The sequence below is a fragment of the Lytechinus variegatus genome, chromosome 6 (assembly GCF_018143015.1).
Source record: "Lytechinus variegatus isolate NC3 chromosome 6, Lvar_3.0, whole genome shotgun sequence".
NCBI classification, from domain to species: Eukaryota; Metazoa; Echinodermata; class Echinoidea; order Temnopleuroida; family Toxopneustidae; genus Lytechinus; species Lytechinus variegatus.
In genome coordinates, this window is record NC_054745.1 from 33,383,762 (window position 1) to 33,455,850 (window position 72,089).

The following is a 72,089-nucleotide window of genomic DNA, read 5'->3' on the forward strand; positions in this document are numbered from 1 at the left end:
TAGAAAGGGTTCGCCAGTCATAATAATGGATGAGGGTCGCCAGTCATAATACTAAAAGGGGTTCGCCAGTCATAAAAGTAGAAGGGGTTCGCCAGTCATAATGGTAGATGAGGGTCGCTATTCATAATATTAGAAGGGGTTCGCCAGTCATAATGGTAGATTAGGGTCGCTATTCATAATAGTAGAAGGGGTTCGCCAGTCATAATGGTAGATGAGGGTCGCTATTCATAATAGTAGAAAGGGTTCGCCAGTCATAATAATGGATGAGGGTCGCCAGTCATAATAGGAGAAAGGGTTCGCCATTCATAATAATGGATGAGGGTCGCCAGTCATAATACTAAAAAGGGTTCGCCAGTCATAAAAGTAGAAGGGGTTCGCCAGTCATAATAATAGATTAGGGTCGCCAGTCATAATAGTAGATGGGGTTCGCCAGTCATAGTGGTAGATGAGGGTCGCTATTCATAATAGTAGAAAGGGTTCGCCAGTCATAATAATAGATGAGGGTCGCCAGTCATAATAGTAGAAGGGGTTCGCCAGTCATAATGGTAGATGAGGGTCGCTATTCATAATAGTAGAAAGGGTTCGCCAGTCATAATGGTAGATGAGGGTCGCCAGTCATAATAATGGATGAGGGTCGCTATTCATAATAGTACAAGGGGCTCGCCAGTCATAATGGTAGATGAGGGTCGCTATTCATAATAGTAGAAAGGGTTCGCCAGTCATAATAAGGGATGAGGGTCGCCAGTCATAATAGGAGAAAGGGTTCGCCAGTCATAATAATGGATGAGGGTCGCCAGTAATAATACTAAAAGGGGTTCGCCAGTCATAAAAGTAGAAGGGGTTCGCCAGTCATAATGGTAGATGAGGGTCGCTATTCATAATAGTAGAAGGGGTTTCCAGTCATAATCTTAGATACGGGTCGCTATTCATAATAGTAGATAGGGTTCGCCAGTCATAATAATAGATGAGGGTCGCCAGTCATAATAGTAGGTGGGGTTCGCCAGTCATAATGGTAGATGAGGGTCGCTATTCAAAATAGTAGAAAGGGTTCGCCAGTCATAATGGTAGATGAGGGTCGCCAGTCATAATAATGGATGAGGGTCGCCAGTCATAATAGGAGAAAGGGTTCGCCAGTCATAATAATAGATGAGGGTCGCCAGTCATAATAGTAGAAGGGGTTCACCAGTCATAATGGTAGATGAGGGTCGCTATTCATAATAGTAGAAAGGGTTCGCCAGTCATAATGGTAGATGAGGGTCGCTATTCATAATAGTAGAAAGGTTTGCCAGTCATAATGGTAGATGAGGGTCGCCAGGCATAATGGTAGATGAGGGTCGCCAGTCATAATAGTAGAAGGGGTTCGCCAGTCATAATGGTAGATGAGGGTCGCTATTCATAATAGTAGAAAGGGTTCGCCAGTCATAATGGTAGATGAGGGTCGCCAGTCATAATAATGGATGAGGGTCGCTATTCATAATAGTAGAAGTGGTTCACCAGTCATAATGGTAGATGAGGGTCGCTATTCAAAATAGTAGAAAGGGTTCGCCAGTCATAATGGTACATGAGGGTCGCTAGTCATAATAATGGATGAGGGTCGCCAGTCTTAAAGGATACACACGAAGAAAATTCACGAAAGTGATGATTATAGACAAATTATATATGGATGGAAAGGTATTGTCTTTTTATACACAAATATATCACTAAAAAGTCTTATAGATGTCGTGGAAATGCAAGAAATTAAATTATTAGACACCTTCTCAGCCCCCCAGACCGACAATCACGCAGCCGAAAACGGTCGAGAATAATGACGTCACACAATCGACGAGCTCATCAGCTCTCTGTGCATCATGCTCTGAATCACCTTACTGACCTGTTCAATATCTTCCGAATTTACCGTTTTCTTCATGTTATGTGACATTCAATTTCTGTTTTCGACAACTTCAGACCAAACGTGAATCAGAACTGTGTTCCTTTGCCCGTTTTTATTGAATTGTGGACTGTAAAGACCGATTTTGTCTACTGCATTCGTCATTGTGTTGCTCCACTCCAGTCAGTGAGTGATCAGGGTACCGGTAGTCACTTAAGAACCAAGTTTGAAAGGATACTCGTAAAATTACGTCACTCTCGCCGATGAATATTCATTAGATCGTGGTCGTGCGTGTTCAATACACACTGAGTGCATGCATGCAGAGAGTTTGTATTGAACACGCACGACCACGATCTAATGAATATTCATCGGCGAGAGTGACGTAATTTTACGAGTGTCCTTTCAAACTTGGTTCTTAAGTGACTACCGTGAGGGAGTCGCTGCCCAAAGGCCAAAGTAGGCCTAGAGAATCTAACTTGAAAATAAAAAGCAGCAATTAAGAAGTAAGATTTAATAAATACAGAACTGAACAGAATCTCACATGAAAATAAAGAGAGAAACAAGAGTTGGTAGGAACGGGAAGGAATATAATTGAAAAAAAAAATCCCGAACCAAAAAAAATCAGAGTTTCGAACCAGGATCCCCGCACTCACAAAAAAACCAAGTGCGTACAGATTTGTCCACAGAGAGTATCTTTATCGTTCCCGGGTTCATAATGATATATATACAAAGTGCGTTCGCTGCTGTTGCCTCGCAATGCTTCGGCAGTCCAACTGCAATTCCAATCATTTCGCGATGGATATTGCCGTGTTTTTTTTGTGTTCCTGAACTTGCTACGTAATTAAATTTCATAATTTTTATTCAGTCGTGAAGACGAACGTCTATGTTTTATATTGATAATAATATCAATGTGGTGCAAGCAAGATTTCTAGGTGAAAATATGCTTTGTTTATTCACGTATATTTCTTGAAAACAAATAATTTTTTCTAAGCTAAATATCGGTTACCAAAATATGTTAAATGTGCATTTCATTTTACTGTTCAGAAAATTCAAACTTTTATCTATGTAATAAGACCAATCTTGTGAGGAATAAACAATTCTAAGAGCAAAAAACGCTGATTGGAAAGATCGTCTTCAATGGGCTGCTGTCAGCTCAGCTGCTCATTGCTCTTGGTGTGACGTCACTCAGCTGGAGCTCGCCAGAGGACGGACGAAGGCAGAAATATGCCATGAAAATAAGTCATTTTTTAGAGCTGATTTCTGCAAACTCTAATCACTATTTTAAAAAGTGAAGTTATATATCTGATTAGTAATACTTCCCCTTTATAATGATGACCACAAAAAGACATTATAAAAAACTTTTGATTCTTCGGTTGTCTACTTTAAAGGAGAAAGGGTTCACCAGTCATAATAATAGATGAGGGTCGCGAGTCATAATACTAAAAGGGGTTCGCCAGTCATAAAAGTAGAAGGGGTTCGCCAGTCATAATTGTAGATGAGGGTCGCTATTCATAATAGTAGAAGGGGTTCGCCAGTCATAATGGTCGATGAGGGTCGCTATTCATAATAGTAGAAAGGGTTCGCCAGTCATAATAATTGATGAGGGTCGCCAGTCATAATACTAAAAGGGGTTCGCAAGTCATAAAAGTAGAAGGGGTTCGCCAGTCATAATGGTAGATGAGGGTCGCTATTCATAATAGTAGAAGGGGTTCGCCAGTCATAATGGTAGATGAGGGTCGCTATTCATAATAGTAGAAAGGGTTCGCCAGTCATAATAATGGATGAGGGTCGCCAGTCATAATACGAGAAAGGGTTCGCCAGTCATAATAATGGATGAGGGTCGCCAGTCATAATGGTAGATGAGGGTCGCTATTCATAATAGTAGAAAGGGTTCGCCAGTCATAATGGTAGATGAGGGTCGCCAGTCATAATAATAGATGATGGTCGCCAGTCATAATAGGAGAAAGGGTTCGCTAGTCATAATAATGGATGAGGGTCGCCAGTCATAATACTAAAAGGGGTTCGCCAGTCATAAAAGTAGAAGGGGTTCGCCAGTCATAATGGTAGATGAGGGTCGCTATTCATAATAGTAGAAAGGGTTCGCCAGTCATAATAATAGATGAGGGTCGCCAGTCATAATAGTAGAAAGGGTTCGCCAGTCATAATGGTAGATGAGGGTCGCTATTCATAATAGTAGAAAGGGTTCGCCAGTCATAATGGTAGATGAGGTTCGCCAGTCATAATGGTAGATGAGGGTCGCTATTCATAATAGTAGAAAGGGTTCGCCAGTCATAATAATGGATGAGGGTCGCCAGTCATAATAGGAGAAATGGTTCGCCAGTCATAATAATGGATGAGGGTCGCCAGTCATAATACTAAAAGGGGTTCGCCAGTCATAAAAGTAGAAGGGGTTCGCCAGTCATAATGGTAGATGAGGGTCGCTATTCATAATAGTAGAAGGGGTTTGCCAGTCATAATTGTAGATGAGGGTCGCTATTCATAATAGTAGGAGGTTCGCCAGTCATAATAATGGATGAGGGTCGCCAGTCATAATAGTAGAAGGGGTTCGCCAGTCATAATGGTAGATAAGGGTCGCTATTCATAATAGTAGAAAGGGTTCGCCAGTCATAATGGTACATGAGGGTCGCCAGTCATAATAATGGATGAGGGTCGTCAGTCTTAATAGGGAAAGGGTTCACCAGTCATAATAATAGATTAGGGTCGCCAGTCATAATAGTAGAAGGGGTTCGCCAGTCATAATGGTAGATGAGGGTCGCTATTCATAATAGTAGAAAGGGTTCGCCAGTCATAATGGTAGATGACGGTCGCCAGTCATAATAATGGATGAGGGTCGCTATTCATAATAGTACAAGGGGCTCGCCAGTCATAATGGTCGATGAGGGTCGCTATTCATAATAGTAGAAAGGGTTCGCCAGTCATAATAATGGATGAGGGTCGCCAGTCATAATAGGAGAAAGGGTTCGCCAGTCATAATAATGGATGAGGGTCGCCAGTCATAATACTAAAAGGGGTTTGCCAGTCATAAAAGTAGAAGGGGTTCGCCAGTCATAATGGTAGATGAGGGTCGCTATTCATAATAGTAGAAGGGGTTCGCCAGTCATAATGGTAGATGAGGGTCGCTATTCATAATAGTAGAGAGGGTTCGCCAGTCATAATAATAGATGAGGGTCGCCAGTCATAATAGTAGAAAGGGTTCGCCAGTCATAATGGTAGATGAGGGTCGCCAGTCATAATAGTGGATGAGGGTCGCTATTCATAATAGTAGAAGGGGTTCGCCAGTCATAATGGTCGATGAGGGTCGCTATTCATAATAGTAGAAAGGGTTCGCCAGTCATAATGGTAGATGAGGGTCGCCAGTCATAATACTAAAAGGGGTTCGCCAGTCATAAAAGTAGAAGGGGTTCGCCAGTCATAATGGTAGATGAGGGTCGCTATTCATAATAGTAGAAGGGGTTCGCCAGTCATAATGGTAGATGAGGGTCGCTATTCATAATAGTAGAAAGGGTTCGCCAGTCATAATAATTGATAAGGGTCGCCAGTCATAATACTAAAAGGGGTTCGCCAGTCATAAAAGTAGCAGGGGTTCGCCAGTCATAATGGTAGCTGAGGTAGAATTTTAGCGCATAACAAAAACGAATCTTAATGTCGTTTGCCCATTGACTATAACACTAGAAAATGCATTCTGATATAGTATTTTTATTCATGTCATGAAAGATTTGCCAAATTTAATAATGGAAAGCGTTTTAAACAAAAAATCATGAAAAATCAGAAATCAGGAATATGTTTCTTTTCCGTATACACAATTAAATCATACAAAATTTTCCTATTTTCACCAATTAATCGTCCAGACAAGAATCCTGATTGATTAACATGAATAATTATATGGTAATACTTTTTAAAGTCTGTGAGCAATACAACTTTACAACAGTTTACAAACAGCATTCAACAATGAAATTGATCTCCAATTTTTGATGAAATGTCTTACTTTGTCACCTTAAAGAATTAATGCTATCAAGCCATTAATGTTTGTGAGGTGGATAATTTTCCAGAAATATAAGCAAAATTCATACTTCGTACCAAGAATATACCTAAGTCCTGAAAGAATGCTTAAAAAAAAATCAGTTGTAAATCTATCTCGTTAAGGACGCTTTTATATATTTATTTTATTATTTTCATATTTTTTTAATGCAAAATCAACTTCACTGTAAGATATTTCTCCTTCTTAAGAAGAATCGTCTTCCTCTGTAAGACTATGGAAACTCTCTTCTCTAATAAGATTAAAAAAAAAAGTTCTTCAGCATCACTATTTGCATGATATTTGTATTTATATAACTGTTCATTATATCAGCCAATTTCTCTTAAAATGTCTGTTTGTTCTTCCAATACTGTACCATTATCATAATCAATTCAACAAATGTGTATTTCTGCTATCCTCTGCTTTTCAAGATAAAAATATTTAGACGGTTTTTCTCCATATTGCATTATTTGAAGTCTTATCTAAATTGTTCTAATTATTTCCTAAGTAGCCTATTTTTTGTAAATTTTCTCTAGTATTTATATTTTGGTCTAGAAGTTTTTCTAAGTTAAGTATTTCAATTTCGAGGTTTTTTCTACACTTTCTTCTTTTCTTTTCTCTCGTATTACATACAATATAGTCGCTGCTCTCAACTCCATCAACAGCAAAAGGGGGGGGGGGGCGGAATTTTTTCAGACATATTTTCCCCGATCGGCCACTCGAAGATGATTTTCGGTTTCTTTGAAGGCGTAATCCTAATACTCACTTCTTAGCTTTATTCCTATGAATAAACATTTATAGACAATATCATATCTTTATTTATATAATGTGAGGGCGAAGCGCGAGCTAATTTTTTGGGAAATCTTTTGTATTTTTTCTGAAAAAGATGTGCATGCAAATGAATAACTACTACGAACGTGAAGCGCGAGCAGAAATGACTGAATGGCTGATTTTGTGGACAACTCTCCATTTGTTTTGTACACATATTTTCAGATTTTCCCCTTTATTTTACATATTTCACATTATCACCTCCTGACCTTGATATATATGGTGTGGATTATATTTTCCCATGACATATGTTGTGCTCAGAAGGAGGCAAGATGCAACTTGAAAGATAATGAGGAAAATCTGAAAATTTGTGTACAAAACAAATGGAGAGTTGTCCACAAAATCAGCCATATTGAAGCACGTTTGCCAATTTGAGGATGCCCATAGAAAGTACAACAAGAGTTTTCAAACTCCCATAACTTGCTTATTTCATAACCGATTTTGATGAAACTTTTTTTAAATTGATCCTTTCATTTTACTCTTTCAAGTAAAATTGCCTCTCTTCTTGGGTTTTGGTTTCCTTTAATATAATATATACGTTTTGATGTAATAAAAAATGATCTGTTAACGGCTGCTTGCAGTTAGCCTAAGAACGTTTTATATTTCAATAATCAAATAAAAGCTAAAAATTTTGACATTTCTACCTGAAAAACGAAATTCTGAGCACTTTTTGTAATCGTAAAAAGGATAAGTATGTAACTAAACAATTGATGCAAGCGCGAAGTGCGAGCGGAACAATTCGAGATTTACACCAGTGGCGTAACAGGCGGAGGGGGGGCAGGGGGCAAGCTGCCCCCGGCGGATTTCACCGGGAAAAAATAAAAGGGATGGAGAAAGAAAGGGAAAGTGAAGGAAAGAGAGAAAGGAAAGGAGGAAAAGGAAAGAGAAAGGGAAAAGTGGAAAGAAAACAAGGAAAAATATATTTTTTGAAATGGAAAAGGAAGGAAAGCGGGAAGAAGAACGAAAGAAAAACATTTGAGAAAGAACAAATCATTCTGAAAAAAAAAAACTTAATAACACGACCGGGCTGACGAGGAAAGAAAATAAAGAGCGGGAAGAAAGAGGAACTGCATACAACATTGTGCTATTAGCTTGCTAAATTTTATGCAAAAAAAGCTACCGGGGCTTTGCCCCAGACCCCAAGCAGTAGGGGCTCTTCATCTATGACCTTCAAATGGCTCTATTACGCCCCCCCCTTAGGGACCCTTCCTACATTAAGCTTTACGTTCAATCACTGGCGTACAGGCGCGGGGGGGGTCTTGGTTCAACACCCAAGAGGAAATCAAAGAATTTATGGGAGACAACGTATAATGAAATGAAGGGAAACAATGAAATGTGTTATTTGCTGAATATAATGGAGAAATCAACCACATAATTAAAACTTAATTTCAATAGGCAATTTTTTCCGGCTCGCTTTGCTCGCTGGCGACTTCCCCCCCCCCCCCACATTGCTATGTTTTGCCCCCTCAAAATATTTGGTTCAACTTGGTTGAATAAATGTGTTGTGTAAAAGCTATATCCTGTATATACCCGCAATTTGATTAAATAGCGGCAATCTGCGAGGTTTAAATGGCTTTGATATCAAGAAGTTCCGGGGGCTCCGCCCCAGACCCCAACCGCATAGCACTGCCGTATATTAGTATGAAAGGGTTGGGCCATGGTCCCCAAAAGTTTTACCATGTAAAAAAGATATCTCAAAGTTAGATTCTCATGAAAAGGTGATTTTTTTCTCGCTTCGCTCGCTCGGGACTTATATTAAGCAGCTTTTTGCACATGCGCCATACTGCCCCCCTTGATTTTTTTTTTGTTTACTCTGCACGCTACTGCGGCAAATAAACCTGTTAACAGAGGCGTACAGATCACAAAAAAGGGATGGGAAGAGAGAATAGTGAAATATATTATCTGGATATCATGTCAAAATCTATCACAAAATTGGATTTTTGTATTAAAAATGTCAATTTTTTTTTTTAAAAAGATAAATTCTGCCTGATACACAATGTATTGCCCTTTTGAAATCGTCGCCTAATTACACCATTGCGCCTGTTTATACCATGATATGACCGGGAAATTTTGGCTCTTGTCCCCCCCCCCCCTTGGCCACCGACCCATGTTACGCTGTTGTTTACACCTAAAAACGGGACACTCTATTCATGTTTTGTAAATCATGAAAAGGATGAGTAATTGGATATCTTTCTACATTGATATTGCGAGCGCAAAGCGCGAGCAGAAATTCTTTTATATTGTGGAATAAAACTGGATAATGATTTATACATAGAACAAGCTGCGTATCTGAATAAACGCGCGCGTGTTTTAGATTTAGACCTAGAATCTGAGTGGGCATTCTAAATACCTTTTTTCATCGTTAAAATCGATAAAGTGAGCGCGAAGCGCGATCTTAAAACATTCGATAATCCGATCTGAAAAGGGTCAATATAAGCTCTGTATTTCAAGCACTTTGTAGGAAAAATTGTGAGGTGGATATGGATGATATTAAAAAAGGAGTTTCATTATTTTCATTTCATTCAAAAGTTTCATTATTATTACTTTGAGTTTTGGTATAGGTCCAAGACATTCTAAGAGCATTATGTCATGATATGAAAATTATGACTATATCTTCTTATTTCCCTTCCTAAGCGCAAGATAAAACTTGTCGATATTGCATTCTGAAAAAAAAGGACAATTTGATTCTTAAATTAATACCTTATTTATTAACCTAATAAGCCTAATGTGAGAGCGTGAAATCTTGTAATATTATGGCCTGAAAACTGTACATTTAAAGCACTTTTGTATTTATGATTTATGAAGAAGATGCATGAGTTGATAGATTTTCAACAATCAATGCGAGCGCGAATCGCGAGCCGAAATTTTTAAAAATTTAGACCATAAAACAAAAAGTTTTGCAGAGCACTTTTTAATAAATCAATTTGTAAATCAAACAAAATAATGAAAGTACGATTTCTTAGCTGAAATATGTTTTCTATGTTGACTTCAAATTTTGATATTTCAATCTCCATATTGATATGTAAATCACCTAACATGCAATGCGAGCGCGAAGCGTAAGCGATTTTTTTTACAGTGACATTAAGGATTTTAAAAATTATTTTCCTAGGCTTCCCCTCATCTTTTTTTATTCAATCGTCTTCCTCTTTTTGTGTTTCCCCTTCTTTTTTCTCCTCTCTTTTCCCTTCTCTTTTTTTTCTTTCTTTCTTTCTTTCTTCCCCCCTTTTACTTTGTTTTGCTCCGCCAATGGGGGGGGGGTCGGCCCCTCGGGCCCCCTAGATCCGCCTATGAACAGTGTATAAAAAAATGATAATCAATAATAAATCTGAGTTTCTCTTTTCTAACAGTTTCAAAAGCTTTACCATGAAGACAATCAATATCAAGATACTGTAAAAACATTTATCTAACACAATCTCTAAACTGATCATTGTGTGATCGGTACGATATCCTAAATCAATATCACATTTTCTAACCAAAGAAATAATATCTGAAGATATCAAAAAATAATGTTTTCTACTTTGCTTCAATGGTGTGGGCTGTCTCCAAGTATAACATTTTGAATTTGGATTTAACTGACGCCATGGATCATCTAAATTAACTAACTGACTCAAAACTTTGGACCAGGTTCCAATCACAACAAAGGATTTCATGAGCATCATCATAGTCCAATAAGATATTTTTTATACATCTAAAAAAATTAAGGGTCATTTTGCCCATACAATGAAATCAATGAAAAAAAAAGATTGAATAAGCAACATAGTTTCCATCAGTATCGCATTTTACTCTTTTAACAAGTTGTATGTTTTTATCAAATGATATAGCATTGCATTAGATGATTTATAAAAAAAAAACCTTCCTCCCACTCCTTTAAGATTTTTTCTTCCAAATTCTTTACAAAATGAGTGTCCTGTAAACAATAAATATGTGTTTTTTTTCCTTTTCAAAAGAGGAAATATAAATAAAGGAATAATTTAATGCTCATATCATATTCAACATCAACTAAAAAAAGTATATATATAGATAGTAAAGACATTTTTCTGTAAAAAAAACAACCTCTATTGAAAAAAGGCTTTTAGAAAATACTGTGGTACAAATTTAGGTCAACACTATCCTAAATGCATATATTCAAAGAAGATTTCCTTGTTATTGGAATTATTTACAATCTGCACCTTTTCGCCTAAAGATTAATGTGATTTATTTTGAGGAGGGTGCCATTTCTAACAACTTCTGCTGGTTATGATGAAAAAAAAATCGCCGTAGGTAAAAAATGCCCTTTTTCAATAGGAAAAAGTCTTTTGGCAAAATGAAATGTGCTCGTTTTTCAAAACTAAATACTGTTCTTTAAGTCCAACATCAAACATTTCAGGATGGTCACAAAAGTAATGTCAATAATCTCAGATAGTTTATCTTTTTAAAGGGTGTCATTTTTAATAGCTCCTGCTGGTTATGATTTAAAAAAAAAATCCCACTTTTCAAAATAAAAATGTGCTCTTATTCGAAATTAAATACCGTTTCTGAACTACAACATAATACATATTAGGCTTGAAAATCACCTTTTTTGTGTTCTCACGCTTTGCGCCCACCTCAGCTATTATGGAGCAAGGTTCCCTTCTACTGACAGGTGAACCCCTTTACTATCATGGCTAGCGACCCTCTTCTACTAATAAGACTAGCGACCCTCATCTACTATTATAACTAGCAAACCCCTACTACACTGTAAAAATTAATTGCTAATTTAGCACTCACAGTGCTTGTATAGTGACTGCACTACTAGTGCTGATTTTCTGATTCAAAATTAAACTAGAAAATCAACACTCGCAGTGCAGTCACTATACAAGCACTGTAAGCACTAAATTAGCACCTCATTTTGGTGTACTATTATAACTGGCGTCCCTTTTCTACCATTATGACTGGCGAACCCTTTCTACTATTATGACTGGCGACCCTCATCCATTATTATGACTGGCGAACCCCTTCTACTATTATGACTGGCGACCCTCATCCATTATTATGACTGGCGAACCCTTTCTACTATTATGAATAGCGACCCTCATCTACCATTATGACTGGCGAACCCCTTCTACTATTATGACTGGCGACCCTCATCCATTATTATGACTGGCGACCCCTTCTACTATTATGAATAGCGACCCTCATCTACCATTATGACTGGCGACCCTTATCTACCATTATGACTGGCGAACCCCTTCTACTATTATGACTGGCGACCCTCATCCATTATTATGACTGGCGACCCCCATCCATTATTATGACTGGCGAACCCCATCTACTATTATGACTAGCGACCCTCATCTACCATTATGACTGGCGAACCCCTTCTAATATTATGACTGGCGACCCTCATCCATTATTATGACTCGCGACCCTCATCCATTATTATGACTGGCGAACCCTTTCTACTATTATGAATAGCGACCCTCATCTACCATTATGACTGGCGAACCCCTTCTACTATTATGACTGGCGACCCTCATCCATTATTATGACTGGCGACCCTCATCCATTATTATGACTGGCGAACCCTTTTTACTATTATGAATAGCGACCCTTATCTACCATTATGACTGGCGAACCCCTTCTACTATTATGACTGGCGACCCTCATCCATTATTATGACTGGCGAACCCTTTCTAATATTATGACTGGCGACCCTCATCCATTATTATGACTGGCGAACCCTTTCTACTATTATGAATAGCGACCCTCATCTACCATTATGACTGGCGAACCCCTTCTACTATTATGACTGGCGACCCTTATCCATTATTATGACTGGCGACCCTCATCCATTATTATGACTGGCGAACCCTTTCTTCTATTATGACTGGCGACCCTCATCCATTATTATGACTGGCGAACCCTTTCTACTTTTATAAATAGCGACCCTTATGTGCCATTATGACTGGCGAACCCCTTCTACTATTATGACTGGCGAACCCCTTCTAATATTATGACTGGCGACCCTCATCCATTATTATGACTCGCGACCCTCATCCATTATTATGACTGGCGAACCCTTTCTACTATTATGAATAGCGACCCTTATGTACCATTATGACTGGCGAACTCATTCTACTATTATGACTGGCGACCCTCATCCATTATTATGACTGGCGAACCCTTTTTACTATTATGAATAGCGACCCTCATCTACCATTATGACTGGCGAACCCCTTCTACTATTATGACTGGCGACCCTCATCCATTATTATGACTGGCGAACCCTTTCTACTGTTATGACTGGCGACCCTCATCTATCATTATGACTGGCGAACCCTTTCTACTATTATGAATAGCGACCCTCATCTACCATTATGATTGGCGAACCCCTTCTACTATTATGACTGGCGACCCTCATCTATTATTATGACTGGCAACCCCTTTCTACTATTATGAATAGCGACCCTCATCTACCATTATGACTGGCGAACCCCTTCTACTATTATGACTGGCGACCCTCATCCATTATTATGACTGGCGAACCCTTTCTACTATTATGAATAGCGACCCTTATCTACCATTATGACTGGCGAACCCCTTCTACTATTATGACTGGCGACCCTCATCCATTTTTATGACTGGCGACCCTCATCCATTATTATGACTGGCGAACCCTTTCTACTATTATGAATAGCGACCCTCATCTACCATTATTACTGGCGAACCCCTTCTACTATTATGACTGGCGACCCTCATCCACTATTATGAATGGCGACCCTTATGATCAACGAACCCTTTTCCTCCTTATGACTGGCGACCCTCTTCCTTTATTATGACTAGCGACCCTCTTGTTTGATTATGAATGGCGACCCCCATCATTGATTATGACATGCGACCTCTATGAACAAACCCCCTGATGAATAGCGACCTTTATGACTATTATGACTAGCTGTCCTTATAACTAGCGGGTATTATGACCAGTGGTCCTTATGACTGGCGGGTGGACCCCAAAACATTCTTGACGAAAATGTTAATGCTCCCTGGAAAAATATTGAGTTGACCTTTTTAGAACAAGTGGAATGCCTCTGGCCGTCTCATCTGCATCACGCGGTTCAATATAGCAGCAGTGCTGACTTTGAATACAACTCTAACTCGCACAAGATGTTCAGTGATACATGGTTACTCTTATGTCCACTTTTTATGAACTAGACCAATAAACTTACAGAGATATGATGGTTATTCAACAAAAAAAACCCAACATGGCCAAAGTTCATTGACCTTACATGACCTTTGACCTTGATCATGTGACCTTAAAACTCGCACAGGATGTTCAGTGATACTTGATTACTCTTATGTACAAGTTTCATGAATCAAATCCACAAACTTTCAAAGTTATGATGGTAATTCAACAGATACACCCAATTGGGCCAAAGTTCATTGACCTTGACCTTCGTCATGTGACCTGAAACGCGCACAGGATGTTCAGAGATACTTGATTACTCTAATGTCCAAGTTTAATGAACTAGGCCAAAAAACTTTCAAAGTTATAATGGCAATTCAACAGATACCCCGATTCGGCCAAAGTTCATTGACCCTAAGTGACCTTTGACCTTAATCATGAGACCTGAAACTTGCACAAAATGTTCAGTGATGCTTGATTACTATTATATCCAAGTTTCATGAATCAGATCCATAAACTTTCAAAGTTATGATGGGAATTCAACAGATATCCCCAATTCGGCCAAGTTCATTGACCCTAAATGACCTTTGACCTTGGTCATGTGACGTGAAACTCGTGCAGGATGTTTAGTGATACTTGATTAACCTTATGTCCAAGTTTCATGAACTAAGTCCATATACTTTCTAAGTTATGACGTCATTTCAAAAACTTAACCTCAGGTTAAGATTTGATGTTGACGCCGCCGCCGTCGGAAAAGCGGCGCCTATAGTCTCACTCTGCTTCGCAGGTGAGACAAAAAATTAATCAAGATGCTTCCCTTTTGTGGAAATGTAATGCACCAGAGTGTGTTTTGAATTCTCTTGGCAATATTCAATTGGCTGATTCATTACGTTCATGGTATGTATAAAGAGAAGAAGCCACTAAGGAGTTTTATGGTCACAAATTCTCAGAACTAAGTGCATGTCAGTCATTATGGTATAACAAATCAATTCGTTCAAAATCAAATTCTTAGTTTTATTATGAATCATGGTTTGATAAAGACATCTTTACAATTTCAGATATGATTAATCCTCCTTTTCCCGGACATAAACTTTTCGAAGAGTTGGTTCTGGATTTTGGTATTTCCTCTAGAGATAGAAGAAAGTTTATTTTTTTGATGAAAAATATTCCCGAGAACTGGATAGTGGACTTTGATGTTGATGTTATTGGTGTTCATGATACCATTGTGCTCAATTTGTTACAATACAAAAAAGTAAGAGTGTTTACAACATCCTACTTAACCCCCATGTTCCAATCAACAAACATGCATACTGGAATGATAATTTATTGTTACCTGCTGATATTAACTGGAGGAAGATTCATTACACTAATTTCTTTTGTACTATTGACACTAAATTAAGGTCTTTTATTTAAAAAAAATCATAAAACTATTGCTGTCAACAGTTTCTTATTTAAGATCAAGAGGAAAGATTCTCCTGATTGCTATTTCTGTGGAAAGAAGGAGGAAACTTTAATCCATATGTTCTGTGAATGTGAACAAGTTACTCCTTTTTGGCATGACCTTATCACTGTAATCTCACAGAAATTGAAATCCAATTCATCTGTAACTATTAAACTTTGAAATGCTTTTTGGCATCAGCACTGACAAATCTATTTCATATCATTTTTTACTTTTGAAATATCACATTTATTCCTGCAAATTGAAAAATATTCTTCCGAATTTCATCACATTTAAATCTGTTGTTAAAAAACAAAAAGAATGTGAATATCTTTTAGCTAAAAGAAAAATAGACTGCAGAGACATTTTAAGAAATGGCGTTTTGACCTTTAAGGATGTGTATACCTTTCTTGCATGTACTTTATACCTAATGACCTTGCTGTGTAATTCTACCTATACAGAAGTTTGTTGTAAGATTGCCTATGCCTTTACATGTTTACCTCTGTATTTATTCCTATGATCCACGAATCTGATATTCGTATTTTTTTCTTCAGATTGTTGATAATTATAATTATTATTTCCCATACCTAATAACTTTAAAATCACACTGCCACTGTATTATGCCTATGAGCATTGACCTCGAGCTGAACTGGGCTGCGCATTGTTTGTTTATGTTCGTAGCCTTTACAGATTGCTCGTTGTATTTTTCCAAGCTTAACTTTGAAAGGGTGTATCACCCGCGCAATTCTTTGTCTGGGTGCGCTGAGTGGGCGAGATTTGGTGTGAGTCAGTCCGCTGTACCCTCACTGGCTGGGTCTGTTGCTGAGAGGGATAGGAGATGGAGGGGGGGGGGGGGGTGTTGCTTGTGTTGGTGGTTTTCAGATGGATTGTTCTTGTGTGAGTTGGAGGGGGGGGGTGCAGCGGATTGTCTCATTCTTGGCCTGGCCCATCAACGATCTTATGGTATGATTTTTTTGCGCCGATAGACGTTTTTGCTTTTCTCCTTTCCCGGGAGCCCAACAAGCTTTTAAGATTTTGAAACAATTGATCCTCGAGGTTTTTGCTTCACAGGTTGGTTGATTTTAGATGTACTGTTGTTTATTCTATGTGTACTCTGCCTTGCTTTTATTGTTATATTCACTTTTTTGTTGTTGTTTTTTTCTAATAATTTCAATCACGTGTTTATATTTTAATTCTTATTGATCTGTTTAATTTCTAAACCTTGGAGAGTTGTTTATATATTGTGTATTACATGTTATGCATTGATTTTAATAAATACATAAATAAAGAAAAATCGATTATTTCACATTGAGTACGAGTCAGGTATGAAATACTATTGATAGTAGGCTACTGAGCTTCTACAAGAGTTACAATCGAACTAGCAGTAACATTCAAATGTGCATGCTGGTGCTATTATCTAACAGTAACATTTAATGACAGGGTAATGCTATTATACCAATTTTATTAAAGTACGAAAATGCATTTGAGAACCAGACACATTCATGGCAATTTAAGAGTACCTGACACTATTAATGGCAAAAAAAGAATGGACTCGTTTCATTTTTGGATGTATCCGAATATGTACAGAAGATATTATACATAATATGAACACTGTAAAAAATCGAACCACCGCATTGGATTGATATTTAAATTATATCAACAAAATATTTTTAATAAGCAAGAACTTACAAAACGTATTTCATCGCTTTCACATGTCTACAGCAGTCGATAAGGTAAACTAAGTCATCCTCGCTTGTACACTTCACACATCGCAGATGGAGCTCCTTCAGGTTTTGTGTATGTTCTTTGATGACCAGACCCAGTCCTTTCATTGTCTCTGTCGATACACGGCTCCTCTCTGGTGAAAGTGAAGATGGACCATAAAGATAGATGCTTGTAAGTTTTTGCTCTCCAGTCCGATGAAGACCAGCAGTGATATGGGATATGTCTCCCTCTGCATCATGGACAGTGATATCAATATCTACTAAACCAGGGAGCGATGATATCAGACCTTCATAGCACTGTGACGTCACTCTCTCGGCTGATAGCTTTGTGACCGATGGTAGCTCAGGAGGTGATGGAGGGAAGCTGAGAGATGAGTCTGAGATGGTAAGATGGTTCAGTGAGGTGAAAAATCTGAGACATGCCCACATTCTAGAAGTCATCTCGGAAGACAGACGACATTCGCTTATCTGAATGAAAATATAAATAGGAAAGGTGGATAATAATAATTATGTTGTGTAAAACTTTTTTGGTTCATGAAATTATTTTGGGATAAGATTATTCTTCACACCTTTCTTGCATGTCGTGAAAACATAAATATCCCCCCCCCCCCCGAAAAATCGCAATAATACATAAAATCAAATGTGATTTTTAATATTAGATATTAATTAGACATTTAAAGAAAATGTATTGATTCAGAGAATTAGTTTTGAAGAAATACCGAGTGATAATTTTTGATATAAAAGAACAAATTAAAAGGAAGCGTATCTCTAGTTTAGCTAAATCCCCCAAAATAGCATTCCTCCGGCTTTGCCCCCTATTTTTTGGCAACAAAAAAAGGTGTCCCTTTTAACTTGAGAGAAACTTTGAAAATAGAACAGAGAAAAAAGTAAGAAAAAATAAACGAAGGGGGTATTATATCTATGTTTAATTTACGGCCATGTAATGACCTGCCTGACCCCCATAGACTTACTCTTGAAACTTTCAAGATATGTTCTTTGTCTGTAACTTCTGGATATCTAATCACTAAATTTTATAAGATAAGTGCTTGAATGCCCATTTTTTTATTTAAAACAAGCATCACCGAGAGAGGGCGCTACATATCCAAGGTTTGAATATTTGAAATTTTCTCAGAGAAGTGCAGTTGGAAATTTTTTAACGGTCTCTACACTTCAGTAAGATTGTCATATTAGATGATATTCGATTATCAATCACATTATTGACCCTTTACCAAAGCTATACACAGCCTTTAACATATGTGCGTAAGTAGGCCTCAAAACAATATTAAAAAAGAAATGCTTGAAATGTCTGGTCTTCAGGACTTAATATCAACAGATAAGAAACATGAGAAAGATAACAGTTTCATGAATTCCTAATAATGAACTTGTCTCTCTTTGCAGAATTTAATATCGACAAGTTTCATCTTGCGGTTAGGAAGTGTAATAAGGAAGGTAGTCATATTCGTACGATGGCAAAATGTCCTTACAATTTTCACGGGGGATAATTAAGAAAAATCGGCTAGCATTTCGCTGTTGTATCGTTTTTTAAGTATAATCCATATCCACTTCACAATTCTACTACGATGCTTGAAATAGTGCTTAAATGGGCCCTTTTTCAGATCGTTATATCATATCTTTATCAGCTCACTCTCGTGCATTATTGAATTTCATATTAAAAGAAATGTATTTAGAATGCCCAGATTCAACCCCCACCCCCCCCCAAAAAAAAAAAAAAATGCGCGCACACTTCTGCCCCCATGTTAAAACGCAGTATCTGACTTTTTTTTACAATTTTCACTTTTTTTCATAAAAACAGTCAGTAAACATCCCTTTTTCATGTGACACATCCATTTTTCTGAATTTCTTTTGGGAAACCCACTTTTTAGTAACTGCAAAACGCAGTATCTACACTGAACTTACGGTTTTCCTAACGAAAAACGCAGTATCTACATGATGAGGCTTTTCCCCCATGGAAAAACGCAGTATCTACAAAACTAGTCCTTTTACTAGACTTTGATTTTTATGTTTGGATTTTATTTTGCTTTTATTTCAGAGTAAAGCATGTTGTGTTAAAAAAAAAACCCTCTTTATAGGTAAAATAGAATTATAAAACTCGAATTGTCTAAGAGAGTCAGAAATTTGCAGTAAATGTTGAATAGAATAAAATTGAAATTTTGAAGCAAGTATGGGTTAAGGCTAACCCATCAGACCTGACTAGCATAATTTTGCATGCATTGCTTGCAGTGCAAATGAATGCAGCACTGCGCTGCAACTCACAACTATAAATTTAGTCAGTGTCAGTGTAGGAGCTAGCAGCTGTCTGCTGCAGATATGTTTTTGAGGGCAAATTTATGGTCTCTCTGGCCTTTTAAATAAAACACCCGGAGATTCATTAAATCGGAAATTTAAGATATTTTCTAATTAGATTTGTTGTAAAGATGAAAAATTTATCAAGATGAACTAAAATATCAACAGCCTAGCGCAGGCCCTAACGTAAGGCCTAGCGTTAATTAATTTTACAAGATGAGCATCATGTCGAGAATGGGTTGCTTGACTCGATGTGCGAGTGACAGAATGGCACCGGTAACATAGGCCTAGGCTAGATCTAGGCCCTAGATTCTATCTAACGTTAGATTAGGTCTATCGTTAGATCTAGATCTTGGTCTTCTACTCTAGCAGAGATTTGCTTTGGCCTTTGCCTTTGCTAAGCCACCATTGTAAGTGGCAGTGGTGCTTCCTGGGTGATAATCTAAGTTCTAACTTAAAATCTAAAGAGAGTCTAGATCTATTCTAGATATAGGCCTAGAATCTAACCTTAGACATGTTAGCCTAGGCCTACATCTAGATTTAACTTCTAAGGCTATGAGTTAGACTTCACAAGATCTAGATCTAGATTATAGTCTAACTTTAGACGACTAGATTTAGGCCTAGATTATATTTACTAGATCTAGCCTACTACATGTAGATTCTAGATCTAAAGTGATCGTTATGCATGTAGATCTAGATCTAGGCCTACATATAGATCTAGATTCTAGATCTAGAAATTCTACATCGTTAAAGTAGATCTACATGTAAAATCTACAGTGATCGTTACGTAATTTTTACTGGAATCGTGCATAAACGCGACCGTGTGCGCAGACAAGCCAGAGGCAGAGCCAGAGGTACTGCATAGACTTGGGGGACCTTACCATAACCTGAAGGTCTAGACTCTAACTGTTAGATCTTACAAGTTAGAATCTCGGTCTAGATCCGAGAAACCTACATATATTAGGCCTAGATCTAGGCCTAAAAAGTTAGAAACTAGATCTAGAGTCTATATCTAGACTCTAGATTTATAGGCCTAAGTTAGAAAGGTCTAACTTCGTAGACCTAGATCTAGGCCTAGACCTCTAGATTCTACATCGTCAGATCTAAGGTCTAGAATCTAGTTAGATCTAGGCCTTGGGTCTGACTTTATGTGTACATTCTTAGTTAGACTGTAGACTGAAGTGATATTGATTAGGCCTATACATTTTGGGAGAGATAATGCTGACGTTATTTTCTTTTATCGCATTGGTAAAACGGCCAAGATTATAACTTTCGTTCTTTGAACCAATTATTTCTTAGTAAAGATTACAGAACATAATATAAAAAATCTTACATGTAAGCACAAAGACAAAACAGATATTAAACAAAGCAATGCAGGAGGCATTGTTTATTACAACTTTATAATAAAGTTTTGTGTAATTTTCGGCCATTTTCATGAAGTTTGGGACTCTACCACAGAGGGCGCCCTTGTTTGTAGAGGGCGCCCTCCATGTTTCTAGGCTATTATTGAATTAAATCAAAGTACAAACACAAAACAGTTGAACACAGCTGCAATACATTGTGATAATTACAACTTTACAAGAATATACGTTTCGTGTCATTTTGACCATTTTCATGAAGTTTGGGACTTTAACACAGAGGGCGCCTTCCATGTTTCTAAGCTATTATTGAATTAAATCAAATACAAACACAAAACTGTTGATTACAGCTGCAATACATTGTGATAATTACAAGTTTACAAGAATAATAAGTTTCGTGTCATTTTGACCATTTCATGAAGTTTGGGACTTTAACACAGAGGGCGCCCTTGATTGTAGAGGGCGCCCTCATGTTTCTAAGTTATCATTTCCCTTCTGAATTACACATTGATATTGTTTTTATTGGAATTGAACCAATATCGACTGAGTAAGTGATGATAAAAAAATGGAATAAATCTTCTTTATCATATGTAGATACTGCGTTTTTCCCATGGGGACACCGGCATTTGCTTTAAGTTTCCCCAAAGTATGTACATTTTTATCAATAACTAAAAAACAACAAAAAAAATGTTTTGGGGGCCAGAAATAGGCATATTTATACTCCACAATTTGATAACAAAGGGATGATAATAAATCAAATAGTTTCGAGCGGCTTTGAAAAAAAACATAAAATGCTTGAATTCTCAACTTGTGCAAATGTAGATACTGCGTTTTTCCATTGTGGGGCAGACTTGTTTATTGAGATATGTAGTTTGTTCTTTATTCAAAACGTGCTTAAATTAATCAAGATTCATATCATAATAAAAAAATCTTGCGCTTCGCGTTGCATTATTCATATAGGAAGACATCCAAATAGTTATCCTTTTCAGGTTTACAAGGCATGAATAGCGAGTCCCTTTCTAGGTCTAAAAATCTATTTATGTGGCTACCGGTTCGCACTCACATTATTTATTCATATAAATATTTTATTCATGATTAGAAAAAAATGCTTTGGAATGTCATTTTTCAAATGTCACAACGCATTTTTCTATTGTTGAAATGTGTATCATTTAATGGGTAACTGCAAGCAGTCAATAACTGGTCCCTTTCCGATAAAAAGAAATCTGCTCGGAGTAATTATTTAGTTAAATACACGTCTTGTTCACGATCACAATCATTGTTCAGAATGTTCAATTTTCAGGATCGTAGCTCCTAACAAAAAAATCAGATCGTTCTTCACCCTAGTACTTTTCAATAAGGCTTATACGATATTATTATTTATCGATGTTTGTGAGAATAAATGTAAGAAGTGACTGTTAGGACTACTCCTTCAATTCAACAAATGCAAATCATTTTTGAGAAGCCAATCGGGAAAACATGGGTAATTTTTTCGACCCCCCCCCCCCCTTGGCGAAAGCTGGATCCTCCCCTTGGTCACTGTCCAATTGGTTACGATATCTTATCAATTGAATTGCCCCAAAATGTTAGTGGTGTGAAGTTTTTAAGATGATATTTTTTTAATGAAAATAAATAGCCATTTCACATCACACTTTAATGCCAACGGATGCAATCCTTTGTCAATGTGTATTTATGTCTTGTTTATATTAAACACATTCCCAAGCATGGGGTGGGCTGAAAATCGTAGGATATGATGTTTATAAGTTGTTTTCCAGTATCCATTTATTAAATATATAAAGAAGGTACTGTAACGGCTAATTTTGAATAAACATTAGGACATTGCCTAACTGGGCGCTAGATGTAAATATGGTGATCACAAAAAAATGACAAATTTAAATTCTACCAGGTAAAAATGCATTGAATACCTATTGTGTCGCGTTTTTCAATATATTGTTACGAAACTAGATTAATACAGTTAGTAATCATTCAAAAAATTTAAATGAAATTTCTTTGCCAGAGCTTAGTGCACTCAAATATTATTTAGTTATATACACCTTGATCATGATTACAAATTGTTCAGAAAATTCAATTACCAGGTCTAAATGCATGAAAAATGAGTTGACTCCTCGCGCTCGCATTAATAAAGTTAAGCTGTACTTAAAAAATCAGTCTTTAGCTATGAATACCCATAAAAGAAACATCAGCATTTAGGGACCGATCGAGGAACATGTGGAAGATATCCCCTCCCCCTTTCCATTACAAAATTAACACACAGCGACGTACATGTGTTGTACATAATATATGCTTACCCTAGCACTTGAGCTGGTATCAAAGTCGAATTGCCATTTATCTAGTGATCTGTGTTGTAGGGAATAGATGAAATCATAACGGAAATGATAATTAATCATGAAACACCATTAAGATGTGAACTAGGTGCCACGAAAATTATTAAAAGCTTTAAAGTTATTTTAATCATAATCATAGGTAACAACAATGTTATTGTGACAAACACTGCAACCAGTTGCTCTTGTAATGTTCTAAAATTGAAATTATGACTAAGTAAAAGAAGGAAAGAAGAAGAAAAAAAATGTGTTGGTTTGGGCGGGTGTCTATCGGTATTTCCCCCATATATTCGATGATATTGTTTTAGCTCCAGCGCTGTAAAAATATAAGTTTCTGATACTATATGAACCGTACAGTAATTGTTTAAACAGATTAAACAACTGTTTAAATCTTAAGCAACAAAGTTTAATTTTCAATATCTAATTGTCAATAAATTAAACATGATTGTTTAAACGGTTAAACAAATACTGTAAGGTTCATGTACATGTAGTAAACAGCGTTGTGTAATAACTTAAACAGCGTTTTTACTGTGTACAGTGTGATTCTTCAGAAAAGATGTATTTGGCCGCATACATTCGTAATTCCGAAGCTTCGTAATTCCGAAGGTTCGGTTATTCCGAAGGTTCGGTTATTCCGAAGGTTCGTATTTCCGAAGGTTCGTAATTCCGAAGGTTCGTCAATCCGAAAACGAAATAAGGTTCGTAATTCCGAAGGTTCGTTAATCCGAAAACAAAATAAGGTTCGTAATTCCGAAGGTTCGTTAATCCGAAAACAAAATAAGGTTCGTAATTCCGAAGGTTCGTTAATCCGAAAAACAATAATAAGGTTCGTAATTCGAAGGTTCGTTAATCCAAAAACGAAATAAGGTTCGTAATTCCGAAGGTTCGTTAATCCGAAAAACGAAATAAGGTTCGTTAATCCCGAAAACGAAATAAGGTTCGTTAATCCCGAAATTAAATAAGGTTCGTATTTCCGAAAATGAAAATAATTCATTTTGGTAACAAAAACGATGTTGTCATTACAAGATTACACGATATTATGCAATGATAGTAATAACGATCGATGATACATGCGTGTGTTTGGGGCCAAAGCATGTATTTCATTAAGAATGGCGCCCTGATCAATCATAGGCTAATTTCGATTTTATCTGAGCAATTGCTGCGTATAAGCAAATGGTTTAATTAAAGATGCAGGGGATCAAGTGTGTTGGAAGCGTGCGAGCAACCTCTAGATAATAGGATTTGTATTGGAGGGGATGTCATTTTAAATAACAGCTTCTGCTGGTAATAAAAATAAAAATAATACTAATAATGATCCTTGTGAAATGTTGAAAGCGCGAATCGCAAGATGAAACCAGTAGACATTTCATGTAACAAGACGTAAAGTGAGCATTCGGAGCATTTTTGTAATCGTGAGAAAGAATGTGTATCTTTCTAAAGAATTAATGCGAGGGCGAGCTGTAATTTGTTTATATACTGACCTGGGGCCCCCGTTGCATGAAACTTTTTACCTGAAAAAACTCAGGTTGTTTTTACAGGAGTTTTTGCCCTGTACTAAAGTCATTGGCGGAAATCAGACTAACCTTAGTTTTCACCAGAGTTTTCTCAGGAAAGAAGTTTATGCAACAGGCTTCAGAAAGTAATCTTTTAAAGACTGCATTTAGTGACTCATGAATAGAATATATATCTCACGAACTAAATAATGAGAGCGCGAACCGCAAGCTTAAAATTTGTGATATTCCAACCTGAAAACTGGACATTTCATACTTCTTTTTGTAACCAGGAATAGAATAGTTTCCTCAATAAACAATACTTGATGCGAGCGAGAAACGTGAGCAAAATTTTTCCGATTTTCCAACCTGAAAACTGGACATTCTAAGCATTCTTGTAAAAAAAATAATAATAGCTGGAGAATAGTTTTCAGAACTGAAGTGGCTTCCCTGGGTAAATGATATCTATATCAATATTATCATTCTAGGCCCACATGAAATTTCCAAAATTTTGAGCACGTGATTCGCTCGCAACATCTCACAAGGATGCCCTTTTAACAGTATTGACCAAAAAGGTGAATTTTACATCTTCAGATTTGACTTTTTCCCCCAAACCGCTTGCTCTCTACGCTCGCAGAAATGAAACGTAAATATATAACTTTAGCATGTCTAGTGATCACTTAAAAAATTGTGCTCAATTTAGTTACTAACAAAACACACAACCTCTTTACACAGATGATAATCTAATGGTGAAAATATCCGTTTGCACCAAATTGCCCCTATTGGCCCCTTTTTTGCTTTGCCCCCCCCCCAAAAAAAAAAAAAATACGTTTCCGCCGCCATTGGCTAAAACACGCATCGTCTTCATGGCTAACTGCAAAAAGTTCTTAAAATGTCCCCTTTAGATCAGGTCAGAGCTTATATATTTAAAAATTCTCTTCGCGCTTCTTGCTAGCATTATTGTCTAATTTTAGTTACATAGGCATCTCGATTTGAAGATCACAAACATATTGCCCATCATATAACAAAAATATATAGCTCGCGTTCGCATATTTAAAAAGGGTTTATCATGTTATTACATATTACTTATTTTATAAGGATAAAGCTAATTATTGACTGTTAGGACTACCCTTTCAAAGAAACAAACAAATATCAACTTTAAACTGCCGATCAAGGAAAAGAAAAAAAAAATTGCCCCCCCCCCCTATTTGACGAAAGTTGGATCCACCGGGAGGGAGGCAGGGGGCATCAAAAATGGAATAAAAAACAGGGGAATTAATATTTTCCAAAATGGGAAAGTTCCTTTTTCAAAAATAAATATGCCGTTTTTCATGATTTTTTTCGAAATAAAATACTCTTTTTAAAGTATACAAGATAAGTTAAGTTTTCAGCTGGAAATATTGAAAAAATTCAGCTTGCGCTTCGCACTCTCATTCGATTGGTGAAATATTCATCCTAAAGAGGTCACTAATGCTTTCTGTAACAGGTTCCTTTTCTGTTCAGAATGTTTAAGCTCGCGTTTTGCGCTCGTGTTAATTCTTTAGTTAGATGCACATCTTTTTAATGACAGCAGAAATCTGCTCGGATTTTTAAAAACTAATTTTCATTTTTTTATTGAAATAACCTGAAGTTTAGCTTGTGATTCACGCTCGCAACACCTCGCAATAATGCCATTTTAAGAATAATTGACCACAAAAAACGTTATACAACTTCACCTTTGAATTTGTTTGACCAAGCCGCTCGCTCATTATACTCTCTCCCGAAAAATAAAGCCTAAATATACATTTTGCCATAATAAGAAGTCACTTCAAAAAAGTTTTTCTCTTCTTAATCACTATCAAACACACAATGACTTCAAGCAGATGATAATCTTAAGGTGAAAATATCACCAAAGTGCCCATTTCGTTCGTTCGGCCGCCCTTGCCTTCCCATCCTCATATGATAATTGGACGGCAACAGTGTCCTCCCGCCCCCCTCCCTTGCCTCTGCCTCTGCTTTCCCCGGTTTTTCATTTTTCGGATTAACGAACCTTAATTTGTTTTCGGATTAACGAACCTTATTTTGTTTTCGGATTAACGAACCTTATTTTGTTTTCGGATTAACGAACCTTATTTCGTTTTCGGATTAACGACCTTCGGAAAAACGAACCTTATTTCGTTTCGGATCAACGAACCTTCGGAATAACGAACTTTTTTTCGTTTTTCGGATTAACGAACCTTCGTAACAACGAACCTTATTTCGTTTTCGATTAACGAACGTTCGGAACAACGAACCTTATTTCGTTTTCGGATTATCGAACTTCGGAATAACGAATCGTCGGAATTACGCCCACAAATGTTCGGATTAACGAACCCTTTTTCGTTTTCGGATTGTCCCCCCCCCCCCCTCTCCAATAATTCCGGATGTGTAAAAATAAAATAAGAATTGTTATGTTAGACAGAAATCGGCAAGCGAAATTGAAATGCACAACTCGTTCTTTATTCAAAATCTTCTCAATATCCGTTTTTTTCAGAGTGGAATATAAAAAATTTACAGCTCGCGTTCGCGCTCGCATCACTTCTTTAGCAATAAACCCATACTTTTCATGATTAAATAGGTGAATAGAATGTCCCGTTTTCAGGTAAACCCTAAAAAAAAATCCTGCTTCGATTTGCAATAATATTTGGTTGGATATACATCTTGTTCTTTATTAAAAACGTCCATTAAACTGTCAATTCTTTTCAGATCGAAATATCAAGCTTGCGCGCTTGCATCAATTGTTTTTTTAGTTACCCATCTTAATCATTGTTACCAAAATGCTTGGAATATCAAGCTTTCAACCGGCAACCGATGAAGGGAAAAAAGTCGGTCTCGCGGACCTTCGGCCTCGCGGCCTTCGGTCTCGCGGACCCCTCGGTCTCGCGGACCCTCGGTCTAGCGGACCCTCGGTCTCGCGGACCCTTGGTCTAGCGGACCTTCGGTCTAGCGGGCTGTCACCGCTAATCACTTTATATTGAGCCCTTTAAGTGTGTTTGTATTCAGTTTGGTGTAATAGTAGATCGGATAAGCCGACAATTGTGCAGATTATGACTAAACCCTGAAACTTTCACAAGTGTTAGTATGCTGCAAGATTTATTTTTAAGATGGGAGGTAATTTTATAAATGCCATTTTGGTCGTTGCCATGGCATCGGATTAATTTTCTCCAAAATAAGATACATTCCGATGTAAAAGGTAAATAAACGTGTAGTATCCCATAATTAGTAACCATCTGGAATAAAATTATTGGAAATGAATTTTTGACTGATTTGAGTATGTATGGGTGTCAAAATTTACTTTAAAAAAGTTAGGGAGAATACGGGTTTGGGAAAGTGCTTTTTTTCAAGGTCAATGACCTTTTTAAATATACCCGTATCATGGTATCTCCCAGATGAAATATTACAGGTTGGTGATCATGGTGTCAAAATGCACAGATTCTTACAAAAAGATCAAATAAAATCAAATCAAGTACCTACAATGCTCATTCACCCTTTTTTACATTATATACCATATACGGTATAATGGTATCTCTGAGATGATGATGTATTTATCTTCAATTCTACGTTTAATACGTTAAACCAATTAAATGAAGTTATTCTTTTATCTGTTATATGTTGTTTTTATGTTGTTCTATCATACCCCTAGAAGGGATCGATAGGGTTAATAAAATGTAAATCTAAATCAGGGGTGGATCCAGCCTCCGCAAATGGGGGGGGGGGTGATTTTTTTTCGCCCATATTTTTTTTGAATTTTTCTTTGAATTGGTTGTCCCAGTGGAGTAATGATTGTTAAAGTTATTTTCTAAGTCTTCGCCTCACCTTATTCACTCGTCTTTCTCTCCTCATTGTATTTCTTTTCCTTTTTTTGATCCGCCAATGGGGGGGGGGCGGGCCCTATTTAAATGTAAATCCAACCAAGAATTGAGTCTATACAACATAATGTCTAAAGGTCTTGGGCGGATCCATGACAGGGGAAAAAAGTTTTCGCTTTCAAGGGGGGGGCACTCTTCTGTTTTGGCTGCATTTTGCATTACAAATTTAATTGTGCCTCTGATAATGCAGGGGGGGGGGGGAGACAGGGCGGTTCGCTCCCCCCCCCCCTGAATTCCCCAGTGATAGAAGGGTACCGGAAATTTGAGGATGCTAGACCATTCATGGCATACAATTTTCGAAATAGACGACCACAATTTTGTAATACCCAGTCCACGCGCAGTGATGAAACACGGAATTAAGTTTAATTTGAAATACTTTATACATGTTATACTACGTGTAACCTACTATGAACACTCACTTTATCTTGAGTCGTTTCAGTGATGTCAGACGTGTTGAAGACTCGACGAATTCAACAAAGTCATCTGTAGCTGCATTTTTGACATAAGTTTCTCGCAACCCAGGTAGTGACGAGATCAATCCTTGGTAGCATTTTGACGTCAGTTTATTAGCTAATAGCTTTGTGACGGACGGTAGTTCAGGAGGTGATAGAGAGAAACTGAGCGATGAGTCTGAAATGGTGAGATGGTTCAATAAGGTGAAGTGACTCAGACAAGGCCACATTCTAGCAGTGATCTCAGAAGACATATGGCATTTGGTTATCTGAAGTGAAAAACAAATAGAAAAGCTGGAAAGAATTACCGTGTCAAAAACATGATTGATACATATGTACAGTGCCGGCCGAAGGAAACGTCACGCCCGAGCACGCAAACACCCTCGGGGGCTTTCGCGTCTAACCGAGGATATTCAAGGGGAGCAGACTAGGGCATTTAGACGGGCCCGCGTTTCCTGCGTGCTACGTAAAATTGGCCGTGCCCGCACTTACCCTAGGAAATCCTAGGGTACGTACATTGCATTATGTTTACATGTGCATGTACTTCGATTATCTTGTGATAGACCATTATGTTTTTGAACTAGCGTGATCGGGATCAATTGTAGGTTGAATTTTTGATTTAAGATGTTATTTGTTTTCTTTTCTTTCATCCTTTCTGTTTTCCCTTTTAGTGTAGTGTTATCTTGTCCCTTTCTTTATTTTCCAATTTAGAGTTTTGCTCATTCCTTTCTACCTTCATTTTCTTTGCTTTAATTATCTTAATTCATTTCCCTAATCATGCATTCTTATATCGGGGAAATTATTCTTACCCGCATCATAAAAAGTAGACGCGCAAAAAGCGAACACTAGCAAAACAGGTTGTGCTCATCGACTTTTTTTTTATTTGGTTCTTTTGTTATTGTCAATAGTCTGGGAGAGTCTTGCCTCCGTCCACACCGACCCCTCTCTTTTGATCACATCCGCTTACCAATTTATGACAGGATGTTCTTAGAAATGGGGGGGGGGGTGGTATTAATTATCTGATGCGTCAACAACAATAAATAAGGATATTCTTTGCAGTTCGGTTCAATTCGGATCTCTAAAACCCCCACCCTGTAAAAAAGTATAAATTTACCCCAATGTTACAGATTCATCAAGTTTGTCTTTTTGCTAAAACATCTGATTACATTATCTGCTCTTGATTGCGGTGTTAGTTACATAGGTAGATGTTCGGATTGGAAGATAATAATAATTACCATAATCAAAGTAAAAATTACTTGTCCAACGCATTCATTACGCGCAACTTTATACAAAACTATAGATACGAATATTAATATCCTTGATACACTAATATGATGATCGTCGAAATAAAGATTAACCTATCATTTTTACGCACTGCGGTTTTATATTGATAGATTAGTTGGATATCATTGAGGGTCTAGACATTTTTTCAATTATTTTTTTGCAGTAAAACAAGATTTTCCTTCGAATATATTTTGTTATATGAATTGGAAATGATAAAACCAAACCACAGCTTGGTACAATACATAATTCAGTGTTATGTGGAAGATATAAATAATAATACATGAGATTTGTAAAGCGCACTTTCCATCTTGATTAGATGCTCAATGCGCTTCAGAGCAGAACAACAAAACTATTTGCGTATATGTAACTATTAAAAACTTTCCTAACGCATTTAGTTTAATGCTTAAGCCCAAGCAAAAGTATGTTTTCAAAAGCTACTACGACGTATTGTATGGAATGGGTAATTAACGAGTTAATTATCACTTGCCGACAAACCAAGAATGGAGCTATACAAACCATTCTTTTCTTTTATTGAGAATTTTAGCAGGTGCTCACGCAAACGCTAACTATCAAACTTTACTATTCTTTTCGGGGACAAAGGAATTAGTCGAGCCAAGTTGAAGAATAAAAGCCCGTCCCGGTTCACCTCTATATAATATAGTCGAAAATCCCTTTAATCATCACGCTCGATATCCCCCGCTATATTTTCTCTTTCTCTCCCTTTCCCCTCCTTTTTATCCCCCCCCCCCCCATTTATTCACTCTTTTCCTTCTTGCTCCCCTTCACCTTTTTCTCTCTTTCCCTCCTTCTGCTGTCCCTCTATATATTTTTTTCCCTTTCCTTCTTTTTCCCTTTCCTTTATCCCTTCTCTTCCCTTTTCCCCTCTTCCTTTTCTGTGCCCCCTTTCATCCTTGATTTGTTTCTCCCCTTTATTTTCTCTTGCTTTCCCTTCCCCTTCTTTTGTAATACCCTCTCCGTTATATTGTGAAACAACAGTTTCTTGTATTCTATAGAAATGTACAAGTAGCTTAATTTAACATAGCATTATATGTTGGGAAGAGAGAAAGAATAGTTTGAGAGAGGGATTGAGAAAGAACTAAACGATAAATGAAAATAAATTTGATGATGAGAGGTGCATATAAAAATGATGTCCACAGATAAACATCGGGAAAAGATGAGAGCTAGTGGTTGAGATAGATGATAAATCAGGAAGGGGATGAAAAATAATAAAAATTAGAGAGGGGTTCCAGTATTTTGATAAGAATAGAAATATCCTTTTCTTTCCTTTTACTTGTTATTTTCTTAGTCCCTGTCCCTCTCTCTTTCTCCCTTCAGTAACTTTTATCCCCGCAATTTCATCTTTGTCAATTTTCCCTTCCCTTTTAATTTTTCACCCCTCATTCCTTCTCTTTATCCTTCTTTCTTTTATTTGCCTTCCCTCTTTTCTTTCTATTTCACCTTCGCTTTTTTTATCACCTCTGTTTTCTCTCTCGTTAGGTTGTTCTTGTTTTAATTTCCCCCTTCCTTATCCCTTCTCCATTTAACCTTTTCCTCATTTCTTTTCTCCCCCCCCCCCCCGTTCCCTCTTTCTCCTCTTGCCCCCCCCCCATTCTCTTTCTCTCCTTTCCCTTCTGTCAGTCCGGGCTCTCAGTTTTCTATTTCTCTTATCTCTTTTCTTTTCTTCTCGTCTTCAATCCATCCCTTCTTTTTCGCCTTTTCCTTTCATTTTTTGCTTTTTTCTTCTTCCTTTTATCTGCATCTCGTAGATCCACGCCTGAAAGGCATATCAGGGTATGTAAAAAAGATGGCCATGCAGGGAAAGAATAGAGTAAATAGTTCTAGGACGACCTCCGGAATGTAGGGTGAACATCGACAAATACCAGCTCCTTTGTCAGAAACTCATATCAGTGAATGAAATAACGGACACCACGGGCATGACGGCGAGAATATTCATAGGAAATGACCATTTACGCTGGTGCCAGTGTGTAATCCAACACAATAAGTCATTCGGTGAAAAGCCTAAAATCCCAGTTATCAGCCCAAAACTTTGTAATGTAATTTTCATAACAGATTTTATCCACGATAAATGATCGAAAACTTATGCTTGGTATGAGAAAAAGATCACATGCAGTCTTGAACGAATGTGTCAAATCAGACTTCTTCTTTCGACCAAGAATGCACTGCCGAACATCCTAGAGAAAACACCCTAGGATAGACGCGGGCGCTAACTGCGGGCACTCATGTCCTAGGGGAGCGGACGCGGGCGTCTTCCCGCGTCCGCTCCCCTCAAATGCCCGCTACGGGCTACCGCGTTTGCCCTAGGGGGCATTGTGACGTTTCCCGCGGCCGGCACTGTAATTTTGGGTTCTGATTTTCCTTCACACCTTTCATGCATTTCGTGCAAAAAGTCTAATTTTTGACCCATTGCTATTCTTCCTGTATTTCTAAGGATAAGATGATTAAGAAAGTCTTATATTGTTGTCTGTATATTTTTTTCCAAACGATTGATATATTAATACATAAAGAATTCGATTTTGTAAGCAATTTTCGACTGATTTAGCTCTTTTCAATTTATCTCACTGTATTCAACAAGAAAAGAAAAACAAAAGCATACGATTGGATTTTTCAATGGATTTATAAAAGGCATTTGACACCATCGACCATCACATTTTGCAACGAAACAAGATAGCAACAAGCAAGTTACACAATTAATATACAGCGACATAAATGCACCCATGCTCACCTTAACACCTGAGCTGGTATCAAAGTCGAATTGCCCTTTATCAAGAGTTCTGAATTGTAGAGAAAAAAGAAATCATAACGGAAGTGATAATACACGATAAAACATTATTCAGATGTGGACCGAGTGCCTCAGAAATTATTTCAAGCTTTAAAGTTATTTCATTACCATAATTATAGGTAACGACAATATTATTGTGACGAACACTGTATCAGTTGCTAGGCTCGGTGTAAAATATGGCAGACGTAAAAATAGCAGAGGTAAAAATGGCAGAGGTAAAAACGGCAGAGGTAAAAATGGTAATGGTAAAAATGGCAAGGGTAAAAATGGCAGGGGAAATAATGGCAGAGGCAAAAATTACAGAGGTATAAATAGCCAGTCTTAAACCCCCATGCAATAAATTTTCAAAAAAGCCCCGCATATACATATATTTAATAGAAAAGGGTGTGAGAAGACAAATGTTGGACTAATGGAAGGGGTAACATTGATTTTATAAATCATGGATATATCGTGTTCCCAACCCTTGGGTTGGTATATGTTATTTTGTCATGGACTTACATGTACTTTGGCTTCTCTTCTCTAATCGCTCTACTAATATTCAAATTTGAAGCACACTTTGGATCCCAAGTATTGTACTTAATTCACTAAAGGGGAAGTTCGCCCTTGCGTAAAGTTAATTGTAAAAATAGCTGGAAAAATATTTAAAATGATATTGGTGACAGTTTTAGGAAATCTTTTCAAGATTTAAAAGAAACAATTAGAATTTTATATGTAAATGGTGACGTCATTTGCGAGCAGCTTTCCCGTAAAGTGTGATTTGAAAAAAAAAAACACTGAAATGTCATTAAAAAAAGGGAAGACTCTTTATTATTGTCCTTCGGTATATCAACAGACAAATCATGACACGTCCGCTCCTTAAAGATTTGTTAGCAATCATGAACCATTAAAAAATAAAAAGTATACATCTTACAGTGCATAAAATATGGGGTAGGAGCTCGTATGTTATATATCATACATTATTTTGGAATGATCGACTAACCGACTTGAAAGATAGCAATTCTCTACATACTTTTAAACGTAAATTGAAAGCTTATATTTTAAACAAATATCTAAATGTTCCTCTTAACTATTTTCAGTCCACCTCCCTCTGGTTTTCTTTTTTTTTCAGTCTGTCTTCTTTCGTTTTTTTTTTTTGAAACCTTTTTTTCTCTTTCTCTTTTTTCCTTCTAATATATTGATATTAAAACAAGTTAACAACTACTTATAATTGTATTAATAGGGAAATTATAAATTACAAGCTCTGTCTTTTAATAGTTTGCCCTTCATATCTTAATCTAATCGATATAGCTGCCTCCAATCTGGACATTCAATTGTATAACATTTGTCTTCTTTATTGTGAATAATGGTGATGTATTGAATTATTTTATTATCAATGATTTATTGTCTTATGATGGACGTTACATTGTATTTGATATTTTATGGGATATGAAAATAAACCATATTGAAACTGAAACTATCACAGATCAAACATTTAAACTTTTAAGACCTTTCTTAATATTTGATAGATGTTCCTAAATCCTCACAAATATACATTTTGTTTCTGCAATTTTTTTACAACTATTCGTCAGAGCGAACTACCCCTTCAAAAGAGGTCGATAGAATGGTAGCTTCACTTTTAAAATGTCAGGCAACATACTGTCCACACGGTTACACTTCGTAATTCCGAAGCTTCGTAATTCCGAAGGTTCTTTATTCCGAAGGTTCGTAATTCCGAAACACGTAAATTGCTAATAACTCGATGTTCGTTAATCCGAAAACGAAAAAGGGTTCGTTAATCCGAACATTTGTGGCGTTATTCCGACGGTTCGTTATTCGGAAGGTTCGATAATCTGAAAACGAAATAAAGTTCGTTATTCCGAAGGTTCGATAATCCGAAAACGAAATAAGGTTCGTTGTTCCGAAGGTTCGTTAATCCGAAAACGAAATAAGGTTCGTTGTTCCGAAGGTTCGTTAATCCGAAAACGAAATAAGGTTCGTTGTTCCGAAGGTTCGTTAATCCGAAAACGAAATAAGTTTCGTTAATCCGAAAACGAAATAAGGTTCGTTAATCCGAAAACGAAATAAGGTTTGCTAATCCGAAAGCGAAATAAGGTTCGTTAATCCGAAAACGAAATAAGTTCGTTAATCCGAAAACAAAATAAGGTTCGTTAATCCGAAAAATGAAAACCGGGAAAGCAGAGGCAAGGGGGATGGGGGCGGGGGACACTGTTGCCGTTCAATTGTTAGGATGGGAAGGCAAGGGCGGCAAAACTCATACGTCAAAATGGACACTTTGGTGATATTTTCCCCTTAAGATTATCATCTGCTTGAAGTCATTGTGTGTTTGATAGTGATTAAGTAGAGAAAAACCTTTTTTGAAGTGATTCCTTATTATGGCAAAACGTATATTTAGGCTTTATTTTTCGGGAAAGAGTGTAATGAGCGAGCGGCTTGGTAAAACAAATTCAAAGGTGAAGTTGTAAAACGTTTTGGGGGTCAATTATTCTTAAAATGGCATAATTGCGAGGTGTTGCGAGCGTGAATCACAAGCTAAAACTTTAGGGTATTTCAATAAAAATGAAAATAAGTTTTTAAAAATCCGAGCAGATTTCTGCTGTCATTAAAAAGATGTGTATCTAACTAAAAAATAACAAGAGCGCAAAACACAGCTTAAACATACTGAACAGAAAAGGAACCTGTTAAAAAGGCATTTAGTGACCTCTTTAGGATGCATATTTCACCGATCGAATGAGAGTGCAAAGCGTTAGCCTGAAAACTTAACTTGTATACTTTAAAAAGAGTATTTTATTTCGAAAAAACACGAAAAATGGCATATTTATTTTTGAAAAAGGAACTTTCCCATTTTAGAAAATATTAATTTCCCTGTTTTTTATTTCATTTTGGGGGTGCAAGTGCCCCCTGCCTCCCTCCGGCGGATTACTTTCGTCAAATAGGGGGTGGGGTATTTTTTCAGCCTCATTTTCCTCGATCGGCAGCTTAAAGTTGATTTTTGTTTGTTTCTTTGAAAGGGTAGTCCTAACAGTCAATAATTATCTTTATACTTATAAAATAAAGTAAATATGTAATAACATGATAAACCCTTTTTATATAATGTGAGCACGAGCTACATATATTTTTTAATATGATGGGCAATATGTTTGTGATCTTCAAAACGAAATGCCTATGTAACTAACTTTAGATAACTGCGAGCAAGATCGCGAACAGAAATTTTAAATATATAAGCTCTGACCTGATCTAAAGGGGACATTTAAAAAACGTTTTGCAGTTAGCCATGAAGAAGATGAGTGTTTCAACCAGTGGCGGCGGAATATATTTTCCGGGGGGGGGGCAAAGCCAAAAAAGGGGCCAATAGGGGCAATTTGGTGCAAACGTATATTTTCACCATGAGATTATCATCTGTGTAAAGAGGTTGTGTGTTTTGTAGTAATTGAATTGAGCAAAAAAAATTAAGTGATCACTGATTGATAAATTATATATTTACGTTTCATTTCTGCGAGCGTAGCGAGCAAGCGGTTTGGGGGGAAAGAAATCAAATCTGAAGATGTAAAATTCGCCTTTTTGGTCAATTACTGTTAAAATGGCATCCTTGTGAGATGTTGCGAGCGAATCACGTGCTCAAACTTTTGGAAATTCCATGTAGGCCTAGAATTATAATAATGATATAGATATTATTTACCCAGGGAAGCCACTTCATTTCTGAAAACTGTTCTCCCAGGTATTATTTTTTTTTTACAAGAATGCTTAGAATGTCCAGTTTTCAGGTTGGCAATTGGAAAATTTTGGCTCACGATTCTCGCTCGCATCAAGTATTGTTTATTGAGGAACTCATTCTATTCCTAGTTACAAAAAAAAAATAAAATGTCCAGTTTTCAGGTGGAATATCACAAATTTTAAGCTTTCCGTTCGCGCTCTCATTATTTAGTTCGTGAGATATATATTCTATTTATGAGTCACTAAATGCAGTCCTTAAAACAAATAAATTACAAATAAATTAAATAAATTACAGCTCGCCTTCGAGTTAATAATTTCTTTAGAAGGATATTCATCTCTCTCACGATTAAAAAAACTGCTCAGAATGTTTAAGTTCACGTCTTGTTACATGAAATGTCCACTAGTTTGAGCTTGCGATTCGCGCTTTCAACATCTCACAAGGATCATTATCATAGTACTATTTTTATTACCAGCAGAAGCTGTTATTAAAAATGACATCCCTTGCAATACAAATCCTATTATCTAGAGGTTACTCGCACGCGACCAACACACTTGATCCCCTGCATCTTTAAATCATTTGCTTAGGCAGCAATAGCTCAGATAAAATCGAATTTAGCCTATGCTTGATCAGGGCGCCATTCTTAATGAAATACATGCTTTTGGCCACAATACATGCATGTATTATCGATCGTCATTGCATAATATCGTGTAATCTTGTAATGACAACACCGTTTTTGTTACCAAAATGAATAATTTTTCATTTTCGGAAATACGAACCTTGTTTAATTTTCGGATTAACGAACCTTATTTCGTTTTCGGATTGACGAACTTCGGAATTACGAACCTTATTTCGTTTTCGGATTAACGAACCTTCGGAATTACGAACCTTATTTCGTTTTCGGATTAACGAACCTTCGGAATTACGAACCTTATTTCGTTTTCGGATTAACGAACCTTCGGAATTACGACCCTTATTTCGTTTTCGGATTGACGAACCTCATTTCGTTTTCGGATTGACGAACCTTCGGAATTACGAACCTTCGGAAATACGAACCTTCGGAATAACCGAACCTTCGGAATTACGAAGCTTCGGAATTACGAATGTATGCGTATCCACACAATTGTTAAAAAAAAATCATCCAACTCTGGGTAGTTTTCAACCAAAGTGCTCATTATTGGTTTAAAACTGCCCTGAATTAGATAAAAATTTAACCAATTGTTGTGTGGACAATATGTTGCCCAGTATCTTTAAGAGTGTAAGAAACGCCCATACATTTTATTTGCTACACATTTCCAGATTCATGTGGTACTCGGACTATAGAAACTTGTTTGGGAAACTGACATTTACTAAGACTGGCTGCAATAAGTTATTGCTTAAAATACTAAACAATAATTGCTATAATTGCAACATTTACGTAAGACTATTCGGATCCATTATGATTTGGAAGTAAAGAAAATTACTTGTGTTATATATTAGAAGAATTGTAAAAGCAATTACATTAAGTCTTCATGCGTTCACCTGTTAACCCCCTGTGTGTTGGATTATTTTAGCAGTGATCGCCTCTACGCAGTATAATACACTCTGTTATTTTTATCTGATAATTTTGAAATAAAATGTAGAAAACTTGTAAAGTGTTTTCTGGGCTTTCTTATCGTAAATACATTTATTGGACCTATTATGGAAAAATGTATAGTCAATTACATTTTCTAAATGCTTTCTCCTAATACTTCCAACAAAATTTAGCCCCCTTTTACTTTGGTTCTTTTGTTAGTGGCATGATTTTTATTTATCCACTTGGACTGTTCATTACATAAGCTTGGTATTGATACCGAATTCATGATAATCTGATAAAAATAGCCCATATATAGTGGAAAATAAAAGAGAGTAATTTTTTGCGTGGTCAAGGTACTATACTCCATTGAAAAGGTCTCATTCACATTCGTGTCATGAGTCACAGACTCCTAACAAAAAACATGACCATGGTATTGTTTGTAATGAGGGTTTTATTGATTTTCTCCTCTCCCTTTTCAAAGAACTTCCTGGCTGTGATCAGGATGTATTGATTTTCGGGGAAAACTCAACGATTCTGTAATTTGTAAACTGCGATAATCCGTCAATCGCTAAACCAATGCCGCACGCGCGATCGATCGATCGGTACACATGTACGGTATACAAAAACGCCAGGCTATACATTATAGCTAGGCACGCTCCGGGACGCGCGTTTCCGTTTTACACCCTGGCGAAGGCATTTTCCGGAAAAGTAGCCAAAAAGCGACTAGTGAAGAGTCTACACACGTCGCTGGTTGCATGCAGCATGCGACACAGGCGAGTCCACCACCGCATGCAATTTGCACAGTTACTGATCAGAGCACAGAGTTCCTCGGCACTTCATGTACAGAGAGAGCGGCAGTCAGGAGTGAAATCCGAACATGCTTTTGCAGTCGCGTTGTTTATGATAGTTTTTTTTTCTAAAAATAAATTATTAACTAAATGAATAGAATGACAGACAAAATCAAAATAAACAGATACTTATAATGGAAAGACAAATTGAAGTTTGATGGATTGATACACTTAGAAGCTGCCGAAAGATAGATATAGAAGACTGATAAATAGATAGAGACAAGATAGACAGATAGATAGATAGATAGAAATAGAGAGAGAGAGAGAGAGGTGGATAGATAGATAGAAAGAGAGAGAAAGAAAGAGGGAGAGATGGATGGATAGATAGATAAATATAGAGAGGGGGAGAGACAGAGAGGTCGATATATAGAGGGAGAGGGGGAGAGAGAGAAAGAGAGAGAGAGAAGGATAGATAGATAGAGAGAGAGAGAGAGATGTTGTAGATAGAAATATGGACGGACAAAGAGAAAGAGAGAAAAAAGACAGACAGATGCTAGAGAAGGAGAGAGATAGAGAATTTGATAGACAGATAGATATATGTTAGATAGATACTAAGATAAAGAATGAGAGAGACAGAGAAGATAGACAAATTAACAGATAGATAGATAGATAGATAGATAGATACATAGATATATAGATAGAGAGAAATAGAGAAAGACAGACAGATGGATAGATAGAGATAGATAGATGAGAGATAGATAGATGTTAGATAAAGAGGGAGAGAGACAAAGAATATTAACAAGTTAACAGATAGATAAGTTAAAAAATAGAGAGAATAAGAAAAAGACAGACGGATGGATAGATAGATAGATAGATAGAGAGAGAGAGATATTAAATAGATAATTAAAGAATGAGAGAGACAGAGAAGATTATTAACAAATTAACAGATAGATAGATACTATAGTTCAAAAATAGATAAATAGAGAGAGAGAGAGAAATAGAGAAAGACAGACAGATGGATAGATAGATGGATAGAGAGATAGATAGAGAATTTGAGAGATAGATAGATGTCAGATAGATGAAGAATGAGAGAGAAGAGCGACAAATTAACAGATAGATACTGTAGTTATATAGGTATGTAGAGAGAGAGAGAAATAGAGAAAGACAGACAGATGGATGGATAGATAGAGAGAGATAGAGAATTTGAGATAGATAGATGTTAGATAAAGAATGAGAGAGACAGAGAAGATTATTAGATAGATAGATACTGCAGTTACATAGATAGATAGAATTTGAGAGATAGATATATAGACAGATAGAAAGACAGACATCAGCAAATCGGCAAGGCAAATGATCAAGGCAAACATTCGTATTGAACCTGGAAAGTATAAGCTCAGCTGCATTTGCAAGTACGGTATGTTCTGCGGATAACTTCGGTGCGGACTTTGGATCGCGCGCCCAGCTGATAATGTAAACAAACGTAGACGTAGACTCTTCACTAGTCGCTTTTTGGCTACTTTTCCGGAAAATGCCTTCGCCAGGGTGTAAAATGGAAACGCGCCTCCGGGGCATGCAATTGTTCGAAAAACAATGGGACAGGGAACTTCTATGGGAAATGTGTGGTTGTGCAAAAATGAGAACGAAACACGCCTTCGGATGTGCAATAATGCGAACGTAACGCATGAAGATTTTTTTTTTCCTCCTTAAGGATATTCATAGTATAACATGATCAAGAATGTTCCAGTACAGCTTTCTTGGACACTAATCTTTGAATAATCTTTGTTATCCCTGGAATATCCCAAGAGACAATACAGACTGCTAAACAATAGATTGCTACACAAGAGACTGCCTGCAGTGAAAAGGACAATAGGATTAGCTATGTTATTTACATGTTAATTTCACTGAGGTCATTCAAGAGTCTTCCAGAATGTGACTGCTCTAGAAGGAAGGAAAATGTTCTTTTTAAAGACAATACTAGAAACCTCGAAAATAGTTAAAATTTGTATATATAAGCTGCAGTTTCTTCAAGATCATATCAGAACTCAGAGTTTCACGCCAGACTTTATGTCAGCGCAGACTTTATTTCCACCTGGAATGTTTATCTGTTGTGGAATTATTTGCCCGCCATCAATAAAATGTTTGCAGTTATTTTGAGAGAGGAATTCTCAGTTCTCATCGAGATTATCAACCTGTTTTAATGAACGCTTTTCAACCCATGGACTGCTGAAATGGACTGTTAATCATCATCAACATCGTCTTCACGGACATTTCAACTCGTTACGGTGACTCTTGTTATTCATCGTGCTTCAACATCAGTTTCATCATCGCCATCATTGTGAACTTTAAATTACGGAATCTTCGCCAACCAACTTGGATTTTTATTTGGATATAGGATTTCACTTTGGATTGCACACCTGTCACTTTAAGAGATGTACATGTAAGATAAATATTATTTATATTTTGTTAGTATTGATCCACATGTATTTCTTGTAATAAAAAGAGAAATCAACTTTAAATTTTAGATTTTTTTTTCATTGTTATTTGTTGCAGTGTCATAAAATATTACAGAATGTCTTTTTTTTCTGTTTTCCAATTTATGCAAGTGGTTCTAAGGTATCTCAAACTTGTGTATTTCAGTGGGTTAATGGAAGTGCATATTGCTGTTTACATTAAAAATCGTTGGCATGGTTTGGTTTGCATGTGAAGCGCTGTTCTACTTACGAAAAGGCCAAGATAAATCCTTTCATTACTCACTTATTGAAATGATTTTGGCAATATTATTTTAGTTTAATCATATCACCAATAAATTATAAACCTAATATAATGATGGAAAACAGGACAAATAAAAAGTAATTAGTTCATGTAGCTCATTTTATGGACAAAAGTCCGTTCAAGGTCAAAAGGCTCTCTCTCTCTCTCTTCCTTGTTGCTGTAGCATGTCATCTTTACCTCTGTCATGTTTGCTTCTGCCATCTTTACCTCTGTCATTTTTGCTTCTGCCATCTTTACCTCTGTCATTTTCAACTCCGCCACTTTTACCCCTGGGCGCTTGACTCTATCGGTTTGATGTTAGAGCGCAATCACCAAAAAAAGAATTGCATAGGGCTATGGCAACAATGAACATCCTCAGCAAATGATGAGCTAAAAACATTAACACTCACCTTATCTCAAGTCGTTGCAATGATGTCAAACGTGTTGAAGATTCGACAAATTCAACAAAGTCATCTTTAGCTGCATCTTGGACATCGATACCTTGCAACCCAGGTAATGATGAGATCAAACCTTCGTAGCATTGCGACATCAATCTATTAGCGAATAGGCTTGTGACGGACGGTAGCTCAGGAGGTGATAGAGAGAAACTTAGCGATGAGTCTGAGATGGTGAGATTTTTCATTGAGGTGAAGGATCTCAAACAGGACCACATTCGTGCAGTCATCTCAGAAGACAGATGACATTTGGTTATCTGAAGTGAAAAACAAATAGAAAAGCTGGAAAGAATTACCGTGTCAAAAACATGAGTGACACATGAAGTAATTCTTGGTTCTGACTTTTCTTTACACCTTTCATGCATTTCGTGCAAAAAAACTAATTTTTGACCCATTGCTATTCTTCCTGTATTTTTAAAGATAATTGAGAAAGTCTTATATTGTCGTCCGTATAATTTTTTGTAAACAATTGATAGATTGATAAATAAAGAATTCGATTTTGTAAGCAATCTTCGACTGATTTACCTCTTTTATTGTCGTCCGTATAATTTTTTGTAAACAATTGATAGATTGATAAATAAAGAATTCGATTTTGTAAGCAATCTTCGACTGATTTACCTCTTTTCAATTCATCTCACTCAATTCAACAAGAAACGAAAAAAAGGTATACTATTGGATTTTTAATGGATTTATCAAAGGCATTTGACACCATCGACCATTACATTTTGCAACGAAACAAGATAGCAACAAGCAAGTTACAAAATTAATATAAAGCGACATAAATACACCTATGCTCACCTTAACACCTGAGCTGGTATCAAAGTCGAATTGCCATTCATCAAGAGTTCTGAATTGTAGGGGGAAATCATAACGGAAGTGATAATAAACGATGAAACAGTATTCAGATGTGGACTTCGGAAATTATTTTACGCTTTAAAGTTATTTCATTTCCATAATCATAGGTAACGAAAATATTAATGTGACGAACACTGAGTGAGTTGCTCTTTATGTACCATCATTGAAATCATGACCTAGTAAAAGGGACAGAGAGAGTAAGAAAAACAAATTATCTGTGTGTGTGGGGGGGGGGGGGGTTGGGCGGATGTATATAGTCGATTCAGTGATGATCATTTTCATCTCGAAAGCTAGCATTTTATGCGACAAACCGATCCCACCAGTGAAAAGAGCGCCTTAAAATTGCCCGGATTTGAAATTTTGTCAAAAACTCAAAATTTCAAGAGAAACCCTTTTGCCATATCAGGGCCGAGGGCCGCGCAGCACTAGCGTCCTTTGGCAAGTTTTTTATCTACATTTGCCACTCTCCACCCAGGTGTAGTAAATGGTTACCTGGTAAGGCGGATTTCATTGAATGCTCGTTACGCCCGATCAGGGTAGCCTTTCTAAAGCCAGGGTATTTATATGTAGCGCTAAGAAACATTTGTACTAAGCGCTATACAAATGTTGCCTATTATATTTTTTGGTTCCGCCAATGGGAGGGGGGTGCCCACCCCCCCCCCCTTTCTGGACCCGCCTTTGCGTGCAGTTCTTGTTTACATGCTACCTAGCTGGTAAATAATTCAGTTTTACATCCTACTTTAATTTATTTCAAATATTTAATTAAACAAAGTGTTTATCTTAATGAGAACAATAATTTTAATCGTACATTTATTTTTCTATGATAATAAGAATTATCTAAATTCTGTTGTGGGAATAATGATGTCGAAGTTCTAACAGAACGAGCGATCAAGTATGTATCCAACACGCCAAGTTTCCTTTCTCGTTGGTGCATATCGTCTGCTGCTACTCGTAAGTTTATTTGGATATAAACAATTATTTAGTTCGCACATATTATTTCACTTGTTTGTATATAAATACAGTGCAATCATTATCTTTTTTTTTATATTTCAACAAAAATTTGTTGAGTGAGTGAAGAAATTCTTTCGTGGACTTGATATTCTTTGTTTTTCTTTTGGGTGGTGCACCCTGCTGTTGCAGATGAATGTGAGTTGAGGAATGTGTAACCTTCTACGCTTTGTGATCTGATTACTGTTTACCTAAAACGTTTTATCGATTTCGGATACTACAATAGACCTTCCAATTATATTTAGTGTGATATCCGATTATAAATGACCGTTATAAGTGAAAGCGAGGGGGGTGGGGTTGGGGGCGCTTGACTCTATCGGTTTGATGTTAGCGCGTCTTCAGCTAATAACCAAAAAAAAAAGAATTTTTAAAGGGCTATTGCAACAATGAACATCCTCGGCAAATGATGAGCTAAAAACATTAACACTCACCTTATCTCAAGTCGTTGCAATGATGTCAAACGTGTTGAAGAATTGACAAATTCAACAAGATCATCTCTAGCTCCATCTTGGACATCAATATCTCGCAACCCAGGTAGTAATGAGATCAAACCTTCGAAACATTGTGACGTCACTTTATTGACTAATAGCTTTGTGACGGACGGTAGCTCAGGAGGTGATAGAGAAAAACTGAGAGATGAGTCTGAGATGGTGAGATCATTCATTGAGGTGAAGGATCGCAAACATGACCACATTCGAGTAGTCACCTCAGAAGACAGATGACATTTGGTAATCTGAAGGGAAAAACAAATATATAGAAAAGCTGGATAAAACTTACCGTGTCAAAAACATGATTGACACATGAAGTAATTCTTGGTTCTCACTTTTCTTTACACCTTTCATGCATTTCGTGCAAAAAAACTAATTTTTGACCCATTGCTATTCTTCCTGTATTTTTAAAGATAATTGAGAAAGTCTTATATTGTCGTCCGTATAATTTTTTGTAAACAATTGATAGATTGATAAATAAAGAATTCGATTTTGTAAGCAATCTTCGACTGATTTACCTCTTTTCAATTCATCTCACTCAATTCAACAAGAAACGAAAAAAAGGTATACTATTGGATTTTTAATGGATTTATCAAAGGCATTTGACACCATCGACCATTACATTTTGCAACGAAACAAGATAGCAACAAGCAAGTTACAAAATTAATATAAAGCGACATAAATACACCTATGCTCACCTTAACACCTGAGCTGGTATCAAAGTCGAATTGCCATTCATCAAGAGTTCTGAATTGTAGGGGGAAATCATAACGGAAGTGATAATAAACGATGAAACAGTATTCAGATGTGGACTTCGGAAATTATTTTACGCTTTAAAGTTATTTCATTTCCATAATCATAGGTAACGAAAATATTAATGTGACGAACACTGAGTGAGTTGCTCTTTATGTACCATCATTGAAATCATGACCTAGTAAAAGGGACAGAGAGAGTAAGAAAAACAAATTATCTGTGTGTGTGGGGGGGGGGGGGTTGGGCGGATGTATATAGTCGATTCAGTGATGATCATTTTCATCTCGAAAGCTAGCATTTTATGCGACAAACCGATCCCACCAGTGAAAAGAGCGCCTTAAAATTGCCCGGATTTGAAATTTTGTCAAAAACTCAAAATTTCAAGAGAAACCCTTTTGCCATATCAGGGCCGAGGGCCGCGCAGCACTAGCGTCCTTTGGCAAGTTTTTTTTTTATCTACATTTGCCACTCTCCACCCAGGTGTAGTAAATGGTTACCTGGTAAGAAGGATTTCATTGAATGCTCGTTACTCCCGATCAGGGTAGCCTTTCTAAAGCCAGGGTATTTATATGTGGCGCTAAGAAACATTTGTACTAAGCGCTATACAAATGTTGCCTATTACATTTTTTGGTTCCGCCAATGGGAGGGGGGTGCCCACCCCCCCCCCCCCCTTTGGACCCACTTTTGCGTGCAGCTCTTGTTTACATGCTACCTAGCTGGTAAATAATTCAGTTTTACATCCTACTTTAATTTATTTCAAATATTTAATTAAACAAAGTGTTTATCTTAATGAGAACAATAATTTTAATCGTACATTTATTTTTCTATGATAATAAGAATTATCTAAATTCTGTTGTGGGAATAATGATGTCGAAGTTCTAACAGAACGAGCGATCAAGTATATATCCAACACGCCAAGTTTCCTTTCTCGTTGGTGCATTACGTCTGCTGCTACTCGTAAGTTTATTTGGATATAAACAATTATTTAGTTCGCACATATTATTTCACTTGTTTGTATATAAATACAGTGCAATCATTATCTTTTTTTTTATATTTCAACAAAAATTTGTTGAGTGAGTGAAGAAATTCTTTCGTGGACTTGATATTCTTTGTTTTTCTTTTGGGTGGTGCACCCTGCTGTTGCAGATGAATGTGAGTTGAGGAATGTGTAACCTTCTACGCTTTGTGATCTGATTACTGTTTACCTAAAACGTTTTATCGATTTCGGATACTACAATAGACCTTCCAATTATATTTAGTGTGATATCCGATTATAAATGACCGTTATAAGTGAAAGCGAGGGGGGTGGGGTTGGGGGCGCTTGACTCTATCGGTTTGATGTTAGAGCGTCTTCAGCTAATAACCCAAAAAAAAGAATTTTTAAAGGGCTATTGCAACAATAAACATCCTCGGCAAATGATGAGCTAAAAACATTAACACTCACCTTATCTCAAGTCGTTGCAATGATGTCAAACGTGTTGAAGAATTGACAAATTCAACAAGATCATCTCTAGCTCCATCTTGGACATCAATATCTCGCAACCCAGGTAGTAATGAGATCAAACCTTCGTAACATTGTGACGTCACTTTATTGACTAATAGCTTTGTGACGGACGGTAGCTCAGGAGGTGATAGAGAAAAACTGAGAGATGAGTCTGAGATGGTGAGATCATTCATTGAGGTGAAGGATCGCAAACATGACCACATTCGAGTAGTCACCTCAGAAGACAGATGACATTTGGTAATCTGAAGGGAAAAACAAATATATAGAAAAGCTGGATAAAACTTACCGTGTCAAAAACATGATTGACACATGAAGTAATTCTTGGTTCGTACTTTTCTTTACACCTTTCATGCATTTCGTGCAAAAAAAACTAATTTTTGACCCATTGCTATTCTTCCTGTATTTTTAAAGATAATTGAGAAAGTCTTATATTGTCGTCTGTATAATTTTTTGCAAACAATTGATAGATTAATAAATAAAGAATTCGATTTTGTAAGCAATCTTCGACTGATTTAGCTCTTTTCAATTCATCTCACTCAATTCAACAAGAAACGAAATAAGGTATACTATTGGATTTTTAATGGATTTATCAAAGGCATTTGACACCATCGAGCATTACATTTTGCAACGAAACAAGATAGCAACAAGCAAGTTACAAAATTAATATAAAGCGACATAAATGCACCTATGCTCACCTTAACACCTGAGCTGGTATCAAATTCGAATTGCCATTTATCAAGAGTTCTGAATTGTAGGGGAAAAAATCATAACGGAAGTGATAATAAACGATGAAACAGTATTCAGATGTGGACTTCGGAAATTATTTTACGCTTTGAAGTTATTTCATTTCCATAATCATAGGTAACGGCAATATTAATGTGACGAACATTGTATGAGTTGCTCTTTATGTACTATCATTGAAATCATGACCTAGTAAAAGAGACAGAGAGAGCGAGAAAAAAAAGAATCTGTGTGTGTGTCGGGGGGGGGGGGGGGGGTTGGGCGGATGTATATACTCGATTCAGTGATGATCATTCTCATCTCCAGCGTAGTAAAAAGGTCAATATCTCGGTATATTATATTAATCCGTTGCTTGATAAATTAGGTTTTTGGTGATTATAACATATTTCATTACTATTTCTTTTCTTTTTTCTGATCTCTTCCCGTTTTTTTCTTTTTTCCATTTTTCTCCACCGCCGCTGATATGGTAAAAGGGTCTATCTTGAAAAACACTGTTCGGGGAAAAACGGAGAAAAATGGGTTTAAAGTTCAAACTTGTGAGCTTTTTTATTTGAGGGATAAATTGTGTGATACTTTGTATAGCAATAAAGTGTATAAAAAACTGATAATTTAATTTTTAAAACCCTGATTACATCTATTCATTTAAAAATTAATACCACATTTACGTAGTTAGACGGTTTTACCGTACGGGCATAGGCGGCGGAAGCGGGGGGGACGTGTCCCCCCTTAAATTTTAGGTGGGGGGACGGTCCCCCCCTAAATTTTTTTTGATAACCTTTTTTTTTTTTTTTTTTGCTTGTCAATTTTTTTCCTGCGTCCACGTGGCCCCCCCTGAAACGTGTGTTTTCCCCCCCTAAAATTAGGTTGATGACCTTTTTTTTTTTTTTTTTGCTTGTCAAAAAATTTTGGGACGCTTGTCCCATTTTTTACATGTGTCCATCCCAAAACTTCAGGTGGACACCCCCTAAATTTAGTGGCTTCCGCCGCCAATGCGTACGGGGCTATTGACATGCATAAGGGAGTTAATACGGCAAAATGGTCTATCTTATTTTTACCATACTAATGAAATGGATGATGTGGTAAAAGGGTCTATCTCTAATTATGGTCTTAGCGAGTTAATATGGCAAAAAGGTCTATCTCAAGGATAGACCGTATTTATCAAATGCTAGATGACTCGGTAAAAATAAAATGTGGAAATGCATGGTATTTTACCACATGAACCTCCACAAGCTGGATAATCCAGCAAAACAGTTAGTTCTTCTAATCTGTCGCCGTCCTTGGTTTATGAAAGTTCATAACATTTCTTGGGGTACTGGGAAAAAGGATTTGCTATATTGCTTTTATATTGATATTAGACACCAGCTGGTCAGTTCTATACGGCAGGCTAAGGCCTAGTCCCTACCGCAGCTGGCGCGCGAAGTGTACGTCAGCCGTCGATACATTAGATCTAAATGATCTAGCACCTGCCTTGGTCTCGGAATTAGGATGAATTGATTAGTGTCATTGTATTCTGCCTTCTTTCTTCCTTACCTGTGAGGTTTTTTTTTTCTAACGACAACCCCAGGAATATCCTCCTGTGGAGCCGTGATATGTGCAAACGCCGGGATATGTGCAAACAACGGTATATGTGCAAAATTTCGCCGGGATTTGTGCAAACAACGGAATTTGTGCAAACGCCTCGCCGGGAAATGTGCAAATCTGTCAAAATTTATCAACGGCATCTGTGCAAACGTGACGACGGGATATGTGCAAATCACTGTTTTTATCCATATTAAGGATATTTCTCATGAAATGTTTCATAACATTACTGTTAAAATGAGAAACATGCCTGCATAAGGGAGAAGCTACAGCTAGTGTCATCGGCAATGAAACGCTTTTCAGAGAGGCAGGGGGGGGCACCAGGCTTAGTGGACATTTGCTCCGGCGACAATTGCTCCGATGGAAAATCTAAACATTAGCGAAACATAAAAGCTAACCTCCAAAACTAAATACACCCTAATCTTTATCATGACAATATTCTGAACCAAAAACTCTATCACAATCCTAACACTAATCCTATGCCTTCTAAGATATTAATTGTCGCAGGAGTATATGTCGTGTCACCTTAAAGGGACATATACTGTTTCGAACACTGCATGGGGCAATTAATTAAAGGGGGTGGGAGAGGCAAGCATGATTTCCACTGATACACACATTGAACTTGATCTGTTGATTTAATTTCTAGATTTCATCGAATTTCTTTAAAATTTAATTATAAACCCAAAATGTCTTGATTACTATGGCATTTGATATTAATTTTTATGAATCTATGAACATTCAAACAAGGCATTGTTTCCTATCTCTTTTAACACACCCAAAGTGATGTACCGACGCCACCTTGTGATATTTAATATGATATTTATTAATATTAATATTGATATTTGAATAATAAAAATCCTTTTAAAATGTTCCTCTCGCCCCTTTAACCCTATCTAGGCTGGGCGGGGGGGGGGCTCAGAGGTCCCCCTCCCCCTCAACGAGTCGCACGATATTTTCGTCGCGCAATTTTTTTTGACCGCGCTGCTCGCGGACTTTCAAGTCTTGCGCAACTTTGGAGACCAATTTTGCGTCACCCGGGTACGCGGTTCCGAAGTTACGCAATGTTATGTCAGTGCATGTCAGACCAAAAATTGCTCAAAAACGTGATTTCGTGTACAAAGTCAATCATGTAAATTGTGTTTTCAACCAAAAATCATAAATGTATAATTATTTTTAGTTTTGATGGCCTAAATGTATGTATCTTATGCTGTTTATGATCTTCGAAGAGTCCCAACGAATTTTATTGAAAAAACATAGAAAAATCATGTAAAAGGTGCCAAAAAACAAAGAAATACATGAGAAATTGCAAGGAACAATATAATACATAAGAAATTGATATGATATCACATTTTTTTATTTACACTTGATAAGAACATCACAAAAGGTTTCTATGCCAAAAATTAGAATATTTGGAGCTTTATTTATGGAGTTAGAGGAAAAAGTATGATTTTGCATACTAATTACGCATAAATTAGCATAATTACGTAATAACGATTTGCATGAAATAAATTACTATACAATTTTGTAGATTATATCCCAGACAAAATGTGTGCCAATTTTCGGTGCGATCGCGCGGTCGACGGCCGAGATCTCAAGGGGTGCGGACCTGGGAGCCCCCCCCCCCGGCCAAATGAACTCCAAAAATACCCCGGCCTAGATAGGGTTAAGTTTCCCCTTTGCAGAGTGAAATTCTTCTTCTGTAGTGTGTTTATTTCACCTTTGATCAAGTGCCCCATATGAATATTCTGATAAATGCCCCTACTCTTCTGGTTTGTTCAAATGTCCAATTTGCTAATATAAGGTATATGTATTTGCAATTAGCGTCCTTTCTTTTATGCAGGGGCATCTGAGCCGAGGGGGGGGGGGCACTTGCCCCTTAAGAAATGGACCTCGTTCCATGGACCTCAAAAGTTTTCAAGATCAAGAAAAAGAAAAGAAGAAAGGGAAAGAAAAGTGGTGAAATATGATAGTGTTCTCTATGTCAAAATCTATCACAAATGTTTTTTTTTCATTAAAAGTTTCAAAATTTTGCTCGCTCGCTCGCAGCTTTAAAGAAATTTTGCCCCATACGCCATGTTTGCCCCCCTCAATCATTTTTCTCATTACCCTACTAGGGTACATATGCTTTTTTGTTTTTAACAAAGTTTTTTGTTTCAAGTGCCCTTTTCAAAAGAGGAAGTGCCCTTTTTCGCTGTGCCCTCCCCTCCCCCTATCAATTTTGCTCTGCCGACCCATGCTGGTAGTCTCCTTTTCCAGACCCAATGCGACCTTATCCTACAAGATGAAGGTTATTAGTCTACTTTTTAATACTCAGTCTTGGCCATATATTCTTCCAAACAACAGGATTAACGCTATACCTGGACTAGCTAAGCGTAGTCTTTACTCAAAACCCGGTGGTTAAAAAGAGAAATAAACTTTAAAACTTAGACCTCACCATCTTCTAAACCATTGCCATGTAATCAAGCATATGGATATAGAGTTATTATTTTCTCCAGACCCAGTCATTTGAAAAAAAAATCAAGAATCTTCGAAACTTAAATCCCGTCATCTTCAATACTAAGACCCTGTAATGTAGCACATGGGTATACAGCGTAATTATACAGTGGGTGTACAGTGTACAGTGTAGTTTTTTAATAAATGGGTATGGAGCAAAGGCTATGCTATAGGTACCCGTGCTTTGTTATAGACTATTAGTTTGGAAGATGATGGGGTCTTAGTATTTAAGTTTTTTTAATCACCAGGTTTGGAGTAAAGACTACACTCTATATCAATTTTTTCCCACAGAGATGAGACGATGGGGTCGTCAAATTGAAGATCTCCTATTTTTTTTTATAACAGCGTCTGGGGTAAAGACTGTGCTCTTTATCCATGCTTTCTTACAGGGTCTTATTTTTTAAGATTATAACATATTTTTTTTAAACGGGTCTGGAGTAAAGACTACGATATGTACCCTTGCCACAACTGGGCGTTGTGGCGTGCGCCTGTAATCCAAGCTGTGGGGAAGTTACAAATTGATGCAGAGGTTCGAGGTTCGAGCCCTGGTCACGTCTTTCGGATGGTGACGTTAAAGGTCGGTCCACACGTAAATAATGATATCTGATTAATACACGTCTTACAAAACTAATACACACACACACACACACACTTTAAAACGGAGTCTTAGTCTTGGGTCTACATTCTGTAGGTTTTTTATCAAAGGTCTGGAGAAAAGACAACGCTTTATATCCATCTTTTTTTCACAGGAATGAGACTGTGGGGTCTTGAAAATTTGTTTGAATAAACGGGTCTGGAGAATTGAGAATACGTTATATACACGTTCTTTATAACAGAGTCTTAGTAGTGGAAGATGGCGGGGTTTAAATAGTTTTGAATTTGTTTAATCACCCGGTTCTGGAGTAAAGACTACACAAACCCAGTAACCACCGATAGCTCAGTTGGTAGAGCGGAGGACTGTAGATGATTGACAACTGTTAACCTTATGTCGCTGGTTCGAATCCGGCTCGGTGGATGTGGGTTTTTTTTGCGCAAATATTCACTACTGAATGACCCCCGCCGTATAAGCTAAAACAACAACAACAACAAATTATTCCATAGGAATTAGACGGTGAGGTATTAAATTTGATTTTTTTTTGTTATTGATACAACAAGGTCTAGGGTAAAGACTACATTCTATATTCATTTCTACAAGGTCTTAATTTGGTAGACGGTGAGGTGTTGCAGTTTTTTTGTTTAATAATTTTTGAATGGCTGTGCTCCTTATGTATGCTTTAGTTCAGGATCTTAGTTCAGAAGGATCTTCAAATTATTAAATGACCGGGTCTGGAAGATTAAAAGACTACACTCTACATCCATGTTGTTCCAAACGATAGTGGGTCTTCAATTTAAGGTTGGTCCCTCTGTTACACCCACAAATGTAATAATCGCCACAAATGTAATAACGCCCACAAATGTAATAACACTTTACCCACAAATGTAATAACGCCCACAAATGTAATAACACTTTACCCACAAATGTAATAATTTCACCCACAAATGTAATAATGCACTTTACCCACAAATGTAATAATTTTTGATCGCCCACAAATGTAATAATGACTTTACCCACAAATGTAATAAATTTGAAGGGATTTTTGGCAAATCCGTTCTGAACTAAAATCGTATAGTAATGCGTTCATTTAGCACAAAAGTGCAAAGTCTCTTTTCCTGACCCGGTCAATTAACAAATTATAATATAAATCCAAAGTCTTTATTCCAGACCCGGTTGTTTCAAAAATAATAATATGAGCCCAAAGTCTTTATTCCAGACCCGGTTGTTTTCAAAAATTATAATATAAATCCAAAGTCTTTATTCCAGACCCGATTGTTTCGAAAATAATAATATGAGCCCAAAGTCTTTATTCCAGACCCGGTTGTTTAAAAAATATTAATATGAGCCCAAAGTCTTTATTCCAGACCCGGTTGTTTAAAAAATTATAATATAAATCCAAAGTTTTTTTCCAGACCCTGTTGTTTCAAAAATTATAATATAAATCCAAAGTCTTTATTCCAGACCCGGTTGTTTAGAAATAATAATATAAGTCCAAAGTCTTTATTCCAGACCCGGTTGTTTAAAAAATAATCATATGATCCAAAAGTCTTTATTCCAGACCCGATTGTTTCAAAAATGATAATATAAGTCCAAAGTCTTTTCTCCAGACCCGGTTGTTTCAAAAATTATAATATAAATCCAAAGTCTTTATTCCAGACCCGGTTGTTTTGAAAATAATAATATGAGCCCAAAGTCTTTATTCCAGACCCGGTTGTTTCAAAAATATTAATATGAGCCCAAAGTCTTTATTCCAGTCCCGGTTGTTTAAAAAATTATAATATAAATCCAAAGTCTTTTTCCAGACCCTGTTGTTTCAAAAATTATGATATAAATCCAAAGTCTTTATTCCAGACCCGGTTGTTTAGAAAATAATAATATAAATCCAAAGTCTTTATTCCAGACCCGGTTGTTTCAAAAATTATAATATAAATCCAAAGTCTTTTTCCAGACCCTGTTGTTTCAAAAATTATAATATAAATCCAAAGTCTTTATTCCAGACCCGGTTGTTTAGAAAATAATAATATAAGTCCAAAGTCTTTATTCCAGACCCGGTTGTTTGAAAAATAATCATATGATCCAAAAGTCTTTATTCCAGACCCGATTGTTTCAAAAATGATAATATAAGTCCAAAGTCTTTTCTCCAGATCCGGTTGTTTCAAAAATTATAATATAAATCCAAAGTCTTTTTCCAGACCCTGTTGTTTCAAAAATTATAATATAAATCAAAAGTCTTTATTCCAGACCCGGTTGTTTAAAAAATAATAATATAAGTCCAAAGTCTTAATTCCAGACCCGGTTGTTTAAAAAATAATCATATGAGCCAAAAGTCTTTATTCCAGACCCGATTGTTTCAAAAATGATAATATAAGTCCAAAGTCTTTATTCCAGACCCGGTTGTTTAAACAATAATAATGCAAGTCCAAAGTCTTTTTCCAGACCCAGTTGTTTCAAATATCATGATATGAATCCAAAATCTCTTTTCCAGACCTGGGTGTTTTAAAAAAATCATGATATAAATCCAGTCTTTTATAAAGACCCGGTCATTTCAAAAAATATAATCTTAGTCCCAAATGAGATACATTAATGATATTCCAGTGGAATAAAAATGAGAATCGAGCTTAGTCTTTTCTCCAGACGCTAATGGTAAATTGAAAATGAAGCATAGTCTTTGCTCCAGACCCGGTAACTAAAAGCTGAAACTTTATAGTAATGTGTTTATATAGCACAAAAATGCGAAATCTTTTTTTCCAGACCCGGTTAATTAAAAAATCATAATATAAGTCCAAAGTCTTTTTTCCAGACCCATTTATTTCAAAAATTATAATAATTATAAAAAAAAACAACGATCCTATTTATGTTGAATAACATGAAAATGTAGCGTAGTCTTTCTGTCAGACCCAGTTATAAAAGTCATTAAAAACACAACAACGAAACAAAGACCCTGCAACCATTAAAAGACCTCTTCAGAAAAAATGTTGATTTGAATCAATCGAGAAAAATCAGACAAGCACAATGCTGAAAATTTCATCAAAATCGGATGTAAAATAAGAAAGTTATGACATTTCAAAGTTTTGTTTATTTTTAACAAAATAGTTATATGAACGAGCCAGCTACATCCAATGAGAGAGTCGATGATGTCACTCACTCACTATTTCTTTTGGTTTTCATTGTTTGAATTATACATTATTTCAATTTTTACGAATTTGACGATTAGGACCTCCTTGCCTAAAGCACAAAATTTTAAAATAATAAATTTCCACGTGTTGCAGGGAGGAATGAAACTTCATTTCACATGACAATGACGAGAAAATAAAAATATTTCATATTTCATTTAAGAAAATACAAAAGAAATAGTGAGTGAGTGATGTCATCAGTTCCTCATTTGCATACCGACCGAGATGTGCATATAACTGTTTTGTGAAATGAAGCGAAACATTAAAATGCCATAACTTTTATTTTTAATTTTACATCCGATTTTGATGAAATTTTCAGTGTTATGCTTGTTGAATTTTTCTCTTTTTATTCAAATCAAGTTTTTGTTGGGGTGGACTTGTCCTTTAAAAAAAATAATTTCTTGTATATTCCTTCCTTTTTTCTATGAAAAAACCTAAATAACAAAACATTAAAATACATATGAAAAAAATGAGAAATAAGATATCAGTAAACAATAGGGGGATTACTTCCCGAAAACGATAAAGTTGTTTATTGACGATCTATGATATATTATATAAAAGAAAAACATTCTAACAAGAGGGGATAACCATTCCATTCCATGTTTTTATTTGGCAATAAGTCATGATTGACCATTTTTGCCACCCACTGTATGAGAAGTAGGGTAACAATTTTATTTAGTATTATTTTTATTACTTCTTTTTGTCTCACCTGCATAGCAGAGTGAGACTATAGGCGCTGCTTTTCCGACGGCGGCGGCGGCGTCAACATCAAATCTTAACCTAAGGTTAAGTTTTTGAAATGACATCATAACTTAGAAAGTATAAGAACCTAGTTCATGAAACTTGGCCATAAGGTTAATCAAGTATTACTTAACATCCTATCAGAGTTTCATGTCACATGACCAAAGTCAAAGGTCATTTAGGGTCAATGAACTTAGACCATGTTGGGGGAATCAACATCAAAATCTTAACCTGAGGTTAAGATTTTGAAATATCATCATAACTTAGAAAATATATAGACCTAGTTCATTAAACTTGGACATAAGGTTAATCAAGTATCACCAAACATCCTGCATGAGTTTTACATCACATGACCAAGGTCAAAGGTCATTTAGGGTCAATGAACTTTGGCCGATTTGGGGGTATCTGATGAATTACAATCAAACTGAAAAAGGTTTTGAATCTGATTCATGAAACTTGGACATAATAGTAATCAAGTATCACTGAACATCCTGGGCAAGTTTCAGGTTACATGGTCAAGGTCAAAGGTCATTTAGGGTCAATGAACTTTGGCCGAATTGTTTTTTTTTTGTGTGTGAATTACCATCATAACTTTGAAAGTATGTTGGTCTAGTTCATAAAACTTGGACATAAGAGTAATCAAGTATCACTGAACATCCTGTGTGCATTTTAGGTCACATGACCAAGGTCAAAGGTCAATGAACTTTGGCCATAATGGGGGTATCTGTTGAATTACCATCATAACTTTGCAAGTTTATTGATCTGACTTTTGAAACTTGGACATAAGAGTAATAAAGTATCACTGAATATCCTGTGCAAGTTTCAGGTCACATGATCAAGGTCAAAGGTCATGTGAGGTCAATGAATTTTTGCCACATTGGGGGTATTTGTTGAATTACCATCCTATCTCTGTAAGTGTATTGGTCTAGTTCATAAAACGTGGAAATAAGAGTAACCAAGTATCACTTAACATCTTGTGCGAGTTATAGTAGTTTTCAAAGTCAGCACTGCTGCTATTTTTGAATCACGTGATGCAGGTGAGACGGTCAGAGGCATTGTTTATTATTATTATTTCTTGTATATTCATTCCTTTTTTATGAAAAAAAACACAAAACCTTTAAATACATGTAAAACAAAAAACTGAGGAATAAGATATCAGCACACAATATGGGGATTACTTCCCGTAAACGATAAGGTTGTTGATCGACGATCTATGAGATATTATATAAAAGAAAATCATTCTTGCAAGAGGGGATAAAGTTTTAACAAGTTCTTCGGTATTTTAAATTTTCAGTGTACCAAGCACCATTTGCAATATATTCAGCATTTCTTTTTATTAGTTACAATTCCAATAATCTCAGTGGCCTAAGATATATTTTCTGCGGTTATATTGACCCGTTAAGTAAGTAAAGAGAGAGAGAGAGAGAGAGGATTTATGTGATCAAGAAGTGATAAGATAGGAAAAAAAACTGATTTGAAATGACTGAAAGAGAGACAGGCAAAGAAAGAAGGGCCCCTCCCACACCCGTACCAGAGTTACGGAGTTAGGCTGTCCCGTCGGTGGATTCAGGTCCATCAACATCTTGAGGTTTAATCTTTCCAGGGGGCAAACGTGTGTGTGTGTGTTTGAGTTTTGTCAGACGTGTCTAAATCAGATATGATTATTTACGTCTGGGACCGACCTTTAACGTCACCATCCGAAAGACGTGACCAGGGCTCGAACCTCGAACCTCTGCATCAATTTGTAACTTCCCCACATAGCTTGGATTACAGGCGCACGCCACAACGACCAGTGTGTGTGTGTGTGTGTGTGTACTTGAGTTTTGTCAGACGTACGTGTATCAATCAGATATTATTATTTACGTCTGGGACCGACCTTTAACGTCACCATCCGAAAGACATGACCAGGGCTCGAACCTCGACCCTCTGCATCAATTTGTAACTTCCCCACAGCTTGGATTACAGGCGCACGCCACAACGCCCAGTCTTTAAATATGGTGTAGTCTTTGCTCTAGACCCATGCAGTTATTTCAAAATAGGAAATTATTAGAAACGATAAAAACAGACAAACAATATTAACTAAGACACCACAATATCATTGATGTAGAATAACGTTGTTGTTGTTGTTATTTTGGGTTTTTAAGGCGCGTACCATTCAGATCTGAATATTTACGCCTTTTATTAATTTGACGTTTTTGTGGTATTCAATTCAATTCAATTCAATTTTATTTATTTCACTTCCATCAAACAAAAACAAGTTGTATACCAACTTACGGTATGCCTTATCACAGGGTTTTATAGTTTGGGAGATGCTGGTGTCTAAGTTTTTAGATTAATCTTTTGCTTAATTTGTATTTTAAGAGAACTGGATGTGGGGTAAAAACAACTCTCTAAACCCAAGCATTTAACTGGGTTTAATTTTAAAGATTGGTCTTAGCTTTGATTTTTTTTCAATATTTGTTTATCTTATAAATAGCTGGGTCTAGACGAAGGCCTAAGCATAATAATAATGTTATTCAACAGGAATAAGAATATGACAAAGCCTTATGTTTTTAAGATTGTTTGAATTAATTTCTAAATGACTGGGTCTGGAATAGAGACAACGCTCTAAACATGTGCTTTTGTACTTGGTCTTAATTTGGAGGATTGTTGGTTCTTAGATTCGTTGTTGGGGGTTGGGTTTTATTGTTTTTTTATTCTTGATATAATTGTGTCTGGAGGAAAGTCTACAATCGATCTCCATGTTATTCCACAGTAGTTAGATTATTGGGTATTTGTTTTAGATAATTTTATTTTTAAATAATAACCAAGTCTGGAAAATGGACGTTTTCTTTGCAAATGCATAATTACAATGTTTTGTAAGGGTCTTAGTATTATTATACAAAAGAATCTGGGTGTGGGGTACAGACATATTTTTTACTGGGTGTAACTTTTGAAAACTGGTTTTAGATTTGATTTTCTTTTTTAATTCATTTCTTAGATAACCTGGTCTGGAGGAAAGAGTACGTTTTACAACTCATGTTATTCCAAGAGAATATGATAGGGTCTTATGTTAGATTTTTTTTCGTAATTTTTGTAATAATTAGGTCTGGAATAAAGACAACATTCTAAACCTCTTTTTAAAAACATGTTCTTAGGTTCAAGGATTGCTTGGTATTAGATTTGGAGTTATTTATATTTTTACTCTTAGCCTTATTTTGAAAAACAAATGACTGGGTCTGGCTGAAAGACTCCGCTATATGTCCATGTTATCCAGCATTAATAAGATTATGGGGTCTTTATACGGTTTTTGTTGTTGTTGTATTGTTATTTACAATTTTTGAATAACAGGGTTTGGAGAAAAGGCTAAGCTCGATTTTCTTTTTTTCCACTGGAATATCATTATGGTATCTTAGTTTGGACTTATATTATAATTTTTGAAATAACTGGGTCTGGAAAAAAGACTATGCTTGATTCTCAATTTATTCATAGCGCGTATATTCACAATACGTTCAGTATAATTTAAAACAACAAAGACTTTGATTCCACCAGTTTTAATTAACTGGATCTGGAGAGAAGACTAGGCTCGATTCTCATTTTTATTCCAACGGAACATCATTATCGTATCTTAGTTTGGACTTATATCATAATATTTGAAACAATCGGGTCTGGAATAAAGACTTTGGACTTATATTATCATCTTTTGAACAACCGGGTCTGGAATAAAGACTTAGGATTTATATTATAATTTTTGAAACAACAGGGTCTGGAAAAAGACTTTGGATTTATATTATAATTTTTGAAACAACCGGGTCTGGTGAAAAGACTTTGGACTTATATTATCATTTTTGAAACAATCGGGTCTGGAATAAAGACTTTAGGCTCATATGATTATTTTTAAACAACCGGGTCTGGAATGAAGACTTTGTACTTATATTATAATTTTTGAAACAACAGGGTCTGGAAAAAGACTGGATTTATATTATAATTTTTGAAACAACCGGGTCTGGTGAAAAGACTTTGGATTTATATTATAATTTTTGAAACAACAGGGTCTGGAAAAAGACTTGGATTTATATTATAATTTTTGAAACAACCGGGTCTGGTGAAAGACTTTAGACTTATATTATCATTTTTGAAACAATCGGGTCTGGAATAAAGACTTTAGGCTCATATGATTATTTTTTAAACAACCGGGTCTGGAATAAAAACTTTGGATTTATATTATAATTTTTGAAACAACCGGGTCTGGAGAAAAGGCTTTGGACTTATATTATCATTTTTAAACAATCGGGTCTGGAATAAAGACTTTGGACTTATATTATCATTTTTGAAACAATCGGGTCTGGAATAAAGACTTTAGGCTCATATGATTATTTCTTAAACAACCGGGTCTGGAATAAAGACTTTGTACTTATATTATAATTTTTGAAACAACCGGGTCTGGAATAAAGACTTTGGGCTCATATGATTATTTCTTAAACAACCGGGTCTGGAATAAAGACTTTGGATTTATAGTATAATTTAACCGGGTCAGGAAAAGAGACTTTGCACGTTTGTGCTATATGAACGCATTACTATACGATTTTAGTTCAGAACGGATTTGCCAAAATTCCCTTCAAATTTATTACATTTGTGGGTAAAGTCATTATTACATTTGTGGGCGATCAAAAATTATTACATTTGTGGGTAAAGTGCATTATTACATTTGTGGGTGAAATTATTACATTTGTGGGTAAAGTGTTATTACATTTGTGGGCGTTATTACATTTGTGGGCGTTATTACATTTGTGGGTGCAACACCCCCCCCCCCCCGAATCGCTGAAAAGCGTTTCATTGCCGATGTCACTGTAGCTTCTCCCTTATGCAGGCATGTTTCTCATTTTTTAACAGTAATTTTATGAAACATTTCATGAGAAATAGCCTTTATATGGATAAATGTGGTGATTTGCACATATCCCGGAGGTTTGCACTTTTCCCGTGAAAATTGTTCATTTGCACATATCCCGTCGTCAAGTTTGCACAGATGTTGATAAATTTTGACAGATTTGCACATTTCCCGGCGTGGCGTTTGCACAAATTCCGTTGTTTGCACAATTCCCGACGAAATTTTGCACATATACCGTTGTTTGCACATATGCCGGCTCCACACCTCCCTCTAGATGGAGGGAGGCAGCTCAGCATCTTAACTTTCTTACGATCCATTTTTATCCTCCAGGCCGGCTCGGATGGCCTGAATATGCGCTGCGCATGCGCGCTATGCGGCGACATACTGTCTAAGAAAAAGTTAAGAGTTGCCGTCATCGGGCAGTTAATATAGCAAAACGATCTATCTTGAAGTTAACCGTTTTCCTGTTGAAATAAGGAAAGATTAACAGTACATTTTGCATGGTAAAGCAGTCTAAGTCAGAGATAGACCAGTTTTTCATGGAAGCCTTCGGTTACAAGTCGGCTATGTGCGAGATAGACGGTTTTACTATAAAAATTGGACCAAAATTTAAGAAATTAACCTAAATAGCCGATGCTTTCTCGAAAGCTACGCATTTTTTGTGACAAACCGATCCCACCAGTGAATAGAGCGCCTTAAAATTACCCGAATTTGAAATTTTGTCAAAAACTCAAAATTTCAAGATAAATCCTTTTGCCATATCAGGGCAGAGGGCCGCGCAGCACTAGCGTCCTTTGGCCTTATTTTATCTACATTTGCCATTCTCCATCCAGGTGTAGTAAATGGTTACCTGGTAAGAAGGATTTCATTGAATGCTCTTTACGCCCGATCAGGGTAGCCTTTTCAAAGCCAGGGTATTTATATGTAGCGCTAAGAAACATTTGTACTAAGCGCTATACAAATGTTGCCTATTACATTTTTTGGTTCCGCCAATGGGAGGGGGGGGCCCCCCCCCCCTTCTGGACCCGCCTTTGCGTGCAGCTCTTGTTTACATGCTACCTAGCTGGTAAGTAATTTAGTTTTACATCCTATTTTAATTTATTTCAAATATTTAATTAAACAAAGTGTTTATCTTAATGAGAACAATAATTTTAATCGTACATTTATTTCTCTATAATAATAAGAATTATCTAAATTCTGTTGTGGGAATAATGATGTCGAAATTCAGACAGAACGGACGATCAAGTATGTATCCTACACGCGAAGTTTCCTTTCTCGTTGGTGCATATCGTCTGTTGCTACTCGTAAGTTTATTTGGATATAAACAATTATTTGGTTCGCACATATTATTTCACTTCTTTGTATATAAATACAGTGCAATCATTATATTTTTTTTATATTTCAACTAAAATTTGTTGAGTGAGTAAAAAAATTATTTCGTGGACTTGATACTCTTTGTTTGTCTTTTGGGTTGTGCACCGTGCTGTTGCAGATGAATGTGAGTTGAGGAATGTGTAACCTACTACGCTTTGTGATCTGATTATTGTTTACCTAAAACATTTTCTCAATATCAAATACTACAATAGACCTTCGTATTATATTAAGTGTGATATCCGATTATAAATGACCGTTACAAGTGAAAGGGAGGGGGTGGGGGCGCTTGACTCTATCGGTTTGATGTTAGAGCGCCTTCAGCTCATAACCAAAAAAAGAATTGCATAGGGCTATGGCAACAATGAACATCCTCGGCAAATGATGAGCTAAAAACATTAACACTCACCTTATGTCAAGTCGTTGCAATGATGTCAAATGTGTTGAAGATTCGACAAATTGAACAAAGTCATCTCTAGCTGCATCTTGGATATCAATATCTCGCAACCCAGGTAGTAATGAGATTAAACCTGCGTAACATTGAGACTTCACTTTATTGACTAATAGCTTTGTCACGGACGGCAGCTCAGGAGGTGATAGAGAGAAACTGAGCGATGAGTCTGAGATGGTGAGATCATTCATTGAGGTGAAGGATCTCAAACAGGACCACATTCGAGTAGTCATCTTTGAGGACAGATGACATTTGGCTATCTGAAGGGAATAACAAACAAAAAAGCTGGATAAAAATTACCGTGTCAAAAACATGATTGATAAATTAAGTAATTCTTGGTTCTGACTTTTCTTTACACCTTTCATGCATTTCGTGAAAAATCAAATTATTAACCTATTGCAAATATTCCTGTATGTTTAAAGATAAATGAACAAGTCTTATATTGCCGTCGGTATATTTTTTTGCAAACAATTGATTTATCAATAGGTGAATAATTCGGTTTTCATAAACAATTTCGACTAATTTAGCTATTTTCTCACTTTACTCAACAAGAAAAGGAAACATGTATTGGATTTTTCTAATAGATTTCTCAAACGCATTTGACAACATCGACCATCACATTTTGCAACGAAACAAGATAGCAACAAGCACGTTTAAATTGATATACATTGTTATAATACACATATGCTCACCTTAACACCTGATCTTATAAAATGCTCCTTTACAAGAGATCTGTATTTTTGAGAAAAAAATCCAATATGGAAATGATAACAAACATTGGAACATCATTCACATATGAACTAGGTGCCTCGGAAATTATCATAAGCTTTAGAGTTCTTTTATTCATAATCATGAGAAACAATATAATACACTGACACAAAAGGTTTTATGTGATAAATACGGCGAACGTGTGGATGGAAAATTCGGGATATGCACAATGGCGTACCGTGGGTCACGGCATTGGGGGACAGCAGCAAAAATTTGGGCCGCGCGCGAAGCACGCTAAATTGCCAGGTACACTGACCTAATAGAGACATATTCAGGTCTGTGCCACTAAACAAATATGTATCTAACTGATCAAATAATGGGGAGCACGAAGCGCTAGCAGATTTTTGTTTTACATTGAGACCTTACAAGCATGGGTGTCGATCACGGGGGGATGGGGGGATATATCCCCCCCCCCCCAATATTTCAAGTGGGGGGGATGGCCTGTATTATCATCCCCCAATAACTTAGGGTAGAAAAATTATAATAATGATGATGAAAAAATGAAAAGTTTGATCATGATGATTATATATATTGATGATTATAGCATGCCATCAATCAGTTTGTTTCCCTCGCAATTTGTGTATATTGTTATTAAACAAAAACAATCTTTTTCAGGACTATTAAACAGATGGGTGGAGGTTCAAGATGAAAAAGAATGAAATGCATATGATATTTTTTAACACATAACATAAAAGGACCCCAACGAAAAACAACTTTTGTTGATAGGGTGTTCCATCCCACCAGTGGTGAATAAATTAATTTTAATAAATCAATTCATTCAAAAGGGTGGAAAAATAAACGGGAGTAAAAGGGTGACAAGATAAATCATCTAAGGAATGACGGTAAGCCCGATGGCGCACGAGAAGCCACACAGTTTGTAATTTGTGCTAGTCTTAATTGGTCCGAATCTGCATTTTATCATCATGCATTAAGAAGAAAAAAGATATTGCCAGTCGGGTTAGATTTAAGAGAGAAGTTGTATACACAGAGGCGTCGATCCTAGGGGGGGTGGCAGGGTGCGATCGTCCCACCGATGAAAATAAGGGGGGCAAACATATCGTTTTGCCCCCCCCCCATAATTCCACATGTGCAGCTAAAAAATAAAATAAGATTGTAATGCTACACTGAAATCAGCAAGCGAGATTGAGATACGAACTCGATTTTTATTTAAAATCGTGCTCAAAATGTCTGCTTTTCAGATTGGAATATAAACATTTTCAGCTCGCGCTTCGCGCTCGCATCATTTCTGTACCAAAAAACCCATACTTTTCATGATTAAATAGGTGAATAGAATGTCCCGTTTTCAGTTCTAAACCTGAAAAGAACTCCCGCTTCGATTTGCAATAATCTTTTGTTAGATATATATCTTGTTCTTTATTAAAAGCGTCCATTAAACTGTCTTTTTTCCAGATCGAAATATCAATATTTTCAGCTTGTTCTTCTAGATACCCATCTTAATCATTGGTACAAAAATGCATAGAATATCAAGCTTCAGGTCAGAATATAAAGAAATTTCAGCTCGTTCTCTAGTATCTATCCTCCTCATGAGTTACTACAAACAAACCTAAACAGGTACATTTTTCCTGTTTTCATGTCATACTAAATAAATTTCAGCTCGCGCTTTGCGTTCGCATTTTTGGTGAGGGTAAGATATGTGTCTCTTTCTAATGAGTCATTATATTTATATGCATGTATATATATATATATATATATATATATATATATATATATATATATATAAGCCTATGTGTGTGGGTGAGTTTGTTCGTTTTGTATGAACGAGCGCCTTTGAAACGTTGATTCATGTTTTTGCCCCCCCCCCCCCATCTGAAAAATGGATCGACGCCCCTGTGTATACATCATGCTCAATAAACAGATCACTATGTACATGGTCAAGACAATTTTTGTCATTTTTTTCTTTCGTATGAGTTTAGAATAGGCTTACTTGTAACAAAAATTGAATTTCAAAAAAAAATATATCAGTACAGTACACTACAACAATAAAGGAATTTCCAAGAACACCATGCATATCAACCACTCCCAAATGTCCAAACTTGTGATTTTAGTGGGAGTAATTTACAAAAACATTTGTGTCCATCATCCCCCCTAACCAAGAATACCGATCGACACCCATGCTTACAAGGGACATTATAAGTACCTTTTTGTTATGACAGTACCCGACTCGCTAAACAAACAATGCAAGAGTAAGCTGAAATGTATGTATTTAATGACCCAAACAGGGACATCGTAATGACTATATTTTAGGGACATATTATGACACCATAATCATCTAATGCGAATGCCAAGCCCCGTTTTTATTTTGTAAAAATTGCATCTAAGCACATGAAGCACTTTCGGTACTTAATCATGATGACCAAACGCATCTCAATAATCAAATACTGCGAGGGCGAAGCGCGAGCTGAAAATTCAGACCTTGGAGAGTTTTTCTAAGGCTTCTTTGTAGGAAATCGCTGAGACCATTGTGTTTTTCATTAAAAACAATGTGTAGACATATCTCACCAGTCCACTATTGAGAAAGGTAGTACGGACTGCAAATGTTTTTCTTTATATATGTATATATATATATATATATATATATATATATATATATATATATATATATATATATATTTGAGATCAGTAGTATGGAGAGGGCCGTAGCAAGGTCAGTACCCGTCTTCATCAAGATTTCGGGCACATGCCCTTCATCAGGATCTAAACCAATATATAAAATACAAAATATAGGCCTACTAATAACAATGGTAAATACTATGCAATGTAACATATTACGAAGATAAGTAATTATAGTCCATAAAATAATCAATTATACATACAAGGTAAATGGTAAGTCATTCAACGAAGTATATATTATATAGTTACCGCAGGGTCCGTAAATATAGCGTATTGTTGACAGTAAAGTTAAGTGTGAAGTGAGGTCAGGTATGGAGTAACTGCGGTAACTATATTATATACTTCGTTGCATAATGACTTAACATTTACCTTGTATGTATAATTGATTATTTTTATGGACTATAATTACTTATCTTCGTAATATGTTACATTGCATAGTATTTACCATTGTTATTAGTAGGCCTATATTTTGTATTTTATATATTGGTTTAGATCCTGATGAAGGGCATGTGCCCGAAAGCTTGATGAAGACGGGTATTGACCTTGCTACGGCCCTCTCCATACTACTGATCTCAAATATAATTATGAAGGAGACCCGTACACGTACATCGCCAAGATTGATCACATTTATATATATATGTATATATATATATATATATATATATATATATATATATATATATATATATATATATATATATATATATATATATATATATAAACTCCTCAAAAAAGGTTGCAAATCTGACTTTGTTCCATAATTCCTCCTCGGTTGTAGTAAATATCAATGTGTAAAAAATATTAATGAATAAAAGAAAATATATGATTCCCTTTAAAATGATATCCTACATGATATAATTATGGTTCACATGGAGGTGCAGTGCTTTGAAATGTAGGGCAAGGTCAAAATTCAAAAGTTGGAAAATGACGCACTATTTAAAGTCACTGTTCTTTTTTCCGTGGTGATGAGTCAGGTTCTAAGCGCTTTCTTTTGACTTTGATCCATAATTTATCCTTGGTTTTCGTAAATATCAAAGTGAAATTAATGTCGATGAATAGATCATTTAATTTTCCTTTAAATGACACCCTACATTATGTGCTTACGGTTCACATGGAGGTGCAGTGCCTTGAAATTTGGGGCAAAGTCAAAATTTAAAAGTTGAAAAATGACACAATATTGAAAGTCACTGTTTTTTTTCTGGTGATAAGTGAGTTTATCAGCGCTTTCTTTTAATTGTTTTCATGCACCTTAACATCAACATTAACGTGGAATCAAACACACCTCTTCACAAGCAAACACATAACAAACAAGCAAACATGCATGGCCATTTAAAACCACAACTCAAACCGTGTTATCTCACATCACTACATGAACCACAACGAAGCATAAAAAATACAGAAGCAAGGGCTTGACTTGAATGGATTTTCATCTCTATTGACAAAGACAAAACAATAATGTTCGTTATTGACCCCATTGACCCTATTTCTGCTCGTTTTGCAGCTTTTCAAATCAGACCTCATCTAACACTTTTGAATCCTGCTCTTTTCGTGATTACATGATCATATCAAGTATGGTATCATTTTAAAGAGAATTGAATCGTAGTTTGAATGATATCAATTATGCATTGTGTAAAATTGGGACTTGGGAGAAAGTGATGTCCAATATCAGATTTCCAAACTTTTTTTGCTCGTTTTGCAGCTTTTCAATTCAGACCTCATCCAACACCTTTGTATCCTGCTCTTTCATGATGGCATGGTCATAACAAGCATGGTATAATTTTAAAGAAAATTAAATTATCTTTTGAATGATGTCAAACATGCACTGTATAACAATGGAAGTCAAGAGAAATTAATGACCAACTCAGATTTTCTAACTTTTATTAGGGGTTTATATATATATATATATATATATATATATATATATATATATATATATATATATATATATATATATATATATATATATATATATATATTGTGTAAAGAAATGGATGAAGAAAACAATGGTAGCTTGAATCAAGGTTCCCCAGAGCTATCTACCCTTTGGTAAAATTGGTGATACCGAAAAAATGTGTCTGCCGGGAATCGAACTCGGGCCCCCAGCTTTGAACGCCGGTGCCTTATACCCCTTTTCCACAAGGGCCAGGACAGCGTCAGGACAAGGCGCGGAATGTAATCATTGCGATCCGCAACCTGTCCGGGCATTCCTGGGAGTGTCCGCACGCTGTCCTAAACCCTTCCTGGTGTTCGGGAAATCAAAATTTGTCCGCATCCAAATTTGGACGCGGATATTGAATTCCTGACACCTTCGGGACCCTGTCCTGACGATGTCCTGCCCTTCCTTAACCCTTCCGCGTCTTCCGGAAACCATCCGCAATCAGGTCAGATTCAAGAAGGAAAGAAGAAGCTATGCGGAATGTTACAGGAACGTGCGGATTGGATTAAGAAGGCAAGCGGACAATTTCAGGAACGTGCGGACAGGAATAAGAAGGCAAGCGGACTGTTTCAGGAACGTTCGGACTGGGATAGGAAGGCAAGAGGAGTGATTCAGGAATGTGTGGATCCAATGCTAATTATGTATGGAACGAGTACACTTAATATTTCAAGCAGTGTTTTAAACATATTACGCGAACGCGAAGCACGAGTTGATTTTTTTTTTGGGGGGGGGTTGCAGACTTGAAGGAGGAATATACTTCAAGCATTTTCTACTGATCAGAAAAGTAGATTTTTCAAATATTTCTTGCAATAGTTAAGCTGGCAATGATGCGAGCACATTATTTTTTTTGTACTGAACATAAAAAGATGTTTCATGCAATGTTTGATTATGAATTAGATTACTTTAATGTACTCGACTGAAAAAAAAGACCGTACAAGCAGCCCTTGACTTTACGAATAGGACAAATATCATAACAAAATTGATAATACTGGAATAGATTTCAAACTGAAATTCAAGTTTATATTCCTATTGCATTTTAAGCCCTTTGTTTGATCATGAATGAGGTGTCATTAATAAGAAATAATAATAATAAATGATAGCAAGTTTATAGATATCGCTTTTCTCAGAACGGCTCAAAACGATTTACAGCAGGGGCAAAACGATTTACCCCAGGATTCATTTCAATCCCGCATGAAAAGTGCACAATTTTTACACCCTTTGGAAGCATTCCTTGCATTCATCCCAGCCTCAAAATGGCGCTGGCAAATTCAAGCATACAATAACTTTCGCATCCAACCGGGTAGCCATTGAGCACCTGGGTAGAGAGTGACAAGGTATGCAATACCTTTTGCCAAAGGACGGTTTACTAGACCGCGGTGGGAATCGAACACACGACTCTCCGTTTACAAGGCGGGAGTCAGAACCACTACACCACGACTCTTTACAAAAAAAAATTAGGCCTTCCTGAAAAAGTCGTACACAGAGCATGTTTCTCATAAACATAGAATATGAGCTCGAAGCGCGAACTTCTTTCAAACATCAAGGGCGAAAAAGTAAAGACGAAAAGACCTAAGTATTTTTCGTAAAATATGAACAGCGAGTACAATCTTCTTATAATTAAACCATTGAAAGTATGAAGCACGAAATAGACCATTAATTTTCACAAATTGGCCTAGTTGAAACGCTGATATTCTCCCCGTCTGCAGGTCTGTCGATTTTTTCATTCTTCTTCATTTTTTCCCTCTTCTTTGGTTATTCCATTTTTCTTACTTTCAGCAGCCAATAGGGCGTAGCGATCGCATTCGGACTCCTGGAATTGCCCATTTACATTTTCTTTCTTTGTTTATTTCGATAGGTACAGGAGGAGGCAAAGGCAAATATACACTTGATTTACATTTTCGTCCAAAAATTAAAACTGATATATTAATCTTACAAATTCATAATCTCGACCAATAATTTTCTGTTCATTATCGCGATTTTTTTCCCTACTCGATTCTATTTAGAGCCCCGAATTTACTATGAACATATGCAGTTATTTTAAAATTACCATAGTTGAAAAAAAAATCAAGGTCCGAGATAATTTATTGTTATGTATAAAATGCACAAAATCTGCCTTTAAAAAGTGAATCCTACATAACACCACTACATACATTCCTTGAGCCTACATATTTCAACTATCAAATAATGCGAGCGCGAAGCGCGAACGGAACATTTTTTTTATATTCCGACCTCAATACTTGGCATTCTAAGCTCCTTTTAAGAGCATGAACAGGCTGGGACATGACTTTACACTTGATTTGAGTCTCATGTTTTGTAAATTAGGAAAATGATAAATATATAGATAAATGGATAATATTCATAGATTAATAATTTGGTAATCTGATCTGAAACTGGCACAAGATTCGTATCTAAATAAACATGCGTGCGTGTGTTTAGATCCAGACCTAGAATCTGGACATTCTAATTACATTTTTTATTATAATATCAATAATAAGAGCGCGATGAGCGAGCTAAAGATATTTGATTTCCCGATCTAAACAAAAAAAATTAGCGCAGTTACGAATTGGATATGATCGCTCTTAATAAATGATGCGAGTGCGGAGCTCAGGTCTATATTTTAAACATTATATATAATTTGAGGTGCGACCGGGACATTTTTATCTTCATATGACTATGATGACTATCTTCCTAAGCGAGAGATAAAACTTGTCTATATTCCATTCTGAAAAAACGGACAATGAATATTAGGAAATCCTGAAAATATTATCTTACTTATTATTCTAATAAGACCAATGGGGGCGCTAAATTGATATTAAGGTCAGATAACTGGACATTTTGTAATCATGAATAGGATGCATGAGTTGATATATGTTTAACAAAAATAATGCGAGCGCAATTTGCGAGCCGAAAATTTTGATAAACTGTCCTGAAAGAGGAATTTAAAATAATTTGTTAAAATTGATACAGGTATACAAAACGGTTACACTTCGTAATTCCAAAGGTTCTTTATTCCGAAGGTTCGTAATTCCGAAACACGTAAATTGCCTATACCTCGATGTTCGTTAATCCGAAAACGAAAAAGGGTTTGTTAATCCGAACATTTGTGGCGTTATTCCGACGGTTCGTTATTCCGAAGGTTCGATAATCCGAAAACGAAATAAGGTTCGTTGTTCCGAAGGTTCGATAATCCGAAAACGAAATAAGGTTCGTTGTTCCGAAGGTTCGTTAATCCGAAAACGAAATAAGGTTCGTTTTTCCGAAGGTTCGTTAATCCGAAAACGAAATAAGGTTCGTTTTTCCGAAGGTTCGTTAATCCGAAAACGAAATAAGGTTCGTTAATCCGAAAACAAAATAAGGTTCGTTAATCCGAAAAATGAAAACCGGGAAAGCAGAGGCAGAGGCAAGGGGGAATTGTTATGAGGATGGGAAGGCAAGGGCGGCCGAACGAATTTTCGTTTGGGGGGTAAGGCCAAAAAATGAAACTCATACGTCAAAATGGACACTTTGGTGATATTTCCCCCTTAAGATTATCATCTGCTTGAAGTCATCGTGTGTTTGATAGTGATTTATAAGTAGAGAAAAACCTTTTTTGAACTGATCATTTATTATGGCAAAACGTATATTTAGGCTTTATTTTTCGGGAGAGAGTGTAATGAGCGAGCGGCTTGGTGAAACAAATTCAAAAGTGAAGTTGTAAAACGTTTTTTGGGGTCAATTATTCTTAAAATGGCATAATTGCGAGGTGTTGCGAGCGTGAATCACAAGCTAAAACTTTAGGGTATTTCAATAAAAAATGAAAACAAGTTTTTAAAAATCCGAGCAGATTTCTGCTGTCATTAAAAAGATGTGCATCTAACTAAAGAATTAACACGAGCGCAAAACGCAGCTTAAACATACTGACCAGAAAAGGAACCTGTTAAAGAAAGCATT

General features: G+C 36.4%; 1 protein-coding gene, 1 long non-coding RNA gene and 1 other non-coding gene across 3 annotated transcripts; 1 reads left to right on the forward strand and 2 right to left on the reverse strand.

Annotated features, from left to right (window-relative positions):
- Nucleotides 1-16,995: 16,995 nt before the first annotated feature.
- LOC121416691 lies at nt 16,996-17,490 on the reverse strand. Its single transcript, XM_041610161.1, has one exon. It carries the CDS (start codon nt 17,473-17,475, stop codon nt 16,996-16,998), a length of 480 nt encoding a protein of 159 aa, XP_041466095.1. The 5' UTR covers nt 17,476-17,490.
- A 24,909-nt stretch (nt 17,491-42,399) lies between these two features.
- Nucleotides 42,400-44,525, reverse strand: LOC121417572. Its single transcript, XR_005970389.1, has 3 exons — nt 44,501-44,525; nt 43,005-43,053; nt 42,400-42,463 (listed from the first exon to the last, which is right to left on the reverse strand). It is a non-coding gene; the product is annotated as an uncharacterized LOC121417572 (long non-coding RNA).
- An 8,027-nt stretch (nt 44,526-52,552) lies between these two features.
- On the forward strand, nt 52,553-52,641 carry TRNAY-GUA. Its single transcript is given in 2 exon segments — nt 52,553-52,589; nt 52,606-52,641. It is a non-coding gene; the product is annotated as a tRNA-Tyr (tRNA).
- Nucleotides 52,642-72,089: the final 19,448 nt, after the last annotated feature.

Coding starts and splice junctions, on each gene's coding strand:
- LOC121416691 (XM_041610161.1), bottom strand. CDS start 17,475: ATGACTTCTAGAATGTGGGCATGTCTCAGATTTTTCACCTCACTGAAC.